General features: G+C 47.8%; 1 long non-coding RNA gene across 1 annotated transcript; it reads left to right on the plus strand.

The window, feature by feature from the left end:
• Positions 1-28,152: 28,152 nt before the first annotated feature.
• Positions 28,153-58,906, plus strand: LOC118678134. Its single transcript, XR_004974759.1, has 3 exons — positions 28,153-28,260; positions 43,147-43,229; positions 58,770-58,906. It is a non-coding gene; the product is annotated as an uncharacterized LOC118678134 (long non-coding RNA).
• Positions 58,907-72,089: the final 13,183 nt, after the last annotated feature.

A 72,089-nucleotide genomic window follows, 5' to 3' on the forward strand; every position in this document is an offset into this window, starting at 1 on the left:
TTGTGAGACAGGCCCTGCTCCTAAGACGCGTAGGCTGGGAAGGAATGAGACGGAGAGGTGTCCATGGATTCCCTCTTCCAGGCACTGTTTACTGATGCTTTACTGTGTTTCAGGGTCAGGTGGGCAAGACCCACAGGCAAACCATATGTCAGGGGGTGACAGGGGCTGCTACTCAGAAAAAGAAGGCGAGGGAGAGGGCTGGCGGGCGGGGTGAGGGTGGGTGATGGTTTCTCGGGATGGGCCAGAGCAGGCCTCACTGAGGGGATGGGCGCGTGCCTGACCCTCAGCCAGATCCACGCTAGCCCATCTGGTGCCCTCCATGTCAAGGTGACGTCACCCCTTTACTGAATTAGGACACGTGGCCCACACTGGATGCTAGTGGACACCTCTGGACCAGTGATTGGAAGCTGGCCTTGCTCAGGATGTCGTGTGGATTGCCCTCTGTGGACCTGATCGTGCTCATCTGTCCCCCGGCACCTGCTCGGGCCTCCCACTCCACTAGGCCTTTTCCTGTGTTTGAAGGAGGAACACACCAGCAGCTGACGTGTCTCTCGGATTCTCAGCCCCCCTCTCTCAGCGCTGTGTTCTTCGTTTCATGCTGAAAAAGGTCACGAAAGGCCCAAGGCCACCCTCTTGGGGCCCCAGAGCCTTGCCCCTCCCCCCCTCTGCACATGGCCCAAAAACATTCTTGTTGGGGAGTAATTCCGCCTCTTCTGTGTCTCCCCAGCTCGGCTGAACCCAGAAGGCTCTGTTTGTCATTGCTGAGCCCAGATGTGACTCTGAGCTCCTACCCACCTCTTTTCTTCAAAAACAGGAAGTCACCCCAGGCCATTGGAGATCAGCCCGACACCCAGGGCTCTAGATTCCGTTGGGGTTCAGAAAGTAGGTTTAAAACTGGGGAGCAAGGTCTCTCGAGGGCCCCCACATGCCTTCTGTCCCCCTCCAGGCCTGCAGGTGTCCCTGATGCCCTCACCCTCACCCTGGGAGCCAGACTCCACTTCGGGGGGACAATCCAGTGGGGGGTCGGGAGAGCCCCCTGGGTGTGAGGGCCTTGTCTGTCGTTCAGCGGATGAGCCATCGTCCACAGAAGCTGGAGTCGAGGATCGGCCTGGGATCCTGACCTATTGTGGGTTCATGTCACTGGTTTGATCCGACTGCCTCTGAACCAAAGCGACACATGCACCTGTTTCATCAGCAGCAGTAAAATGCCGGTGCAAACACCAGCTTGGCTTCTTAGGAGGAATGCTCTTAGCGGCCCCCTACGCTGCGGAGGTGATTTGGGGCCCATCAAGGCCCAGACTCAGGCTCACGCGGCTGCTGGTGGGGGCGGAGAAGAGGAGTGTGACCGGGAGCCATCCCTGCAGCACGAGGACTGTGCTCCCTCGCGACAGGGACGCTGTTCCAGAGGCAGGAGAGCGAGGCTGAGTCAGCCCGGCTGAGTGGGTCAGGTGACCCGGATCCAGGCCTCTGCCTCATCGCTCTCCTGTCAGCTGGCCCTCTCCCCACCTTCCCTACGCCTTCCTCTCTTCTCCCGCCCCTCTCTGTTCAGAGCTCTCTCCCTCTCTGCACCTGATTCCTTTCTGTGGAAATAAGAGACCTGTTGTGCTGAGGACGGGATCAACGATGAGTCCATGTGTCCCCTTACTCTGCCACTGATGATGGGACACCCCTCCCCCAGCTGCTTGTCAGCTGCAGAAACACGTTGCAGTGGTTCTCAACCTCCTGGCCCTTTAAATACAGTTCCTCATGTTGTGACCCAGCCATAAAATTATTTTCGTTGCTACTTCATAACTGTCATGCTGCTGCTGTTATGAATCGTCATGTAAATATCTGATATGCGGGATGGTCTTAGGCGACCCCTGTGAAAGGGTCGTTCGACCGCCAAAGGGGTCGAGACCCACAGGTTGAGAACAGGCTGCTACAGCATGAAAAGCATTCGAAGAAGAAGCTGGCTGTTGGGGAGGGAAGGGTGGAGTTTAGACCAAGACCCGGCAAACCAGGAGGGGGATGCTGAGGGAGGGGGCGTCTCGCTGGGCAGTCCCTGAGGGCTGTGTCTTGGAGTCTGTGTCCTGTCCAGGGGGGCCTCCCCTTAGAGCAGGGGTGGGCAAACTTTTTGACTCGAGGGCCACAATGGGTTCTTAAACTGGACCGGAGGGCCGGAACAAAAGCATGGATGGAGTGTTTGTGTGAACTAATATAAATTCAAAGTAAGCATCATTACATAAAAGGGTACGGTCTTTTTTTTCAATAGTTTTATTCATTTCAAACGGGCCGGATCGGGCCCGTGGGCCGTAGTTTGCCCACGGCTGCCTTAGAGGCACCCTGGGGAGTGGACTTGCTTCCACCAGCCCCTGCTGCCACCCCGTCAGCTCCATCACCATCTCTGCGACCCCCAGTGTGTGTCTTCTCAGAAACTCGCTTGTGGCCGAAACGCTCCGTGTTCCGGAGGAGGGTGGCCAGCTGTGTCCCGAAGCTCCCTCGGGGAGAGGTCAAGGACATGGACAGCTTCGTCCCGGGCCATTTGCGCAGTCACGTGGTAAGAGGCAGATCGCATCCCGTGCAAGATGAGCCCACCGCCCGGCCCGGCAGGGTCTCAGGCCCCGGGACCCTGGGGGAGATCGCCCGGAGGCCCCCAGCCTGGGAAACTGGCCCGGCCGCCTGGTCTGGCAGCGTGACTAACATCCTACGGGGACCGGCTGGGTCCCAGGACGCGCACCGGGTCAGCCGACCAGCGCCTCTGAGCAACGCCCCTGGGACGGGTCGAGTCCATCTGGAAGAAACTAGTTTCCGGGTCTGATTCAGGCCTTGCTTCCTCCCCACCTCTCGCCCCAGCCATGCGATTTACACATCGCTTAATGATTTACACGGCATTTCAGAGTTTCTGTCAGGAAATCCCAAAGCCTCTAAAAGGCAAGCGGTGATACTGCAGTTACAGGCAACGTACGTATGTGTGTGGGGCTTGGCCACTCGGCTGTGTTACCTCCTCTGAGATTCAGTTACCTCCTCTGAGTATTGCTGAGAAAAGGAGAGAGAATGAGAGAGAGAGAGAGAGAGAGAGAGAGAGAGAGAGAGAGAGAGAGAGAATGTCCAAGGGAAATGGCCAGGAGGAAGCTGAGTCTCCAAGATTTAACACTGAAAATTGTAATTGACAGTTCTGCCACATTTAACATCGCAGGACAACATTCAGTTTAACTCTTTATCATTTGGATCATAGAATTGAGTCAAGCCCTAGCCTGTTTGGCTCAATGGATAGAGCATCGGCCTTCGGACTGAAGGGTCCCGGGTTTGATTCTGGTCAAGGGCACATGTCTGGCTTGTGGGTTCGATCCCCAGTAGGGGGTGTGCAGGAGGCAGCCAATCAATGATTCTCTCTCATCATTGATGTTTCTATCTCCCTTTCTATCTCCCTCTCCCTTCCTCTCTGAAATCAATAAAAATATCTATAAAAAAATTAAAAAATCATTAAAAAAAAGAATTGAGTCAAGCAGTGTCACACCAGCACAGTCTCTTCCTCTCCCATTTGGGGATGTTGGCCGCAGGGCCTGTGATGTGTTTAGATGTCTAGCTGGTTGTTCCTGGCCCGGGGCACGTTCCCCATCGCCCAGCCAAACACGGCCCCTGCTTGGTTTTGTGGTCCGTAGGGCAAAGGATCGCCAGTCTAATCACTGTGGGCTCCTGAGGCTAATTTCGCACAGCCAGCCTGAGCCCGGGCAGGTGGTTACATGGACAAGGCGTGGCCGCTGTCCCTCTGGGGGGAAGGACAGGCCGGGCTGGGCTCAGAGGGGGAGGAGGCCCAGGAGGCTCAGTGGCGAAGCAGACACACCCGGGATGGGAGGATGCTAACGTGATTTTAAATCCGGCTAGTTGGCCACCCAGCTCTGTTACCCGCTCTGAGATCCAGTTTCTCCCTGGGGCTGAAGGGTCTCCGAGGGTCGGATGCTGCTTTGCACACGGCAGCTGTTCACCAGAGAGAAGCCCTTCTCCTGACGTAGTCTAGTGTCCTGGTTTGTCGGCGGCCCTGGGGCCCAGCCTGGCGCTCCGCTCCGAGTGGCTTCTGCTGCGCGGCAACAACCTGCTACTGAGGGCCCTGCAGTCCCGGGCTCTGTGCTCAGATTCCAGGCTCTTTAGAACCGATTCCACCTTGCTATTTCTCTTTTAAAACAATTTTTTTTATTGATTTCAGAGAGGAAGGGAGAGGGAGAGAGAGAAATAGAAACATCAATGATGAGAGGGAATCATTGATCAGCTGCCGCCTGCATGGCCCACAATAGGGATCAAGCTTGCAACCCGGGCATGTGCCCTGACCGGGAATCGAACCGTGACCTCCTGGTGCATAAGTCGATGCTCAACCTCTGAGCCACGCCGGCCGAGTGTTATTTCTCTGAACCGGCTTCTTCTGTGCATCCGGCCTCACAGCCAGAGGCTCCGCACAGTGCCTTTCCTCTGAGATGGGCTCCGTGGATGAGGCCACGTGGACGCAGTGCGTTTGGCTCAGCTGCTTCCCTGGGACCAGGAGGCAGCTGCTTGTCTGACGGGGAGGTGAGTGGGGTCCCCTCCAGAAGAGGAACCGGCCGACTCAGCTCCCTCCCTGCAGGCCTGGCTGGAGCTTGATAAGCGATCCTCCGAGATGTCCAAGGAGCTGTCTGGCCCTGCTTCCGTGCAAAACCATGACTCAGGAATATTGTTCACATCCTCAGGATGGCAGAGGCTCTAAAAATACACCAGGACCAAAGAGACCCCGCACAAGGGATGGAGGTGATGAGGAGCTTGTGGGGGAGCCAGTGCAGGGCGGTGGAGGTGCCCGATGAGCCCGGGAAGGAGAATGGAAGAGGGAGAGATGGAGCCAGAGCTTTGAAACAGGAGAGAGGAGAGCAAGGAAGGACAGTCCTGGAGAGAAGACAGGTCTGCTGCACGCAACCACGAAGCCAATGTCTTAAATGGCAATGCGACAGGCTGGAGCCATGGTCAGCAAACCATGGCTCGCGAGCCACATGCGGCTCTTTGGCCCCTTGCTCTTCCACAAAATACCACATGCGGGTGCGCACGTACAGTGTGATGGAAACTTCTCGGCCCATGCGCAGAAGTCGGTATTTTGTGGAAGAGCCGGTATTTTGTGGAAGAGCCACACTCAAGGGGCCAAAGAGCCGCATGTGGCTCTGGAGCTGTGGTTTGCGGAGCCGCAGTTTGCGGACCACTGGCTGGAGGCTTGGCTGAAGGTCACTAGGTCACTGGTCCTCTCTGGTCTCTAAATGGAAGTGTCTCCCAGCTCAGCTGTGGGCTCTGGCTTCCTCAGAGGGTCGTGAATGTCCCAGGTGTCGGGTCTACGCTGGGGACCTCTGACCTTCACCTCTGACTCTACGTCTCACCGAGTTTGTTGGCATCTTCCACAGCTGAGACAGCCGGTTTTCATGTTATTGTAAGGAGCCCCCAGGATCCGAGGGGCGGGACGTAGGGTGCTGAGGGGCAGGTGTCTGACGCGTCTGGTTTTGAACTAGAGCATCTCCCTTTCACTCTAGTTTGTGTGTTAGGTTCCTCCTGAGATTTTGTTGGCTGTTTACAAAAAGTTTGGCAATCATGGACTTGAAGGGTGAAACTGTTTTCACTGGAATTTTAAAATATCCCCAGTTCAACTGTGCTGTTCCGTGTGTGCTGCCCAGTCTGTTACGTCCTCCCTCCCAGTCTTCCTGGTGTGAAAGACTCCAGGAGGAGGGATGGGCGTGCCCTGCTAAGGGCTCCTTCTCCGCTGGTTTTCAGGGACCAGGCTCGGGGCCCGCTAGGTTGGCAAGCCTAGGGCACTGCATGGGCTGGGTGTGCACCCTACTGTGGCCATGTGTTAGCTGCGCCACCTCCGGAAAATTACTTCATTTTTCTGAGCCTCGTTTTCTCATTGGTCAAATGGAGACAAAAGAGTAATTATTTCATTGTGTGTGAGGACTGAGTCTATGAACGTGTCTCAACTACCTGGCACCATGCCGGGGGCCTACTCCTCATCTCAATGATCAAGCACAGCACAGAGTAAACACCTCACATTGGGTTCTGCAGATGGGACAGAGTGCGGTGCCTTCCTGGGGTGCAGAGAAGCAGCTGGGATGGGGGAGATCAGATTATAGACATGATCTCCTCCTCTGCCTAGGGGGCCTGGGGCTGAGCTGGGCTGGAGGGCTTACAGAGAGGCCTGGGGCTGGGCTGGGCTGGGATGGGATGGGGGGGGGCTTGTAGACAGGCGTGGGGCTGGGCTGGACTGGAGGGCTTACAGAGAGGCCTGGGGCTGGGCTGGGATGGGATGGGGGGTCTTATAGACAGGCCTGGGGCTGGGCTGGGGGATGGGAGGGACTTGGAGACAGGCCTGGGGCTGGGCTGAGGGATGGGAGGGACTTGCAGACAGGCCTGGGGCTGGGCTGGGCTGGGGGCTTGCAGACAGGCCGCTCTCCCCGGGAGCTGGGCGCACATGAAAGCCTGTCAGGCCTCAGGAACCAGCGCTGCAGGAGCATCTGGATGCTCTTAGATCCCTGTCTGGGTCCCTCCGCCTGTCTCGTAGAATCACTTATCAGCAGCAGGCAGACCAGGGCTCTCGCCTTCCTCTCTGCAGCCCAGCCCGCTGCCTTCCTCTCCATAAACACGGTGGAGGTGGAGGTGGAGGTAGAGGTGGTGTGTGTGTGTGGGGGGGGCGGGGGGAGGGGACGGGGGTGGGAAGGGTGTCTCCAGGGCCTGCCCAGGAGGCTGTTCTGGGCTCTGAACGCGCCCCCGGACCACAGAGGCTGCTGTCTGGATGCTGACGCAGGGCCTGCCTTTGTGTCCGGCTGCCCTTAGTTCCCACCTCTGGGTGGAGAGGTGGTTAGGTATTGGAGGGAAATTTTGAAAAATTTCAGAAAGATTAAGTGTTGAGGGTGGTCCTAGTCTCCGCTCCTCGCACCATTCCTATCAGACTCTGCCTGCTACTGACCTGACCCCTTTCCGGGGGCTCGGCTCTGCTCTCTGAGGTCACACCAATGCTTCCATCCCTGGCATTAGTGTGTGAGTCTGTAAAGGGTTGGAGGACTCGGAACAGACGGCTCCATCCTGGTGTGGCCTTGCTCCGGAATCTGAGGCCACCGTGGGCACAGCCGAGAGGACCCCACAGCCCTCCTGTTCCTTTCCACCCACAGCAGGTGCCATGCTCACATCTGCATCCCACGAGGAAGACACTGCCCTTTTCTGCGGGAAGGCAGAGAGCGAGGCGGAAGCAAAGCGGGGCCTTTCAAAGCAGATGGACTGCACTCCGGAGTCAAGTGGAAAGTGCCCTGATGTGCGGCCAAGGAAAGACGGGAGGGTGAGCGCCTCTCCCGTGCCCACAGCTGGCCCAGATGTGCCGGCTCTTCCAGCTGCTTAGCAGACAGCTGCCCCAGAGCACGGCAGAAGCTTCTCCAGACGGGCCAGGCTGGCGGCTGGGAACCACGATGACTCCACGTGCTCCTCACGGGGACAGCAGTCCCGGCCACGCCATGTGTGCTGCTGGATGGGCCTCCCGGGGCCGGGCTGTGGGCTGGGAGGGCGACCGGCACCGGGGCAGGAATCTGTTAGTCATGGCCCAACCTTGCTGGGGACACCTGGCCTGATACACAAAGGCTGAGGGCTTATCTTTTGTCCACCTGGGCAGGCCGGAGAGAGTCACATGGCAACTTCCATGGAAGCATTTAATACTTGTGAGGCTTTGCTCCCCAGTCACAACATTGGACACAACTGAAGACCCATTTGCTGTGCAGCCTCTGTCTCTTCCTAGTTCAGTGTGCGTTTCCTTCACTAGCAGTAGATGTGCCTTGCTCGTCAGCTACACCACAGGAAGGCAAGTCCAGGCGTGAGCTTCTGTGCACAGCGACCGGGACAGTGTGAGGGGCACACCCTTCAGTGGGGACAGAGGCAGGAGCTGTGGGCACAGCCTGAGTTATTCATTATTGCTCCTCAACTTGACTGGCATAGAAACGTGCATGCACACTCACCCCCCCCCCCACACACACACACTTACACTCACACATACATTCACCTACACACATACACACACTCACAAACACACTCACAAACACACTCACAAACATACACACACACTCACACACACTCACAAACACTCACACTCACACACATACTCACAAATGCACACACACACACACACAACTCACACACACTCTTAATTTGCAGCAGGCAATCCCAAGAGCGGCCCATTCAGTGCTGTTGCTATTCTATCAAATAAATGTCGATTTATAAATAGACCTCACATTTTGCTTCAAAAACTGACACGTGTGCAGAAATAATTTCACCCACAAGCTGAAATGGTGGCTGGTTTAGGGCTGTCAGCTTGGATGTGGCAGGCAGGTCCTGGATTGTGGGTGTTCAGGCAGATTACCTGAGGTTACAGCTGTGTGGGGGTTGCCTCTTCACCTTAACTGGCGTTTGGCTTCATTATTTGGGGTAAAAATATTAATTGATATATTGCTTATTCAACTCTTCTCAGAGAGCTACAGAAGTTACAGGGCCCAGAAGTTCTTCCGCCAATGCTTGTTCACATGGAGGCAGCCTGCAGCTCAGAGGTGAGAAGACAGAGACGTAACAGGTCTTATCAAGAACCCTTGCCTGGCCGGCGTGGCTCAGTGGTTGAGCATCGACCTATGAACCAGGAGGTCTCGGTTCGATTCCCGGTCAGGGCACATGCCCGGTTGTGGGCTGGATCCCCAGTAGGGGGTGTGCAGGAGGCAGCCGATCCGTGATTCTCTCCCCTCATGGATGTTTCTCTCTCTCTCTCCCTCTCCCTTCCTCTCTGAAATCAATAAAAACATATATTAAAAAACAACCAACACCCTTGATGAGTTGCAAGCTTAGTTTGGACAGAACCTACTGGCTTGTTTGACCTCCTGTATCTGATTTTCCCCCTCGACCAGCAACCCCCCACGTCCTGTGCCCTGTAAACAAGTGGGAGCCCTGTGCATACTCAGACACAGCACAGAGCAAGGCGGCCAGGTCCCAGCTGCCCACACTCTCTCTGCAGGCTCACACCGCAGCCGCTTGCACCAGGCAGGCCTGGCCTGCAGGTGGTGATTTGCATGGGGCCGGGCACCTCCCCGCTGAGGTTTTGCCTATCTAAGTTTCTTTTCTGCTCTGGGGAGGTGAGCGGCCTCTTTAAAAAGAAAGAAAAACAAGTCCACGGGAACTCTCTGCTCAGACGCGGGGCCTCAAAGGTGTTTCAAAGCCTCGCTGGCTATTTCTGGCCCCATTGTCGTCGGGGGTCCGAGAGGAAGGCCTGGTGGCAATTCTTCGCTTTAAAGGCAGAAACAGAACATTGTTTCACCGGCTTTGATTTAATGGCCAAAAACAGTCATGGGAAACTGTTGAGCAGATGTTTCGTGAAACTCAGAAAAGATTGGGTCTTTTAGAAGGGCTATTTTTAGACAAATGCTTCCTACCATTGGGGGTTTCATGCTCACAAAAGGGACAGAAAACGGGTGAGAGAGAGAGAGACTGGGAGGGGGCTTGGAACACTGTGGTGGTCACGTTTATGTTTCCTCCCACGTTCAGCAGGAAGGAATGCACCTGGGAAGCGCTGGAGGATGGGATGCGAGGGGGTTCCAGGGAGCAGGGGTTCACTCGGGAGCCCCCAAATGAAGGTGTATCTATTTTTTATGATTCTCCAACTCCCACTGAATGTTGCAGCAATACAAGAAATATCTTTCTCTCACACTTCACTTTCTGCCCTCCCTTTGCCCGAGTTAACCTTTCTTTCTTGTTCCCATCCCTGCCTTCCTTCCCTTCCGCCTCCTTCACCTGTTGCCCCCTGAGCCATCACCCACATGTAGGCGGGCACTGCCTCCTCCAGGGAGCCCTCCCGGAGCTCAGGGTAAACTGCTTCGGCTCCTTTGGGACCCACTGGCCCTACATCACACACTGCGTTTCCTGCCGGCGTCACAGTCCCTGTGTGTGGCTCCTTCCTTAGGCTGTGAGCCCCATGAGGTTGGGGACCCTGTCCTCATTCTCTTCCCGTGGCCATCGCCTGGCACTGTTTAGTGTAATGACAGGCACAGAGTCAATATCTACTGAGAGAAGGGATTGATGGAAGAATTCATGGAGCGAGCAGGGTAGGGAATTTTATCTCCTGGAAAAGGCTTTACTGCATCAACAGGAGCGGAAATTAATCTCTTGTTGTTGTTGATGTCTCTGTTGTTCAAGTCACTCTCTTTTTCCAGATGAAGAGACTGGGTTGGTAAAGGAGCCTTGGTAAATTGCTCTGAGTTGCCCAATAGGTGCACAGAATTCCGGAACTCAGGCTCGGGATTGGCTGACACCAGAGGCCAAGGTCGATTTCAATTTCCCAGCGGCTCGTGACTGAGGTTCTGTGAAGCTCTGAGTGGCAGCTCTCCCTCCCAATCTTTGCACACTCGTCCGGACACTCTCCACTTCCGACTCTCCCCCAGGTTCTCTGCCTCTTTCCAGGACAATGCAGGGCGTTTCTTATTTTGACTACTAACTTCTGCCGGCTAAGATAGATAGTGGCCTAAAAGCAAAAGCAATGCCGGCAGGTAGGCAATGCCAATGGCTTCGAGTGGTGTTTTTGGGTTTTTTTAGAAACAGAACCAGGGCCATCATAGAGAGAGCTAGCACGGTATTTCCCAGGCCATGGCCTACCTATTGCATTTACCTCCTCCTTCTCTGCTGTGAGTCAGCCATGGGGACGGAGTGCAGCAGATGTTCGTTGCACGCTCTGACCCACTCAGCCTGGGCTCGGTCATGCTGCGGCGACAAGTGCCAAACCTCAGTGGCTTGCAGCAGTATCTCTTATTCATGTTACAAGAACATCACCGGTTGGCAGGGGGTTGGTTCCCCGGTATCTGAGTCACTCTGGGCCCCAGGCTGGTGAGCAGCTGTCACCTGACCGTGCCAAAGAGAAAAACAGAATGACTGCCACTGTTCACGGGTTCCCCAAGCTTCCGCCAGGCTTGCTCTAATTTCACCCGTGAAAGCAAGTCCTAAGGCCACTCCCTAAGTTCAAGGGCACAGGGAAGTGAGACTCAGATGGAGGGAGAACTGCCGTGTTTGGTCAACAAACCTAATGTGTTTAATATTAGGTTAAGTGTTGCTGAAAAAGCAAAATCAAACACGAGTCCGCAAGGAGCTTGGTATGGAGTTGGGGAACTAGGATTTTCCACGCATCCAATGATTGGAGAATGTTATGGGTTGATAGGGATTAATCTTTCCTGTCAAACCACAGGGAAGGAATGGTAGGATTTCAGATAGTATTTCAAGACCTGAGGAGGCAAAGTAGAGAATCTGACCTGCAAAAATAAAAATAAAAAAATAAATGCCCTACCTAGGGTGGCGTTCAGCTAGAAAGAGCAATCACACACATTCTGGAGATGGACGGGTCCTCAGAGCTGGTCGGATTCAGTTTCCTTAACTCTCCCCTCATCTACCTCTTCACTGAAGGGGTCTCCACTAAAGATTTCCACCATCTTGTTCCTTGTTCCCCTGATAAACGACGAGATCTAAAAACAGACCTCACCTTATCTTTCCTCTTCAGTTCTTATCAAACAGCTGGGACCCAGAGGGCGTATTCCACGCTGTTTGGGTGAGTGAATCCTGCGGAGCCCATTCTGTTACAGGTTTCTCGGGAGAAAGGGCGCTTGAAGGCCACCCATGGAGAGTGACCACCATCACCAACTGGGCGCCAAGGTTCTTTCCCCAGAGACGGGGACGCACTCAGCACTGTCCTCCGCCAGCAGACAACCTGCTCTCCCCCAGCCCTGCCCATACCCCCTGTTCCTTGGACATCTTCTGCCTCCACCTTTGCCTGGCCATCCTAGGAATAAAACACTATGGTTTTCTCCTTGTTAAAAATGTATTTTTATTGATTTCAGAGATGAAGGGAGAGGGAGAAAGAGGTAGAAACATCAGTGAGAGAGAATCATTGATCGGCTGCCTCCTGCACGCCCCCCACTGGGGATGAGCCTGCAACCGGGGCATGTGCCCTGACCGGGAATCAAACCGTGGCCTCCTGGTTCATAGGTCGACGCTCAGCCACGGAGCCAGGCCAGCAGGGCCACCATGGTTTGCTACAATAGTAACTGTTTAGAACAAATATACTTGCCCTTCTCAGATCAGAATCAGCATAACCAAAAATGCTAAAAAATAATAATAATAAATAAATAATTATGAGGGGCTCCATAAGGACCTTGTAGTTCACCAGTTTCCTTTGCAGAAACGAGTCTTGAGGAGTGTAAGAGACTCTCCCTCGACTTTCTAGAATTCACCGGGAGGTCTGGGCTAGGCCTCACATCTCACTGCTTTTTACACTCTGTATTTATAGATGCATATTTCTGTGTAGACTTGTTGATAAACTTTGCATTGATACCTAAGACCTTATAGTTCCCCTTTCTATCAAATCAGTGTTTAAAGCAACATAGAAAGGGCTAAAAAAAAAATAAAAATGTGGTTCACACACAAGGAGAAGAACGATCCTACAGGCCACTAACCATGAGATCCCACGGAGCACCTCTGCTCACCCAGCGAACTTCACTACGCGACTGATGTCAGTGCACAAGGGGTGGAGTTTGACATCGCAAAGGAAGTGGACCATCTCTTTAGGATGGCATGAACGGGCATGCCCTGATTCTCATTAGAGGTTGTCGTAGTTGTGTGGAAAACAGATGCGATTTGAAACCAGGTTTGACTCAAATCTCAACTGTGTCTGATTTCTGAGCCTCAGCTTTGCTATCTGTAAAATGGGTTCATAGTCGTGCCTGGCCCGGTTTATCTGGTTACTTGCACATCAAATAAGACAAGAGAGTAAAGGTGCTGGATGAACTAACTGTACACACACGTTAGTGGTTGCCACACCCTGATTCGTGGAAGTCAGCACCCACAAGATTATTCCTTCTCCTGAGCTTGAGGCAAGGATGGAGAGAGAGTGGCGTTATCCAAGGTCATTGAGCGTGACCTTGCTTCCTAGTTCCCCCATCACTGAGGGTGTTACAGAAAACTGGCTAAACAGAGGGAGTGGGAGAGGGAGCAGTGGGAGACACGGTGAGGGGCAGTTGAGGTTCAAGGAGGGTGGGAGAAGAGAACAAATACGTCTCAGAAAGGGGGTAGAGTTAACACTATCTGACAAATCACAGCAATGACATTGCCTCTCATCTCTCTTCTCTGAAAGCACTTGTTCCCCCAAATAAGCCAAGAGCAGAAAGGCAGGGCCACATTGTGGTCCATAATATGGGCTACGAGTCAAACGAACTTGAAGGGGACACTGACACTAATGTTATTTTTTTTTAAATATATTTTTATTGATTTCAGAGAGGGAGGGAGAGGGAGAGAGAAATAGAAACATCCATGATGAGAGAGAATCATTGATCAGATGCCTCCTGCATGCCCACTACTGGGGATTGAGCCTGCAATCCAGACATATGCCCATGACTGGAATCAAACCTGGGACCCTTCAGTCCACAGGCGGATGCTCTATCCACTGAACCAAATCAGCTGACACTAATGTTTTTAAGGGTATTAAATGAGATAATGCGTGTCAACTGAATGGACTTAGGTCTAGCTCTTTTTTTTTTTTGCAAGAAGATTCTTTTTAAAAAAATTTCTTTATTGATTTCAGAGAGGAAGGAAGGTGGAGAGAGAGATAGAAACATCAATGATGAGAGAGAATCATTGATTGGCTGCCTCCTGCATGCTCCCCACTGGGGATCGAGCCCACAACCCAGGTATGTGCCCTTGGCTGGAATCGAACCTGGGACCCTTCAGTCCGCAGGCCAATGCTCTATCCACTGAGCTAAACTGACTAGGGCAGGTCTAGCTCTTAAATAGTTTAACAATGTAGTTATTAGCAGGGGAGTTTGTTCTTGAACGTGAGCTGAAACATTATTCACCTAGGCTTCCCCCGTACAAATGAACCCAGAATCCTTGTGTACTTTCTCTTTCCTCTCATCCCTCATAAACTTGTGCTTCTTTATTTTTTTATTGTTTGATAGTATTATAGATATGTCCCATTTTCCCTCTTTATTGGGTTCCTTTTGTAGCAGTCTTGACTAATTCAATTGTATTGAGCGTTTCTTAAGCCTTGGCCACAACTGAAGGCGAATGAGACAATTCATTTACTCATAAGGAGCTCAGTGATTTAGGAACAACTGAGACACTTCACAAGCTGATTTAACTTTCTTTTTAAAAAAATTTTTATTTATTTTTTTATTTTTATTTTCTAACTTTATGTCTGATGGCCCCATGGAAGCTGCATGTAGACATACACAGTACTCCCAGGTCCTACCAGGCTTGTCACGCAGCTGCACAGCTCGGCCCCGGAGGGACCAAGTGCCACCACTGCCTTGTATGGAAGCGCGAGTCTTGCTTCCGGAGAACCCCCCGCCATTGTTATAACTGGTGTCATAATTAACCAAGATGAGGCTCTCTTTCCTGTTGTTTGAAGCCATGTTTGCTGTATCCTAGGACAAATAAACGCTGAGGCGGTTGTTAGACCAGGAAGCACTTTTAGGGCCCATATCCTGTCCTGGCCAGGAGACAGGGTCAGATGAGGTAATGGTCTTTCCATGGTTGATGCTGTGACAGCTGCCATGTGGATAATGGCAGGGTCAGGGCAGCAGGCTCCCCAGCGAGAGACAGGCTGGCCTTTCCTTCCCATGAGCACAGGAAAGGGGGTATCATGGCAGCCATGTTTAAGCCGTTCAGGTAAGAATTAAAATGGGAATTCGAGATGTTGGGAGATGTTGGAACCCATAGCAGACTTACGACCAGAGGGGATAAGTAGCAAAACAACAAAAAAATAGCCCTGGCCAGTTTGGTTTAGTGGGTAGAACGTCGGCCCATGGACTAAGGGTCCCCGAGTTCAATTCCAGTCAAGGGCATGTACCTTGGTTGCAGGCTCGATCTCTGGGCCTGGTCAGGGCGAGTGCGGGAGGCAACCAATCGATGTGTGTCTCTCACATCAATGTTTCTCTCTCTCTGTCTCTCCCTTCCACTCTCTGTAAAAAATCAATAGAAAAATATCCTCAGGTGAGGATTAACCAAAAAAAAAAAAAAGTAATAATAATATAAAAATGAACTCCTTGGAATTGCATTTTAGATTTGGAGGGAAAACCTGTGTCCAACATCTTCATTGTCTTTGGCTCAGGGCTTCCATGAGATAGAACATCTGAATGTTGGCGAGGTATGGTTGAGTGTCCATAGGAGAGGAAGTGGCCTGAATTTCGGGAGGTAATATGAGATCCAGCCTTGCATGCAGCTTGTGCAGGGAAGACAGGCCTCAAGTGTCCCCCACTCTCATGGAGTCCCCCCTGAACCCTAACTTTCAGCCAGTTGCTAGTCTACCTGTCTATTGTCAAGTATTTGTCTGCTGGTCAGGTAACGATATCTACTGGCAATGTGGTCTGCGGAGACACCAAGGAGGAGAATGGAGTCCTACTGCCTAGTGGTCCTATTGCGTGGAGTCCACAGCAAATTGGCTGTGATCTGAATCAAACATGAGCCCCGATTTCTTCATTGATCACATGGAGGAAATACAATCGGCCTCAGACAATGAGTTAAAAGTGCAAGCACCTTGAACTTAGAGAGGAATCTGCCCATGGATGAAAGGATTCACTTCTCTCTCTTTCAACCCCATGGTCTTGTCTCCAGTCAAACTCTTTTGCTTGCCGGGACTGTAGGAGTTCCTGGCTTCCTTCTCAAGCTACATTTTGGCTGCAGGATGACTGGGAAGGGCAGGTTTTGGCATCCAGAGAGTATCTAGCCCGTGGATGTGGGTGGCATATAACAGAGCCAGGAGAATTATTACTCCCGCTGGCTCCCTTCCTCCCTCCCTGGGACCATTTTCTCACCTCCTTTCCAGTGTTTTGGGAGTGCAGAGGCGCTGCGTAGACTTTGCCCCTTTCATAAGCCTGACCACAGGGGATCCAGCTGTGTGGCCACCCTTTCCCACTCCTTCTGGCCTGGTGGGCGGAGCATGGGTGGTTGGGCACATTTTAAAGCTATTTCTATAAAATCGATGCTGCAAGTCAACGAGAAGCCCGGACTCAGCTTTCCAGGCAGGACTTGGCACAGAACAAAGATCTGATTCATGCTAACTCATTGACTGCCTTATTTGTCATTTCCCCCTTGATATTATACATGCAGGCAACCAGGAATGCCGGCTTCCCAGATGAGGAGTCGCACAAGTCATTTTTGTTTTCTATTTTCTGTATATTTCCTGCCCACCCCCAACCTTCACTCGAGGCTCCCATGGAAACACCACCACTCCAGGGGAGAGAAACTGGGGAGCCCTTTGTTTGGAAGAGAGGAGTGCCTTGCGTGCAAGGGGGCTACCTTCCACTGTCCAATCAGAGCCCATTGCAATCGTCCACTGTCCAATCAGAGCCCAAGGCAATCTCCCACTGTCCAATTAGAGTCCAAAGCAATCAAAGGCGTGTTGCCCAGAGTCTACCCCAGGTCATTGAGGTAGGAGTGGGGGACTGGTTGTAGGTCTCTGTGAGGAAAGCTCCCCTCCACCCCCTTATAAGTGTCTTCAAGGTGTGCTGTGAGCCCGGTGGGTGGCTGGCTGCGGAGTGCTCAGTACGCCAGTAGCTTCCTCAGAAGATCTTGGTGCAGAAATCTGATTCTGCCACAGGGAGCATTGGAGCTGTTGACTCAGAAATCACACCCAGCAATGTAAAGGGCATCTGGCACATTCGTTCGCATGCCAGAGATGCATAAAAACTGTTCTGCTCTTCTCCATAGTTCCCGGTTCCTGTGGGCTGAGCACAGCCACTGGCACGGTTTCCCATAACTTAGGATTTGAACTTCTCATCTCCTCGGGGCTCAGAATAGAGGAGAAAACATTATGGGCAAGGACCCCATTGAAGGGTAGAAAGATCGAAGCATGGGGACTCTTATAGGTAACTTTCCGGCTTTTCTAAAAGCTTTCCTATCTTCTCTTATCCTCGGATGAAACTTCAATGTTAAGATTGGTGGCTTTCAATTCATACTATTTTCTTCCCTGTATTTTCTCTCTTCTCTTTTTGGGAAACTCATGAGGTGAATGTTGGGCATTCTGGGTTGATCTTCTATGTCCCTTATATTATTAAGTGTTTTGTATCTCTTTACAATTTTGCTCTTTGTTCCAAGAGACTCAAGAGACTTCTTTGACATTTTTCAGGAATGTTATTGAATTTTTATTGAATAATCATTCATATATATATATATATATATATATATACACACACACACACACACACACACACACACACACACACACACATATATAATTTACTTTCCAACAATTCAGTAATTCATCATTCACTGGTTATTGAGCCTTTTTTTTATATGGTAGGCATGCTGCTAGGGGACACAGCAACGAACAAAGCCTACAAAGTATCTTTCCTCTTGGTGAGAGACGAGGCAAACAATGCAATGAGCAAATAGATCCATAGAATGACAGGTGGTGATGCCGCTTTGGGGAAAATTAAGCAGAGTAAGGTGGATGTGGAACGTGAGGGCCGGGGTGGATGGTGTTATTTTACACAGGATTATTGCTCATGAGTTTACACCTTCCTGTGACATGCATGCAGTGAGGAAGGGGCTATGTAGAACTGCATCAGGAAGAGCAAGTGCAAAGGTCCTGAGGTAGGAGCTTCTTGACCCACTGGCCCTTTCCCATAGTAACTGGAAAAGGCATTTGGGAGGGTTCTTAGCTACATATGAAAGTTTAAGATGCTCATGTTTTGTTGCATTGAAGGCTGTCACAGTACCCATTTGCACCGAACCTTCTAGGAAGGTTATGATGCATGGAAACCTATGCATATTTTCAATTAAATGAACCTCAATTAAAAGAAGCTCCTGCCCTAGCCAGTTTGGCTTAGTGGATGGAGGATCGGCCTGTGGACTGAAGGGTCCCGTGTTCAATTCCGGCCAAGGGCACATGCCTGGGTTGCAGGCTCAATCCCCAGTAGGGGGCGTGCAGGAGGCAGGCTATCAATGATTCTCATCTTTGATGTTTCTATCTCTCTCTCCCTCTCCCTTCCTCTCTGAAATCAATTAAAAAAAAATAGAAGAAGCTCCTAAGAGCCAGGTACCAAGTAAGATGCTGAGTATACAAAAATAAAAAATAAAAGAGTCACAGTCTTTACCCTGAATGTAAACAAATAACTACTACGTGAGGCAGCAAATGCTTACTGGATTTCTCTACAGGGCATGGGGATTTCTGTACAGGGCCATGGGGAATGTGAAAGGGTGATGTGAATATCTGATCCCATACTGCTGCTGCTGGCAGTTCTGGAAGAAGGTGAAGTCGGGCAGGAAGGCTCAGAGAGGAGAGGAACTGCAGATTGAAGAAGATTTTGCTACAGGGGCAAGGTGGAAGATGACATCCAGATGGGAGGAGCCACATGCAACGGAAAGTTCCAGTCAAGAGTTTTCATTCAATTCAATTTCGTTCCTGCAGGTTTGAGAGTAGCCCAAGCATATTAATATAATTTTTTCCCAGAGAGAGAAAGGCAGTAGGACTAGAAGAGGATTCTCAGCAAATGGTCAGTAACACATGGCTTTCCTTTCATTTAAAAAATATTAAAAATTGATTTCAGACAGGAAGGAAGAGGGAGAGAGAGAGAGAGAGAGAGAGAGAGAGAGAGAGAGAGAGATGACTAGAGAGAATCATCGATAAGCTACCTCCTGCATGCCCCCCACTGGGGATTGAGCCAAAGACTCAGGCATGTGCTCCGACTGGAAATCAAACCATGACCTCCTGGTTCACATGTCGATGCCCAACCACTGAGCAACACCAGCCGGGCTCCTCTCATTTTTAAAATATGGATTTGCCAAGTATGCACAGACTTGGATTGGAGGAGACACATGAGATAGGGAACCTAGAACTAGATTAAGAATCTAAAATAAGGGAGTTTGAGATCTAACACTGGTGAGTTAGTATTGGTTACATTATTCCTCCATAGTTATATCTGCTTGCATTTGAGACAATTAATTATATGCCATTTCTAAATGTTTACACATGGCTCCTGTGTGGTGCCAAAGCCTACCTTCTGATCATATCTATCGAGAAGGTGTAGTTGGACTCTTTTGAAATAAAACACTTCCTTTTCCACATCACTGCCCTTTAAATATTTAAAAATAACAGTCGAGGTCGTCATGACAGTGGATTCACAGATTCGCATTGTTGGGTGGTACCTGAGCTGTTGTCTGGTCCAAAGCACGGAATTTCCAGGCAGCAACCCTGCTGGCTGGTCCTGCAGCCCCCGTGCAGCACATCGGAGCTTCTCCGGGCATACGTTTCTCTCTTCAGTGACTCTAAAAGGTTCAAAAACACTTCATCATTTCGACTGAAATATGCTTCCCTCTAATGTTTATCTACTGATCCGAGTTCTGTGACACTTGTCTATTATGTGGCCAATTCCGTTTCAACAATGAAGTATTCTAGTCGACGGCTGCCCTGAGACAAGGCAGGATTCAAGGGGGATCTATCATGAACAGCATCTCCAGCTCCTTTCATATGCAAAGCATTTTACTTTCAAAGCATTTTCTGTATCATCTCCTTTTATTTTTCAACATCTCAGGGAGAAAAGATCTGCTAGGAGTGTAGGCCACAGCAGGGAGTGGTGCCCAGGTCAATGACTATTATTTCTGTGACAAGGATGGGAGAGGAGTCATCGAGAGGGAAATGTCCCAGAAGAGGCTCAGTGATGTGATGCCATCATTCTTGGGAATCCTACTTGCGGATCTGTGGGAATCTCAGCACCTCCTGAGATAACGAAATGTGCCAGGCTAGTCCTCACTCCCCTTGCATTTCACACCAGAATTACAAGTCTCTGGGGTCAATGGAATTCAGGATAAAAGGAAAACATCAGATGCTTCTCCATATCTTCTCTGTGGCTAAGCTACGGAAGACCCTGGTGAGATGTTGGCTCTTCTTGAGATACCCAAGTTGACAGACCCCAGAAATATGCAGAGATAAAATTCAAATCTATCCTTAATCTCCCAGTCTTTGTCATTCTTGGGCCAGTTACATGAGCAACTTGATTAGACCTGAGGTGGGAGTTGGGGGGGTTAGGGCTGAGAGGGGGTGGGCAGCCTTCCCTCCAGGCAATGAGCATGAAAAACACCTTAAGAACTTAGTTGTGCAGGAGCATGTGGAAGTTTCAGGAGACCTGGCAAATCTTCCTATAAAACTACTGCATCAGATCTCGGGAGTTCCTTTAGATGCCAAATTATGGGCACATTGATGCTCCCATTCATTTCTGTAGGCCAAGTGTGGTAAAACATTGCCTCTTCCTAGCTTCTCTTTGATGTGGAACACAGACTCCTTACTGGCCCCTCTAGAAGCGGAAGAGATGAATGTTTCTGTTTGTGATCCAAAGAAAACGAATCTGCCTTCTACATTTGTTTTCAGTCTTTCTCTGGCTGGAGACTTCAAGAAGGCAGAGACGGACTTGAAGTTCCAGGAGTCAGTTTTCTGGGCCAGGGGCACAGAGCCCAGGTGAGCCTGGTGGCGAGAACACCTGTAGGCATACCTGCCTTGCGCCTGGGGCTCCAAGCTGACCTCCCCAGCAGGAGAATTTGCACAAGTGCGGCAGAAGAAGCCAGCTACCCATCCTCTGATGAGCAGATCAAAGGCATCACGTTTCATTGTTGCAGGAGAAAGGAAATGGAAAAAATAAAAGGGGAGCAAATCAAAGGATGAAGGAAAGGGGCAATCCTTCTCATCTGGAGGGTACATAGTGGGCGCAGTGGAACCGTGAAGAGACTGTACATTATGTGGTTTATGCGCCAGAAGTCTTCCTCTTGCACTTTCTAGAAATCAACGATGTAGTCTTTACTTTATAGATGAGAAGACCGATCAATGCCCAGAGACCTTGCCCCCAAAGATACAACTAGTTAGTAGAAGTAGAAATTGAATCCAGGTCTCATAATTCTTTTTATTACTAAGAGTCAGTATAAAATGATTTGGTGCTAGCTAAATTTCTAGACTTTTGGGGAGTACATGTGAGCATAGCTGACAGCTTTAAAAAATGCTGTAGAACCATTTAATGGCATTAAAAGGAAGTCAAGATGTATAACTTAAAAAAAAAAGGTCAAAATACCATGTGTAATGTGCTCTATTTTATTTACTATAAAATAAAAAATACCTATCTACTTAGAAAGACTGGAAAGAGAAACTTGAAATGTTATCATTGGCTATCTCTAGATGGAAGATTATAGATCAATTGAATCTTCTGTTTTGACTTTTTCCACATTTCTCACATTTAGATTATGTTATATATTTTTAAATTGATGATTTTTTGGTAAAAGAGAAAAAAGCAGAGTTGCTCTTGGGTTCAAGATGAAAGTCCTTGAATTTCAATTGTGGGAAGTGATTTTAGAGGAATTATTGATTTTATAATCTCAGTATAGATTCTTCACTCCAAGCCTCCTTGAATGTTGGTCACCTTTAGAGCTGACCTCTCGAATCTGGACAAGTACCAGCCCTCCTGACCCACCAGGAGACTTTGCCTCACTCCAAGCAAAGAGCAACACTGTTTTCCACTCTGTCTCTTGTGTTTCTTTTGGCCCTTTTTAAAAATATCTATTATCCAAACACTCAGAATTTCTAAAAGCTCATTTTTGAAATGCCACCAAAGTAAGATAACAAGTCCCTGACTGTATCTTGTTGTGCTTTGGCCAGGGACGCGCTATGATGCCAGTTGCAGGAGGCCGCCTAATTAGGAATACAAATTCATTAGATAGTGAGCCAATTCTCTCGGCCACAGGCCGAGCAAGGTCAGCATCTTTTGGTCATTCCAGATGCTTTCTGGTTGGTGTAAAGGTTGAGTTCAAGTTTATGTGATTTCTTTAGCTGTTGTTGTTGTTTTTTAATGGCGCTGCAAGTAACTGATTTATATGCCTATTGGGGAGTTAAAATACTGGTTTGTACAACCAAAGTGTTTCTTTCCACACTCTATGTTCACCCCAAATCACTATTGGGATCTCTTTTCTACATACCTGTACGTTGTGAAGGGTTTCCTGTGGCCAATAGCCATTGACAAGAGCAAGTGACATATTGTAGGGGTTTTCTCCAGGAAAAGCCACTAGGAGGAAAATAAAACCCAGAAGTCTAGTATTAGTCCAGAAATAACAGGTCAATTGCTTCTGTTCTATATATTGAGGCAACTACTCAAATAGTAAAAGAAAAACACATCAGATGTAGACTAAATTACCCATATAACAGACCCCCCCAAAAAATCTGGTGTGAAGAGGTGACTCATGCTGTCTGTTTACACAGCCTGAATTTTCTGTTTAATTGTCAGTGCTTCACTTTACTTTTTGCTCCATAAAAAATAAATTATTTTCCTGAAAAGTTTATTTTTGTCAATTGGGAAAAAGTTCACGCTAAAACAGGTATGTAATGTGCACTCTAGGTCAGAGTTGGGCACCAGGATTTTGTGTCATGCTGTGTGACAACAGGACCATCAATGGGAGAAGGATCAAGGACCAAAGAACCAAAGTTAAGAAATTGTAGGTAAATTAGGTAGTATATAGCCAACATGCAAATATCCATCTATATATCTTTTCAGTTACTAAACCAACTGTCTGTCCATTGTTCGTCCATCCATCTATCCATTGATCCATCCATCCGCTCATTTATCTACCCATCAGATATTTTTTTTAGCCTTTACTTTAGGTTTCAGGCACAATGATAAGAGTTGCTGGAACCATGGTAAATAAGGTTGATCCATATCCAACCCTCTGTAATTTTATAATAAACAAAGGAGATGGACATACACTAAAAAAACCCAACTACAGTATAAGTCTTGTTAGAAAAGATAAAACAGTACACTACTAAAACATATAATGAGAGATGTAATCTAGTGAGAGAAAGGAGATGGGGTGGTCAGAGAAAGCCTTCTTGCAGAGGTAGAATTCAGGTTGAAAGCAGATGTGTATAATATCTGAGACATCTGGATCTCAGTTTGTCTTCCTGTCCCTGAGATCAGGGATAGTGTTGGCCATGCTGAGGAAGAAAGGGACATATCCAGGACAGCAGTAAACCTGAGAATTGGTTGAAGTGGTGTTCCATAAAGGCTCAAAACAAACCAATCTACTCTAAATCATTCTCTAGCACCAGGCCAAAATATAGAGCACATTAACAATGGATAAATGTGACTTTCTATACATCTCTCAATTCATTCACAGCTGCAGCTGACTGTGGTTTCTGGACCTCTGGTCCTAAGCATGTTTTGAAACAGCAAAACTCATGATGATCTTTTGTGGGTCATTGGATTGCTGTTTCCTCTCCTTGGTCTACTGGGGACTGAGCTAGCCACTGAGTCCCTAGACAATTTGTTGTGAAAATGGAAGAATTACTCCATCAACAGTTCAATTAATTTGCATTTTATTTCTCAGGTACTGGTTACCCTAGCTCCAAGCATAGACCTTTGGACTGACTCAAGATGCTCAATATGGAGCTAATGATGATTTCTATAGCTAGGTAACCATTTAGCTTTGAAGCAATGTGGCAAATTTATTTCTCAGCGTTCCCTTAAACAAGAAATTAATCTCTCTGATTGTATATGAAAGGTGATGAGATCTCAGAACCCCTAAAGATTCTGCCCAGCTCTCAAACTCATGGCTTCTAGAACTGTAAGTCATGATGGCCCTGCCCTGAGAAGTACATCTTGTCTGAGCATATGCTCCTGAGTTAGACTGGGCCTTGGGCACAGGTGGAGGGATATCGGAGGCGCAGAGCGAGTGAACAGTTGGAGCTGAGGTGGTGACTTCCTGAGCTCCTTGGAGAAAGCAGAGCCCAGTCTGTGTCTGAGAACCCCTGACGGCCTCCCATGAATGATGGGTGGAAACTAGGATCACTTTATCCAATATAGGTCAGGAAATAGAGTAATGGTCTCAGTGTCCCTTCAATGAGAGTGAGCTGTTCTCTAAATTGTGATGACAGAGCAGGTGTAGGGAAAGTCAAAGGGTTGATCCTGTTGGTTCTGTGGTATTCTTGGGAGGGAGGGGTTGACTCCAAGACCAGATGCAATCTGAAATCAGTGGACTGTTTCGAAAGGAAAAATTAACGCAGTCAGTGTTACTTGGTGTGAGCCCCTCAGACACAGCGGCAGCTCCTCCAGACTCAGCAGGACCCTTTCTCCCAGCAAGCCTGTCCCAGCTCCGTGGCCAGGTGCCGTGGCCCAGCTCCGTGGCTGGATGCCGTGTCCCAGCTCCGTGGCTGGATGCCGTGTCCCAGCTCCATGACTGGGTGCTGCCGCAGTCTCTTCTCTCCTGGTCAGCAAACCAGCACTCCAGCTGGGGGAGGATTGGCCTCTGTGTTCTCCTCTTCTGAACACTCATGCAGTGTAGTGAGATGACACGGGGTTGGGAAATAGAAGCCTTGGGTCCAGCCCCACCATTCACGACAGTGATTAATATTATCGAGTCCAAACTCAATGAATTGCGCAACACTCACTACCTCTTCGATCCTCACAGTAATCCTTGAGGCGCATAGTATCATTCACACGAGGAAACTAAAGATCAGGAATCTTCAGTAAAATGCCCCTGGTAACATAGAAGAAAGCAGGGCCAGGATTCAAATGGGGCTGTTTAACCTCAGAGTCTATGCAAGAGCACTGAGCTCCGCTGTCATCTGAACCAGCCATTAAAATCACATATTGCCGAAACCGGTTTGGCTCGGTGGATAGAATGTCGGCCTGCGGACTGAGGGGTCCCAGGCTCGATTCCAGTCGGGGGCATGTGCCTGGGTTGCGGGCATATCCCCGGTGGGGGATGTGCAGGAGGCAGCTGATCGATGTTTCTCTCTCATCGATGTTTCTAACTCTCTATCTCTCTCCCTTCCTCTCTGTAAAAAATCAATAAAATATATTTTAAAAAAAAATCACATATTGAAAAATATTTTTTTTCTAATTACAGATAGAATACAACATTCTATGAAAATCAGAAAATACAAATATAACAAGAATAGAACAAAAAAATCTCCCCTACCATCAGAAATGATCACTCAATATGTGGGTAATTTATGCTTTTAGTTTTCAATAAAAATGGCATCCTACTGTACATACTATATGTTGACCTGTCAAACCATAACTTCTTGCACTCAGTCAGACCATATGAATATGTGCTATGTTCAAGGGTGTAGGCTGGGGAGCACTTTCTGTGACTACTGCTGACATAACAAGCACAGAGGGGAGATAAGGCCAGAAAGACATGGGAAGGAAATAATGCAAACTCTGATAGCACATTGTGACAACATATGAACACAAAGCTGGCTGCGTGGAAAAGTGCAGGAAAAGGAGGCTGGGGTGTTCCGAAAAACAGAGGGGAAAGAGGACTCGAGCTGGAGCTTGTGACTTAGTTGCTGAAATTGATGAGGCTACTCTGATGGAGGCTGACATGGAAAGAAGGCATCAACCAGCGTACTGCCGAATGCGTGATAACAAGATGCAGAACAACACACATGACATACGCCAGTGAAAAGGGCGTGGGAACAAGTCCAAGGGCTGCATGTCAAACTGGAAGCAGTCATTAACTTTCTGGTGTGAGATTGCGTGAAAGGGGACAGAGGTGGTGACTTCAGTTTTTCATTCAAACACTTCAGTATTGTTTGAATATGCTACAACCACATACTAATTTTGTAATTAAAAATGGAAATTTAGCCTGGTTGGTGTGGCTCAGTGGTTGAGTGTCAACCCAGGAACCAAGAGATCATGGTTCAATTCCAGGTTAAGGCACATGCCCAGGTTGTGGGCTCTGTCCCCAGTAGGGGGCGTACAGGAAGCAGCTGATTGATGATTCTCTCTCATTGATGTTTCTATTTCTCCCTCTCTGGGGGAAAAAAATATATATATAAACACACACAAAAATTAAAATTTAAAGAGAACTTTGTAGGAATTAGATTGACAGAGGCGGGGGAAAGGTATTTTGAGGGAGGAGGAAATGGGGGTCGTAGGAACCAAAATACAGAGGGGGAAAAAATAGAGTCAAAGAAGGTGGGAGTTAGAGATGGGTTGCCAATGCGCTATATTCCCACAGTCATCTGCTGTGTGGATTTGAATTTATGGGACCTAAAGAATGTTCGGCAGGTTCCAGAGAACCGGGATGGCGAAGTATCTCTTCCATGTTTATCTAAACTACTTTTCAGGGTGTGTATCTGGGCCCCTCTCCCCAGCCTATTTTACACTGTGGAGAGGAAGGAGGCAACAGGAAGTTGGTCCAAACAATAATGGAACAACTCACCGTGGGGTCCTGGGAGGACTACGCCAAGAACCCCAGCATCTCCGTGAGCTCTCTGGCACACAGAAGGACCAGCACCTGGGTACCAGATGTGCACGCACACGTACGTGTGCCACTTCTGATCCATCTGGGGCTCAAGACAAAGGCTTGGCTTTTGATCATGGGAAGGAGATAGATTCATTACAGAGCACAGGATAAGAAGTTCCAGAGCTGGAGCGCGAATAGACAACGGTTCTTCGCTCCTTGCTTCCCTTTCATCTTATCTTCCGGGGCCCCTTTGACATTTGGTGACGACTGCACTTGTGAGAGTCTCTGGATTTTGCCCCTACTCAGTTTTGATAATTTGTTTAGATACTGCTCTCTTGCAAATATGGAGTCTTCTGAAGCAGCCGAAAGAAGAGAGACTATGCAAAATATAATAAGTGGCTGATATTTTGCCTTGTGTCTCATTACACTTAATGTCATTGCTCAGTTCAAATGTAACTCTTATTGTGTGCTGACGGTGGTTTGCAGAATCACTGTAGGTCACCGTGAAGGTGATGCTACACTTTGGGTCTTGGGTGGAAGTGAGAGGAGGCTGATGGTGGAAGGGTTCAGCACTCATGGGCTAAGATTTTGGAATTTCATCTTCTCCATTTTCCCTCTTAGGAGATACTAACTTGATATACATAATATATTTTTATTGATTGATTGAGAGAGAGAGAGAGAGAGAGAGAGAGAGAGAGACATCAATGTGAAAGAGAAACATTGATTGGTTGTCTCCTGTATGCACCCTGACCAGGGATCAAACCTGAAACCTGGGTATGGGTATGTACCCTGACCAGGAATCAAACCAGAGACCTTTTGGTGTACAGGATGATGCTCAACCAACTGAGCCACACCAGCCAGGGCGCAATGTATCTCATTATGTCGAGAAAAGGAACACGATTTCTTCACAATAAGAACAGCAAGTGGTTTGGTGGTAATTATTTCCCCTCCCTTCTACCGTCTCCAAAAATCAATGGACAAATATCCCCAGGTGAGGATACACACACACACACACACACACACACACACACACACACACACACAATTTCTGTAATGAAATAACCCTACATACAGAAATGATACCACACTGTAACATTCTCACCACAGTTCCTAATATATGAATAGAAGATGCTCTCTGTTTTCACCCAGAGCGGATGCATCATTTTCACATTGTTCACATGTTCTCCCCATGAGGGCTATAGGACTATGTTTGCACGTTTACTCCTGCACTGTGGGCCATGCCTCTGGGCCTTAAACTAATCTATTTTAGAAATGACCGAAAACCGGGCTTCTATGAAGAGCGTCTTTTTGTTTTGCTTTTTAGAAATCACAGCTTGCTATTTGGTCAGCTTCCTTCCACAGCATTATTTTCTCTTCCTCAAGAAATATCACATCTCACATCAGGTTCATAGAGAGACAGCAGAAGCCGGAGCAGGTGACTGGGCAGTGGGCGTCCTCTTTTTGACAACCTGGTCCTCTCCCTCGCCTGACCCCTTGCCTGGGTAAATCAAGGCTCCACGGAGAGTCAAGAAATATGAAGCCTAAACACTCACAAGTCCAATAAGAGTAAAATCAAAATGCATGAGCAAAAGCTGAGCCAGCGTGGTACCCACTGAGCTAGTTCCCCTTCACCCATCTCCCTCCCCATCACCCCCAATGACCGAGTTACATTTAACTGGAGGGTAATTTGAAGGATAGGGGAAAAGGTGTGATTTTATGTTGCCCCAGCCAGTAGCATTACTTGCTTGTCCACCTAAACTACAAAGCCTTCCTAGTTGCTGCCGCTGTGATGTCAGGGGCTAGCAGAATCCTGCCTTTTCCTCCGCATTCCGTGCTTGACCACACCCCCCAATTTAAGGAGGCAGCTCTATTAGGAGCATTATGGTCTTTGCATCCTCCAGCCACGGAGCCTGGGATTCCCGCAGGTAGTTGGAAAGAGACCTCGACATTGAGGGACGCTCACTCAGGACTGATTCCTCCTCGCCCTGTCTCTCCGGCAAAGTAGTAAGTGAGGTGTGAGTTTCTGCCTAAAACTTCGCAGGCCATTTTCCCTTTCCTTTTTTTTTTTTTTTAAAATCCTGTCTAATTAAATGGTAAATTGATGGGGACGTTGAGGATACAAGTGGGTTTTCTCTTTTCCCATTTTCCTGTGTTTTCCGTGCACTTGTTTAATAACAATCTTTAAGAATACTTCCTAATCTCATTCAAATAGTCTAAAACCAACACTGTTTCACTCTCTTTCCTGGTTTAGAAAACAACGTCATGCACGTTTAGATATGCAGAGATTACAGGTCGAAACTCTGAATTTTCTTGGCATTTTGGAGCACTTCCAAAGAACTGGCGCTGTCGTTAAACGTAGACATTTGTTTTTTTTATTTTTCCCTCTTTCACTCCTCGTAGCCTATTGCTTTACATCTTTTTTTTTCCCTAGCAGCTTAATGAGTTGCTTTATAGGGAGGAAATTGCTGCGGGTTTGAATATAGCAAGCCACACCAGCCTTTTGGGTGTTTTCCCCTGACGTGGGGCTCAGTTTTCCAAGGTTTGCCTTGTCTTTTGGATGATAGTTAAGACGGGGGAGGGGGTCTCTGAGTCAGTGGGCATTTCTCCCTCCCCCGCAGAGCTGGGCTGGAGGGGCACTGCTAAGGAAAAGCAGGAGGTGTGGACAGCCATCCCCCGCTACTCAGCGATTTTCTCCGGCAATTCCATTTTGTGGTTTCTCGTCTACTGTTGAAAGTCTCTGCTGCCCCCTTTTAAAGTAGCATTTTTATGTGGACGGGCCATTGAACAAGACGCTGGGTTCCTGAGATCAAGGCATTGGATTGTAGGTGATCCTTATTATCTTAGGAGTCATTATTTTGTTAACCTCAAGGCCATTTTTCTTTCTACTTCATGCAACTGACAAGAGAGATGTTTGCTAAGCAACAGTCAATACAGATCCGAATGATAACCAGGCAGCTCCATTTGATTTGTAAATGGCTGGCACCTTGACCTTTCATCAGCTGTGGTTCTGGATTGCCTGGCCTCCTTTTTATCTCCCCAGAAACCCCTTCTGCTGCTGCCGGCACAGGCTACTCAGCTGGGGTTGTCTGGTGGCCATGGGTGCTACTGAGATTCCTACCTACCTGTCCTTCCAAGGGAGGGAAGGGCCAGCTAACGAGTTAATGTCTTCAAAGTGCTTTGAAGATGAAAAGACCTTTTCATGTGCTCAGCATTGTCGTTATTAATATTAATATTTGAAGAACCATGCTGCTTCTAGTTGTAAATCCACAATGTCCATCCTCGCCAGCTCAGCAGTAAAAAAACAAACAGTGGAGGCAGCCAGGCAGCCTCTTCCGTCCTGGTTCCGCTGCCGAGGATGTGGGAAGCGAGGGTCTGATTACAGAGAGGGCATCGTTGTCCCACAGGCTCCTTGCACGGAGGTGCTGGCTGGTAGAGGTGCCAGGAAGTCCAAGAGGAGAGCCTGGGGGAGGGAGGGTGGGTATCGGGGTGCCATCCTTCCATAGCTGACCTCTGTGACCTTGGAGAAATGGTTGAGGGCATGGGCCTGGGCCAGGTACCTGCCTCTGAGTACAGCCGAGTTCAAAGGCGAGTAGGGTCCGAACTGGCATCAGCCCTGACTTGGGAGTCAGGAAGGTGGAAGTGTACTTGGGTTCCCTTAGGGTTGCCTTTGTCACTGTGAACTAGTGATCTCACTTGATTGCGCCTTATTTCTTTCATCTCTGAAGAACGTGGGCAGTGATCTGCACCCCCACCTGCCTCACACGGATGACAGAAGAGAAGTAAATAGCCTGGGAGCTCTGAAGGGTGAAAGTGCCAACAAGGTGGAGAGAGTGTGAAGTAATGCAGTAACAAGCGGGGTGTGTGGGTGCGGGTCCCTAGGGGGGATCCAGGCCGAAGGCAAATATCAAATGCTCAGAATCAAATACGCCGTTCTGACCTGTCTTCCTGGTTACACTGGGAGCTCCGTGCACACATGGCTGGGTTTCCTACTGACCACCTCCTGGTTTTATTTACTGGTGAACAGATCTGTTTGCCATGGCAACTCCCTTTTCCTAATTACTATTCAGAATTCCCAGTTCTGGCCCTAGCCGGTTTGGCTCAGCGGATGGAGTGGCGGATTGCCGACTGAAGGGTCCTGGGTTCGATTCCGGACAAGGGCACATGCCCGGGTTTCGGGCTTGGTCCCTGGTAGGGGGTGTGCAGGAGGCAGCCGATCAATGATTCTCTCTCATTATTGATGTTTCTATCTCCTCTCCTTCTCCCTTCCTCTCTGAAATCAATAAAAATATATAAAAAATGAAAAATAAAAAAAATTCCCATTTCTGCATCAAACAAAAGGAAGGGGTACGTCCCTGAAGCTGGGCATCATCCTCCATCTCTCCCTTTCTCCTCTTCTTCCTCCTTCTCTCTCTCTCCTTTCTCTCTCTCTCTCTCTCTCTCTCTCTCTCTCTCTCTCTCTCTCTCATATGCGAATTAAATTTACAAGTATTTAGTACATTTGGGCAAAATGAAGGTGGTGTGCAGCAATTTAGTGCCCCTTGGCCTCTTGTGAGTTTCTTGAATCCTGGGGAAATTTAGGTCTGGAGACAACTCACTTTTTGCCTCTTCCTTTCCTTTCTTCCTGCTCTTCTGCAAATGCAGCTTTAGAGAGCTGACTCTTACATCGATGCCTGGTGCCCCCCACTTTCCCGGAGGAAGGATAATCCTTCCTGTTTACTGAGCACTTGGTACGTTATTCAGGGTTGATCCAGGGCCCGTGCCAGGTGCTCTGCATGGAGGCCCTCACTTAGCCACGGTGCAGTCGTTAACAAAGGAGGATTCTGAGGCTTGCAAGGTTCTATGACCAGCTCAGTGGGAGATGGGGGCGCGGATGGGGTCGGGGGTGGGGGGGAGGTTGATTAGAGCCAGAGGAATGTGAGCCCAGAGCTCCTGGCTGGGGTGGTATCTCAAAGGACCCCCAGGAGCTTTGAGATACTCCACTTAGACTTTAGGCTGGGCTTTTCTGTTTAGACCTACGATTTGCTTTTTTCTGGGAGAATACGGTGGATTGGGCCTATTTTTCAAAGGGGAATCTGCGGATTCAGTATTCACTGCTCGGAAGACACAGTCTGTAAAGAAACGCTACCATGTCTGGTCAACCTGGGTCAGAAAATCTCACCCCATCCCCCTTGTGACAAATATCAGGTGAATTTCTACTCTGTGCCCAGCCTTGTGTTTTGTGCGGAGATGAACACATAAGGGACACTCTGTAAATTGCAGTTTTAAAACGTAACAATTTATTCTGGGAGGCAAACATCTTATCTGAAAAGAGCTTAAAAATAAGAGGTAATTGTGAAGTGGTATGATACAGAGTGCTCCCAGAGTGCATGTGGAAAAAATGGTGCTGACAGCAGTGAGGGAAAGATGTTTGTGATCAATTTTGATACTCAGAGAGGGTGGCTTTGACATTTCAGTTGACTAAATGCCAGTGCTGTCTCAGCAGCTTAGAAGAGACAGTTTAGATAGTATTTATTCTTTATTATAGTCAAGCAGCAAACTTGTAGTGCTGCTACCAAGAAAATATTCGGAATGGGAGCAATAAGATGGATAAATTTTCAAGCAGTATATTAAAAAGGTAGAAAACTCCAGGATTTTAGTCTTTTGCACATTTAAAACATTTAAAATGTTTATTTTGCAATCATTTCAGATACACAGAAAGTTCCAAAACATAGTCCAAAGAGTTTTCAAAAGAGTTAAGGCCCTTAACGTTGTGAAAACTAGAATGCAGGCCACTCCCAATGAACTTTGGTGCCTCAATGATCCTTGATCCAAACAGAACCCTGTCAAGGGGGGGCAGAGCAGGATGCCAGTTTGTTGAGGCGCCACAACGAAAACCACAGCTTCTCAGAAAAGGCAGGAAGCCTCCCCAGATGTGGCCATCACCTGGCTCGTGGCTCCAGAGGCATGGACAGGTCTTGAGCTGTCCCTTCTGCCTGGCTGGGCTTGGCTGCAGCTAAACTATAAATCACACGTCTGCTCAGCAGGTGACACAGAAGCCTTCTTGCCTGCTCCTCACTGGGCTCTGCCTCCAAAACACTAGTGATAATTACTCATGAACTTCACCAAGTTAGTCCAGACACAGCCTTGCTCCTCCAAGCGAGTTCCTCTGACCAGCAGCATCCAGCGAGCAGATTGGGGGGTCTTGTTAGAAGTGCAAACGGTCAGGAGGGACCTCAGACCTTCTGTACGGTAACGCGCTTCCCAGGTGAGCCTCCCACCTGTCAGCTGGGGAAGCGGCTGCTCTAACAAACCCAAAAACCCTAACACACAAGAACTCTTGCAATATTTCCCCCAGCAGCTTGCGACTTCCCTATAGTTGTATCTAGTTGCTAAAGGGTTACTCCACGAAAGATGGGCACTTATATAAAAAGGTGTGGGTTTAAGAGTATTTCCCCATCGGTGCTGTGCAATCTCTCAGTGAGTTCGCGCCCCGCTGTAAGAAAAGAGCTCACTTCTTGTTTTCATGCACAACAATGATCCAAACACACTCCCACTGAACAGACCTTGTGAATTTCACATTTTTCTCCTGTGAACTTCTTGACGAATGCTCCTCAACCGATGATTAGTGAAGGGAATCCTGGTTTTGATTATTTAAATGCATGTCCTTTAGAAAAACAAAGATAATGGATTTAGGCCACCTGGGTTCTGGCGCAGTTACCTAGATAAATGATCTCTGCTACCTTGGCAGTAGTAATTCGAATTAATAAAAACCATGATTACTATTGATTAGTGAATGCTTACTAATGCCAGGCCCTGTGATAAAACCCTATATAATAAAAGGCTAATATGCAAATCAATCGAATGGTGGAACAACCAGTCGCTATGATGCACACTGACCACCAGGGGGCAGATGCTCAACACAGAAGCTCCCCCCTGGTGGTCAGCGCGCTCCCACAGGGGGAACGCCGCTCAGCCAGAAGTCCAGCTCATGACTGGCAAGTACAGCGGCGGTGGTGGGAGCCTCTCCCACCTCTGCAGCAGCACTAAGGATGTCTGACTGATGGCTTAGGCCCACTCCCTCTGTGGGCCTAAGCCATCAGTCGGACATCCCCTGAGGGCTCCCGGTCTGTGAGAAGGTGCAGGCCGGGCTGAGGGACCCCCCTTCCTTGCCCCCTCCCCCTGCCCTGAGTGGGCGAATTTTATGCATCGGGCCTCTAGTAGCAATAATAATAATAACCGTTATTTCCTGACCATTTTACCATCTGTAAAGCACTCTGTGAAACACTTTTATTTTGCATAACCCTTCTCAATAATCCTGAAAGGGTTGGTGTTACTATCTCCCTCTTATAGTTGAGGAAACTAAGACTTTGTGATGTTAAGAAATGTGCCCATGACCTAAACCAGCCGTGGGCAAACTAAGGCCCGTGGGCCGGATCCGGCCCGTTTGAAATGAATAAAACTATTGAAAAAAAAGACCGTACCCTTTTATGTAATGATGTTTACTTTGAATTTATATCAGTTCACACAAACACTCCATCCATGCTTTTGTTCCGGCCCTCCAGTCCAGTTTAAGAACCCATTGTGGCCCTCGAGTCAAAAAGTTTGCCCACCCTTGACCTAAACACTCAGTAAGGAGCTCCAGGTTAACCCATGATCTGCACCATACAGCGCTTCATCACCCCCTTAGCACTTACCCTCTCTGGGCTCAGTTTCTTCGAATAAAAAAGGGGTGAATCTGATGAACTTTTTTCAACTTCCAAGTTCATTGAATTTGCAAAATCCCTGCCTATATAAGAATGCCAGCACATTGTTTAGCATTATAGTGGGAAATTTGAACCTTATAATTTAGGCAATAAAGCAAATGAAACTCCACCATGAAAATCACAATCAGACATAGTCCAAGAAGTTATCTGCTGGATGCGAGAGCTCTAAGGCAGCTGGGGCCTTTAGTTCCATTTTAAAAGGGCATTATTCAAACTTTCCTGCCCCCACTCATTGTTCTCTCCACGTCTCTATGGTGTCTCTCAGTTTTGTTCAGTTGCTTAACAGCCTGAGCCATATCTAAATTCTAGATTATATCTGACATGCCCCACACTCTATGAGTTGAAAGGTAATTATTTAACATTTTAGACTCCTTAGGGATGTCTTTGGCAGCAGTCATTGGCTTACAGTTGACATCTTTAGCTTGTAGCCCTTTCTTGAGTTCAATTTGGCTAAGAATCTCATATATCATGCCCTCTGCCATGCCAACCATTGTGAAGCAAAGGATACTTAACATTCTTCCTCTGTTTCTAGTTTCTTAGTAAGAAACAAAAAATAAACAAACAAAAAAATCAAACGAACAAACAAAAAAACAACAACAGCAACACAAAAAAACCCCATCTTACTTTATTTATTCAGATATCCATGAAGTACCTACTATGTGCATGGCACTAGAGTACATCTGAAGGCCAACTGTGACCATTTGCTGAATTTCCCGGTTAAATATAGGACTTGAGGAATAACATTTGAAGACAGGGCCCCTTTGACTGTAAACCAGGCTATTGAATGTTACCTTTAGTCTTTTAAAAGACGTTCCCACACTAGAAAAGTAGAGCCTTAGTTTCTGAAAAGTTTCAGAGGCCAGGATGGACATAGTGCTGGGCACACGATAGGACTGGTTGTAAGGCATGGCCTTGACGTGTATGAGAAGCTGCCCATTGAGCCCATTGTTGACAATGTGGTTCCAGCAGTGTGATCGTTAGGGCTTTGTTTCCATGAGGAGGAAACATAAACCAGTCTATGGGGCACCCCTCGTTTCCTAATTGCGATGGGCTAGCAGGCTAGAACCATTGCATGTCCCTCTCTTTTTCAGGAGATATCAGTGAGTTACTCTTTGAGGAAGGACAAAACAATATCCTTTTGTATTATAATCACACGCGTCCATTTTTAGTATTCCAAGAAAGATCCGTTGAGCGATGTCAATTCATACAGAACTTGAAAGTGTTATGCTTAATTAGAAGATGGGGGTTGCTTAGAGAAACAGGAGATGGATATGAGTCATGTTCTGGCCTCTATTCAAGTAAGGGTGGGGGATTAATTACCAGTAAGTTGGGGAGAAGCAAGACTGAGATGTTCACTGTACTGCTTTGTGAACTTAGCTAATTCAGTGTAAGATTCAGAAGCCAAATAGCCCGTAAATCAGAACATGGCCTTTATCAGTCAGAACTGCTACTTAAAATAAGAAGGGATGTTTACTACCATGATATTAGAGCACTCAGTCAAGAAAATGAGGTTCTTATAGGTTTAGGAGTGAGAAGGAATTCATTGTCAATTCCTCTAACCATTTTTTCCCCCTCTTTTCTACTTATTGTAATCACAAAGTTTCCTTGGGGGAGTGAGGAATGTTCTGCTATCTCAATTTGATGCTAATCTGACTGAGTGCTTAAATTCAAATTTTTTGAGACTTGGACTTGGTAGGTTTTGTTACATTGCCAGATCAAGGGACAGATCTACTAAAATGATTTGAAAAATAGAAGTGGACTACTTATGAGAATCAGGAAGAAAAGAATGAGAAAAGAGTAGACACATTCATTCATCTGGTACCTCCGTTTGTTTAGAGAAAAACATGATTCTGCCTGTAGTTTAAGAAGTCTAACCATGGGTTGCATATGGACACAGGTCATCACAAGGAATGACTCTTTTTTTGGTCCCAGATGCATTTTCTCTCTCTTGGATATACTCAGGTACCGAGACATGAGTCTTGCACACACCAACTCTATTTCAAGTCCGAGTTCTTCCACTTAGTCAGCAATGTGTAGTGTTGATGTCTACTGTGTGCCCCCTGAAAGGACACAGTCCTTACTTCCAAGAAACTCCTAATTCAGGAGCAGAAACAGACCTCTACACAGGAAGTATGATGAACTCTGGTAGGCACATAGTGGGAGTACATACTGAGGGGAAAGGTCAAGGACACTCATCTAACTGCCTGGGAGGTTCAGTCCAGGAAAGCTTCCTGGAGGAGGTGGCACTCAGTCTTATAGCTCAACAGGAAGAGGGATCCTCTGCCTGAAGCACAGCAGAGCCAAACCATGAACACAACTGTACTGGAGGAATTAGGGTTGCTTTATTGCAGGCACCGCGCAAGGAGAATGGAAGAAAACCCAGAGACCTCCATGGCTTACAATGGGGGTGAGGGTCGGTTAAAGGGGTTAGGGGAGCAAGTATGTGGAGGTGCTGCTGGGGCAAGTTTTAACGGGAGAGCTTTGGAACCTGGCCATTTATGGTAAGGGACTCCTGCACCAGACCTTCCTGGACCACAGACACTGGGCTTCTGGAAGGTTCCATTTGCCAGCTCTGGTTATGTCCCCATGCTTTGGTTCCCATGGTGGTGGTGGTGGGGGGGGGGGGGCAGGAGAATATTTGGTTCCAGTGCAGCTGGAGGTCAAGGTTCTCTCCTGTACACATGCATCTGATGTGTTGGGTGTGTTGTCTCTGAAAGGTAACTCAGGATCTGGTGAAAAAACACAGGAGGGCCATTTTGAACGGGTTCTGCAGATGCAGTCTGAGTTTCTAAAAACAGATGTATGTGGCATTTCTTTGGAAGAAAAAATCAAAACTCCATCCACTGCACATGGAAGATGTGGCCTTGATAACGTGGGTGGCGGTATTGTCTTTCATTTGGCAAAGGTGCTGGCTTTGGGAGCAAGTTTCCTTTAAACAATGAGCCCTTCTGGAAGCCAAATTCTTTTCCAACTGCATTCCAGACCCCCAAAAGGATATCCTTTTTTGTATAAATTGATGAGGATCTTAACCTGTTAATATTAGGAGAAAGGCTAATTGCAAGTCTACTTAACTTTCACATCGCTTTCAAAGAGGAAAACACAGACCCACATTTCCTGTCACAGCAGTGTGGCACTTCTGTAGCCCCTGTGTGGGACCTTCATACCCAAGGTACATTGGGTACATCATTTTTGACCTATGAAACTAATATGAAGACAAGAGGGTAAAGTCAAATTGCAAACACAACGCCTGTGTTGGTGGCAGTGTATTTTGGCTTCTGTCATGGAAGGCAGTGTGCCAATATGTATTCAAATATAGAATGTACAGATTCTTTGTCCCAGCGACACCGATGTTAGTCATTTAATGAGAATAGACAATGTTTTAGGAACTTTTCTAATGACAAAGAATTGAGTACAAATTAATTTTACAATAAGAGGCTCATTAGGAAATGAATAATATATACACATAATACTTGGCAACCATACTTGGGATGTAGAACTATATTTATCATGTTGTGGGCATATAAAAATGTCCACAGCATTATATCAAACATTATATCAAACATTGATTTAAAAAAATGTCAGATTGCAAAACAACATGCAGAGAATAAAACTGTGAAGGTAAAGTTATGGTCAGATGTTATATGTTATATCTATGATATATGTTATATCTATATTTGTATAGGTGAATTAAATAATACCCAGTAGAATGCTGAACAAAGTATTAGTACAATTATCTCTAGAGGGTGGGATTTCAGGTGGTTTTGGCATTCATTTTAGAATTTCCTGTAATTTTTCAATACGTGTATATTATTTGGGCAAAAACAATTATTTTCAAAAGAAAAAAAAATTAAGTATAGTTTACTGGGTTATTTACCAGAAGGCATAGTCTTAACTTGCAGAGCATATAAGCCAACGGGAAAACCGCTGAACTGATGTCCTAGCTATCATCTGGACACACAGCCACCAGGGTGGAGTTCATGCTACAATAGGCTGCCTCCATGAAGGCCTGCTCTCTGGAATTTCCTTCTCTTCTCCTGCCTTGGCCTGAGCCTCTCCCCCCACCCCAATTCCCCAGTTTCTCTTCATTCTGGGCATCACTCAACCTGCCCCTGGAGAGACCTGGGTGAGGGCAGTGGCCCAGGAGGGTGGAGAGCTCTAGAAGCTGTAGGTCTCTTGTATTATGAAGAATGGAGTTCTCTCCAGAGTCCCACAGAAAATGAACTCAAAGTGCTTTGTTGAGCCCTGGCTGGGTAGCTCCAATGGTTAGAGCATCGTCCTGATGCACCAAGATTGCAGGTTCGATTGCAGGTCATGGCATAAAAAAGAAGCAACCAATGAATGAATAAGTAAGAGGAACATCAAATTGATGTTTCTCTCTTTCTCTCTCTTAAATCAATCAATAAATAAGATTTTTAAAAAATTGCTTTGTTGAATGTTAGACAACCACATAAACCAAGTTGTTAACTTTTTTTTTTTAATCATCTGCACAATCTTGCCCATTTTTATCCCTAAAATCCAGGATGGGGAGGACAGAGAAGGTGGCCGAAGACCCAGAGTCAGGCCTCAGCTTGGCCAGTTAATAGCCTTACGAGTCTTTCTCCTCATCTGTAAAAAGGGGGCTTAAGTGAGTTAAAGGTGTGTGTAAGTTTTTTAAACTTACAGTCCTATGTTCAACAAGTATCTGGGATCTAAGGATAGAGGGTGAAGAAGTAGACGAATTCCTTGCCCTGGAGGGGCTTAAATTCCAATAGGTGGGAGTGGGGGAGACAATAACCATGGGCTGAGTGTCAGAGTGGGGAACAGGGCGCTGCTGTGTATATGGAGGTGTGGCAAAAGCTTCCCTGATGAGTGACATTAAACAGGTAGTGAGCAAAGGGAAGTAGTTTTCACTTAGAAACGGATCACAGAAACCTCTTCTTCCAAGTACAACTTTACCCACATCTGCAAGCTACTGAGATTCTCTGATCTGAAAATCAAATGTCATTTACATCAGATCCACCTCTTATGTTTTTCGTTCTTATGAGACTCGTTCATTCCTCCAGTCACTAATTTAAAAAAATATTTTTTTATTGATTTCTGAGAGGAAAGGAGGAGAGAGAGAGACATAGAAACATCAATGATGAGAGAGAACCATTGATTGGCTGCCTCCTACACACCTCCCACTGGGGATCGAGCCCGCAACTTAGGCATGTACCCTGACCAGGAATCGAACTGTGACCTCCTGGTTCATAGGTCAATACTCAATCACTGAGCCACGCTGGCCTGGCAGTGATTAATTTAAAAAAAAAAAAGCATTTTTTTTTATGCTCCATTGTCTGAAATTCCGGAGATAGAAACATGAACAGGGCATGGTGTCTATTTTCAAATAGCTCGGAGTTTAGTGGGAGACGCCAATAGAAGCAGAGGTTTAAAAACAGTATGCTAGGCACAATGACTGAAGCACACGCAGGGAACACGGAAGAGGGGCAGCCAGCCTGGCAGGGTGAGGGATGCTTCAGGAAGAATTCCTGGCTGAGAAAACTCTGAGATCAGCTTAAAAACTTGAAGAGAAGGGGCTAGTGAGCCCCGAGGAGCAGCAGGGACCCACGAGAAGGGCAGGCACATGACAAATAGCATGGGATGCTTAAAGGAGCCACTGAGAGTTCCCACTGGGGGCTGCAGGCATGGGGTGTGCACTAGTGCAGTGAGGGATGGGCCAAGGTGGTGAGGAGCGGGCCAAGGCAGGAGACAGGCCCCGGAGGCCACAGCAGGCCAGTCCAGAGCTTTCTGGAGACAAAGCCACTTCAGATACATCTGTTCCACTGCTCCCGCCTTGCTGGTCCCAGGCAAGAAAACTCAACTCAGCTCTTCACGCCTGTTCCCCAGTGTTCCAGTCATTTCTACTCTGAGACAGGCCCGGGGACGCTCCTGGGCCGGGGGGAGTCCGTCTGAAATCGCGCAGTTGTTTTGTGTTTAGGTAATGGACGTTTCTAATGCCAAGACGAAAATGTTGGTCCAGCTCATGTTCAAATAGCTGTCAGGTGGGAGGGAATTCTCTTTGGCTAACGAGTCCAAAAAAAAAAAAAAAAAAAAAAAATCGCCCCAAACACTCCTTTTGCTTTTTGGAGAAAGAAAAGGGTTGACGTCTCCGGCAGCTGTTCTGTGTCACAATCTACAAGTGGGAAGAGGGCGGGTTCTTCTCTTCTCCCTCCAAAGAAATAATGAAGCCGTAATCCATTTCTGTCCCAGAGTTATTTCCTGACATGAGAGCCCTGGCAACTCCCACTTTTCAGCTTCCTCCCTGGGCACAGGGCTTTTCCCCCCCAGGGAAGTGTCCTTCACAGAGCAGGGCCTGAAGAATACAGCCAGCCCCGAGTGCACCAGATGTGGGCTGCAGCCTTCCTGCCTCTCTGTCAGCTGGAAAGAGAAAACAGATAGCCAGGGAGCCTTTGTCCAGGCTGCACGGAGTGCGGCTGTGAGGAGGAGGGAGGCTGCTGGCTGGCAGGCTGAGGAGCTGGGTGCCTTGGAGCTGGGCTTCAGGACCAGGCTGCCACTTCCCAAAGTCCTTCCTCTTCCCGCTCCGTAAGTAAAGCAGGAATTCAGCAGGGCGAAGGGCCTTTACTGCTTGTGGAAGTCCAGGGGGTGATTCATAGGGCGGTCTGCTCACACCTCGCCCTGTGCCATGCTCCACGGTTGATTTCCTCTTCCCCACACCAGCGGAAGGAACCGGCCGCTCTTTCTCCCCGTATTGTTAGTAAACCACGCATCACATTATATTGTAGTGATATGCAGGTCTGTCTGCTCTAGTGCCTGAGGATGGAGACTGCCCTTCTCGCTTTTATCCTGAGACTGATGGAATGTAGGCTCTGTGAGGCAGGGATCTTTGTCTACCTGTGTCTCCAGGGCCCAGAACAGTGCCTGGCACATTGCAGGCACATAGTAGGTATTTACTGAACGAATTCACAAGCTCCGCACCAGGGGAACCAGCAGCATGCTTGCTGAATGTATGATGGACACCTGTGATGACTAGGGGGATCTGTGGGTTCTGGGGGTGGAAATCGGTAGGGAGGGAGGGGCCGGAATGGCTTTCAGGAATCAGAATGCCTTGATCCTTGCACGTTTCCCAAAGGTATAGGTTGCCCTGCAGAGCCCTGGAGGGGTGATCAACTTGCCCCTAGGGAATCTGGTCTTGGATAAGTCATTTCATTATGACACGATCCATGTTAACTTTTAAGTCTCATCCATGAGCAGATCAAAAACATTAAGGTGGGGGTGTATGAGTCATTAGGACTTTATAACCTGATTTTAAGATTAGAAATAAGGAATGCTTTGGTAGAAGGAAGCATGGAGCTCACTGAAACTAGCCTTCGAAGGCACGGTGGGGACGCGGCCATGATGACCTATGTCATACAGCCCTCATTCCCACTTCACGCTCAGTGCCCAGCACAGAGCCTGATACATGGTGGCTGCTCACTAGTTTCGGAAGCAAACTGTGAATAGGTGACCACAGATACAGATGTTAACAATGCCCTTGGACTAAAGGACTTCCATTTTTTTCTTCTCCTCAGTGTTACTGGGGAGTTCTCCCGGGATGAGGTGGGCACTGTGCTGCAGTGGTGATCAACTCCCTGAAAAACTAGACACAAAGTCTTTTTTTAAAAAAAATAGGTTTTTAGAGAGAGAGGAAGAAAGAGGGGGAGAGAGAGAGAAACATCAATGTGAGAGAGAAATACTGATTGGCTGCCTCCTGCCTTTCCCCCACTGGGATTGAGCCCCCAACCCAGACATGTGCCCTGACCTGGAATCAAACCAGCAACCTTTTGGTGCACAGGATGATGCTCAACAAACTGAGCCACACTGGCCAGGTGGAGACACGAAATCTTGATTAACACGGACTAGTTACCCTTAATATCCTCTTCCTCCTCCTCCTCCTCTTCCTTCTTCTTTTTAGTTTGTGTTACTTTGACTTCTTTGGGGAGAAAACTCTACTTCTGAGCTAAGTTATATCTCCAGAGGTTGTTAGCTTACTTCTCTCAACCATATGACATTAGCATCTCTGTGGTAGCCCTTCGGATCATTTCCTGTTCTTCAGACTGTTTAACTTTATCACTTGAATACATTTTGTAGGAAAGAAGGTATGTTCATGGGCTGTCATGCTCTTCTGAGATGGTGAGCCAAAACTGCAACTTGAGTATGACACATAGCACTCTTTATTTTTCTTGGAAGTTGTGAGGGCTTTACATGTTAGCAAGGATACAGGATAAGAACAGACAAATCCAAACTGGGAAGCAGTTAAGTTGAAACTAAAATGTCACTTCCTAACAATAGGAATTTGGCCTCAGAATGGTATGCCTAGGAATTTAATCTCCTAAACGATTCAAGAAGGACATTTCAAAAGTACATGACATTGAGTTTATGAAAGTGTGTGAACCAATGCATTTTAGATAGCATTTGGGTCAACAGAAGCTGTTTGATACAGAAATGGTTTTCCTGATAACCCCCAGCTAGCTGGAAAGTCCCTCCATCCAGGACATTCCTCAGGCTTTCTTGCCATCTAGACTCTCAGTGTAGATAAGAGCTCTCAAGAGTTCTTTAATAAGCCTTCTCCTTTCTTCAAAATGAATACTGTTTAACCCCCTTCCCAGAGCTTCCTTCTGTTTCTGTGTCTTGGGTGCTGGCTCACATGTCTGTCTGGGAGAGCTTTTCCATTCTTCTTCTCTCCCATCTTTTCTCTATTCCTTTATCAACTTAGTTTATGCCACCACTGAGCACCGAGTGCCCACTGTGTGCCAGGCCTGGTCGGGTGGAGGAAGGGTGAAGTATGGATGGGGATGTTCCTAAGAAAGACACACAAGACCGATTTCTTGCCAAGAAACCCTACAAAGGGTCTGATTTCCACTCTTTCACTGCTTGCTTTCTGCATCACTCAGAGGCTATCCATTCTCTGTGCTATTTTGCCATCAGGGGAGTGGTTCTCTTGGGATCGGTCCTGCTCTCTGGTTGCCGGGGTCGGTCACTTCATCTTCCTGAGTTTTTCTTCCTCTCACACAAAGAGGTGAACTTGACGGTCCTTAAGGAGACTCCAGCTCTAAGATGGGAATCGTTCTGGTGGTTTCCAGCGCCCACATGGGTGCGTCCAGCGGCTCAGTGAACCCTTTCTCCCATGCAGGTGCTGAAAGCAAGATGAGCTACTTTATGGATTCTGCAGTGAGTGGCCCTGCCCCTTACCCAACAGTGCGTCCTGTGGTGGCGGTAAGTGGGGTCTCTTCCAGGCCCTCCCCTGCCCCCCCCCCCAGCCTCTCTCCCTCCTCCCCTTGCCTTCTGCATCCTGACCTCTCTGAGACCCAGGAGCCAGGGCCCCAACTCCAAAGGTAGATTCAGCTTGGAATGTTTTGGGAAGAGCTGGATTGGGAAATGATGTCTTTTGATCAGCATATAAAGTAAAAACCCAAGACTGACAGATTGGCTGAGAAAGATGTTTTAGTGTTTCTGTGTCAGAGAATATGATTCAAACATGATGAAGGGATAAAGCCAGGTGATGTTTTACTGCTCAGTTCACCTGGTGAAGATTTTTCATGTACTGATTGATGGACATTTGACCTATTGTTGGCATAATGAAAGTTACATTTGACCTCATACAGAAAGGCTAAATAACAACACAAGCTTTCTAGTTATGGAGATTGAAACTAGAAATGAAATGTGATAATAAATTTATAGGGAAATTTCAAAAATTGTAGACTAAGAGGGGTCAAGAAGCTTTAATCCAGGACACGGTGGCATTTCTTGCCCTCAGGGGAGGCGCCTCACTGGAACTGTGTGCAGATCCGCAGATATGTTTAGAAACATTTCTTATAAATTTAGAGAGATCCCCGAATTTTCATTCATCGATTCTAATGTTAAATGAAACTTTAATATTAGCAGATGTACCATTCACTAGTCATTCTAAATTCTGTATGTTTGGTGCAAAGACAGCCATCATAAATGTTGAATGGTTTGTACCTGCTATGGCAATGGACGGACAGGTTTGTTGTTTACCCTTCCCAGGACGTTTCTGGGTCTGAATAGACACCAGTCCACCAGCGCTTTTTCCTGACCCCAGTCTGACTGTCTTGCCTGAGATCCTGTGCAGTGTTTAGCACTGGTATCCTTAAGTTAACCGTGAGCTCCCACTGGAATCGTATAATGCAAGATTGGCTATGTTTGAAGACTGTTTTCTGTAGAAATGAAACATTAATTACTCAAAAGCTACCCTATGTTTAAGGGAAGAGCACATCTCTTCTGGCTGTTCTGTTACACGTTTGTTCTTATAAAAAGGCTTCTGTGTTCATATAAATATTCACTGTTCTAAAAACATTAGAAGAAGGAAAAGGTTTTGACTACAGTTTACATCAGAAATATGTTTTAAAGCGCGCGCGCACGCACACGCGCGCGCGCACACACACACGTCAGTCGGTTTTGCTTAGTAGAAGTTGCCAAAGGCCTTGTACATTCAGGTCACACAAGTGGCTGCAGAAGTTGGCAGGGAACAACTCCTCCCATTTCCCCCACAGACGCTATTGTCTAAGGTCAACACAAAGTACACTACATTCTTCTTAAAGACGATATTGTAGAGATGTGTTAAAATAAACAGGAATCTTGTGATGTTGGGGCGAAATGTGTCGTTGACTTGGAAAAGTACGTTAAAAAGCCAGCTTATGTGAATTCTCTTTACCAGTATTGTAATCAAATGAAACAAGATTAATGACTTGTCGAAAAAAAATCTATGCCACAAGAATTTCTATTTATTTTATTTTAGCTACTTAAATAGAAACCGTATTGTAAGTATACAAATTGCAGATATAATATTAAATGATCCTAGACAAGGTATCTGAAAATTACAGAAGATTAAAACAAAACAGTCTACTCAAAGTGCATATTTTGAACTAAAGATTGCTCCCTGCCAACTGGATACATTGGATGTTTTTAATGTATTTGGAATGATTTCTACTCATTTCAAAACAAAGAACCCATTTACCTCCATCCTCGATTCCCATGTATGAAAGGCGTTACCAACATGCAGGATACTTTTTCACTGCAAATTTCAATGCTGTTGGGCAAACGCCGAGGGTTGGGTAAGAGAACCGCCCAGTGACTGGCCCAGCGCTTTCCCGCGGGCGGAACTTCTCTCTGGGCCTCAGTTTCTCCATCACTGGCACTGGTGAGGCAACATTTTAGAACATAGAGGAAGCAGCAGAGTCCTTTCACTTCCTTAGATACCTTCTCTCTAATGAAAAGAAATCAGTAAATGACATTTATGAGTACAAATTCAAGTTCAAGAAACCAGCTCCCATGGATTACCTTCCATGTTAGGCTGGACTATAATACACAGCCAGGGAAATCTGTAAATTATCTACAGGATGTAAACTTGTAACATTGGCGCTAGAGAAACTAGCAAGTTTCACACTTTCAATCCCAACCTAAGATTTCGTGGACGAGCAGAGCTTCACTCACTTCCCCAGGCAAGGAAGTCGGAGCCCGAGGCACCCTCTTCTTAGTTCTGGAGGAGGCAACCCCTGATGCTTAGTCCAAAAAATCAAGTCCTTCTGCCCAGTGCCCTGGCCTCTGATTTAGTTAGATTGGGCCACCAAGGAAAGAAACTGTGTGCCAGATCTAGGAAGTTTGAGGGTGAAAGGAAAACCATGAGGGCAGTGGATTTTCAGATGTGTCATTCCCCACCAGCCAGTATTTGGTGATACTTTTGGTTGTCAAATTTGGGGAATGGAGCTACTACTGGCGTCTAGAAGGTAGAGGCCAGGGAAGTAGCTAGATGTCCCACAATACACAGTACAGTCCCCACAACAAAGACTTATTCATCCCCAAACATCAGTAGTGGGCAGGTTGAGAAGACCTGGCCTGGAGCAGCCACAGACCAACTCCGAAGGCAGGATGATGCCGTGTGTACAGATTGGTCAAAGCAGGTCTTTGTTAACTTGTAAATTCTTTTCTTTCTTTCTTTCTTTCTTTCTTTCTTTCTTTCTTTCTTTCTTTCTTTCTTTCTTTCTTTCTTTCTTTCTTTCTTTCTCTTTTCTTATCCTCACTTGAGTATATTTTTCCACTGAGTTTTAGAGAGAGTGGAAGAGAGAGAAAGACAGAGAGAAACATTGATGTGGGAGAAACACATCGATTGGTTGCCTCTTGCACGAGCCTCGACCAGGGCTCAGGCCAGGGAGGAGCCTGCAACTGAGGTAGGTGCCCTTGACCTTCGGAATTAAACCCAGGACCCTTTGGTCCACAGGCTGACTCTCTGTCCACTGAGCCAAACTGGCTAGGGCTAAATTATTGCTTTAGAAAGAGAAATCTTAAAAACAAACAAACAAAATCTTGAGAATATATTCATGTCATGAGGGGTTTTGCTTAGCACACTACATTAGTTGTTCAAGAAACAATCTTCTAAATCAGGATAAGAATATTTTCTGGTCCTTGAGGTAGCATTAGCATGGATTGTTCACATCGGCAGCAGATGTGAAACTAATGTCGCCGTTTCGCACAGAATTCACATCATCCACCGCAGGGTCAGCTTGTCAAAACCAGGACACGTTTTCCCCCTTGTAAGGTCAGCCCTTTAAGAGACTACAATGAATGACGTGATGTCACAGCTGGGGAGGCAGGGAAACAATACTTTTGGAAGTGGTCTGGCCAGTGTGTGGGAGGGGGTGACATGGCCAGGGACATATATGGGTTGTGTGCCAGGGACCCTTTCATCCAGGGGAGGAAGCACTCCTTCCTGTTATGCTACCCCAGCAAGCCTGCGGGGAGCCCTGGAAGTCCCTTGCAGCGCTGGTCCCTGGTCCTCTCATGCGTCATCCTCCCCTCCACGCCACTGAGCCAGCAGAACTGGGGGAGGACAGGAACGGGAGGGATGGGCCACTCCTGGTTTTGAGCAAACATGTTGCAGTCCTTGGCTACTTCACAAGCAAAGAGGACATGTGGGGGAGGTCCTTGGGGATCAATGACCCCGGGGGCCAAGGGGACTTTAGGAAGCACCTTGAATGTTCAGAGGGAAGGAACGACACTGCCCACTCACCTTCCCAGAGCGTGGTCCCTCAGGGATGCAGCAATATGTTGGGGCAGGAATGGCTGCCTAAGGGGTAAAATGGATTTTCCAAAATGCTACAATTTCCTAGGATGAGACGCGGGGTCAAGCCTGTCAAACTCAAAGGCTCACATGGGCCAAATAAACAAGGTTTAAGTGTATGTGGGCCGCAAAAACACAAAAGCTTCAATTTTCATAGAAATGTAGGTTTATTTCGATAGAGACAAGCTGAATACAAAGGGCTGAAATAAATGAGTCATCATTAACATAAAATAATAGGACATTTTAATAAAAATTAATATTTTTTTCTTGAACATTAACTTACCAGACACCGAATAACTGCACAAATTAAAAAGCGTAACACAAATACACCTATTTTTCTTGTTCTCCGAAAGCGAAGTATTTCCTGTTGCTCACACCAAACAAGTCAGTCCAATACTAATGATGTGGCTGTCGGCTGCTAAAATATTTGCTGCTGGTACTAGTGGAGAGAAATGGTGCACCTGCACGTAAGCCGCGTAATGGAAATGAATGCAACACGATTATAGTCATCACTCATTAGTGAACGTTGTAGTTTGTTATGAATAATTATGTATAACAGGATATTGTAAAAATTAAGTTACAAAATTTTTATTAAAATGTTTCTTACATACTGTTATGTTGGCTGGGCTTCAAAAATATTTTCTGCGGCCCACGGGCAGTGAGTTTGACATGCTTGCCCTGGGTGGAGGGAGCGTCCCTGTACTTTGAGGTGGGGTAATTGCATTGAACACTAGCCATTCTTTCTGGATCAAATGCTCTTCATATGGTGACTATGTTTTTTCTTTCTTTCCTTCTTTCTTTCTTTGTTTTAATGAAAGCAAGGGTTTCAGAAACTGTCCAACAAAGAACTTTTTTGACGTGTGAATTTATTATATGAAAGATTTCCATGTTGTATAAATGGGATCACACATATCAGAAGCTTAATTGATAGTTTGGAGTAACATGACGTGAAATCAGGGCTATTTCAGACATGTGATCACAGGATAAATAGGGGATGGAAATATGCCCAAGTCCATGCTCGATGCCAGCTTGGAGGGGGCAAAAGGGAGACTGACAGCCATTGGTAGGTTTTAGGCATTGGCTTTCGTCCTCCCTGTGCTGCTCCACTGGGACTTGAAGTACTGACGGGCCATCTGAATCCATAGTGTAGTGACGGCCGAGGGGAGTAGCCTGGCCCCGGGGCTGAGCTCAGCGCACTGCAGAAGTGAGCTCCAAACACCTGCCCTCAGGCACCGATCCCTGCCACAGAGGCCTCTAAGATTGACTGTGGATCTTGCCAATCATTCCATGGCTTGAGCAAACCCTCTTTTGTACCTTTTCTTTCTTCCTTCCATCATGCATGGATGGATGGATGGATGGATGGATGGATGGATGGATGGATGGATGGGTGGATGGATGGATGGATGGATGAATGGATGGACAAATAACTCTATTTCCACCTTCTGACTCTGGTGAGGCAGAAGGGGCCTGGCCTTACTCCTGCCCCATTTGCTCCACGCATTAGACACAGATGCCTTCAGTCCTGGGCCTCCTGGGCAGGGCAGCTATGGAATGTAGCCGGACCAATTATCATGGAAAGCACGTGGGCTTTGGAGTCAGAAAGACCTGGCCTGTTGCTCCTAGCCATGTGACCTTGGACAAACGCCTTAACATCTTTGAGCCTCAGTGTCCTCATCTGCGAAATAGACGGATGTGAGGTCCTGGTGCTGGCTGGGTGAGAGAATGCTTGTCCAGTGCCGGCCCCTAAGGGGACTGCAGTTACTTCCCTTTCCTGAGGCTCACGGTCTCTTCTCCGTTTCTCTCTGGACTTTGTGATTGTGTTGGGTGGATGCATGGAGGGCGGAGGAGAGATGATCCCACTTGTTGTCCATACAAGGGTGTTGCCAGGACGAGAGGGGGCTCCTGGGGGAGCGATGGAGACATCCTTGTGGAGCAATCTCCTTGCTTCATCACTGCCCTGCACGAGAAACAGCTCTCTTGCCACCAGATCAAAGTTCTCTTGTAATCAGCTGGTGGTTTAAACCCCATGGTGTCAACAGCCCTCGTTCTCTTATCTTGAGTAATTGCAGTTTAATTGGGCCTCCCTGGGAGGCAATGCCTTTATTTATTTATTTATCTTGTTTTTTTGTCTGTGTGTGTGCCAGGTCTTTATTTTTTTAAATTTCATTTTATTGTTTAAAGTATTACAAATAGCAGTACATATGTCTCCTTCCCCCCCTCCCCCATTGACCTTCCCCAGGCCTCCCCTACCACTCCCGCACATGCCCTAACCCCCCTCCCCCTCACCACCTCCCCCATTGCCTTGCCTCCATTGGTTATGCTTATATGCATGCATACAAGTCCTTCGGTTGATCTCTTATTGAATTTCTTGGGGTGACATTGGTTAACAAAATTATATAGATTCCAGGTGTACAATTCTATAACACACCATCTGTATATTGTATTGTGTGTTCACCACCCCAAGTCAAATCTCCTTCCATCACCATGTATGTCCCCTCTACCCTCTTCTACCTCCCCACCCCCATTTCCCTCGGGTAATCAGCACACTGTTGTCTGTGTCTATGATATTTTTTTTTCTTAACACTTCACCTTTTTCACCCCGCCCCGAAACCCCTTCCCCTCTGACAGCTGTCAGCTGTCAGCCTGTCCTCTGTATCTGAGTCTGTCTCTATTTCGTTAGTTAGATTCGGCATATAAGTGAAACCATACGGTACTTGCCTTTCTCTGACTGGCTTATTTTACTTAGCATACTACTCTCCAGGTCCATCGATGCCGTGGCAAAGGGTAAGATTTCCTTCTTTTTTTTACGGCTGAGTAGTATTCCATTGTATGAATGTGCCACAGCTTTTAAAAATATATTTTTATTGATTTTGAGAGAGAGAGAGAGAGAGAGAGAGAGAGAGAGAGAGAGAGAGAGAAAAACATCAGTGTGAGTGTGGAACGTCCATCAGCTGCCTCCTGTGTGCTCCCTACCGGGGGTGCGCCCTGACTGGGAATCAAACCACCAACCTTTCCGTGAACGTGATGATGCTCAACCAATTGAGTCACACCAGCCAGGGTGTGTCGTACAGCTTTTTTTATCTGCTCATCCACTGATAGGCATTTGGGCTGCTTCCAAATCTTGGTTATTGTCAATAATGCTGCAATAAACACAGGGGTGAATATATTCTTTTGAAGCAGTGTTTTGGGTGTCTTTAGATATAGCCCCAGAAGTGGAATCGCTGGGTCACAAGATAGTTCCATTTTTAATTTTTGAGCTAACTCCATACTGCTTTCCACAGTGGCTGCTTTTACACAACAAGGGAAACCAGCAACAAAATTAAAAGACAACCCACTGAATGGGAGAACATATTCATCCATGAGACATCTCAAGGGGTTAATTAACATGCACAATTTATAAAGAACTTAGGTAACTCAGCACCAACCCTCCCCCGTCCCCCCCCCCCCCCCCCCCCCCCGCCAAACAATACAATTAAAAAATGGGCAAAGGACCTGAATAGACACTTCTCCACAGAGGACAGAGAGATGGCCAATAGTCATATGAAAAGATGCTCCAAGTCACTAATCACCAGAGAAATGCAAATTAAAACCACAGTGAGATATCACCTCACACCTGTCAGAATGGCTACCATCAGTCAATCAACAAACAAGTGTTGGTGGGGATGTGGAGAAAAGGGAACCCCCCCTTGCACTGTGGGTGGGGAAGCAATGCCCTTCTCACCCAGGGCTGCTCGCACACTCTTCACCTGTACCCCACACGCCTCAGGATTGGAGCCTTTGGATTCCATGTGCTCAGAGGAGTCTGGGCTGTCCCTGCTCTGTTGGGACCTGCCATTGCATGTCTCGGTGAACCTGAACACAGACGCCCTTCCCTTCTCCCCGGGAATCCCAAGGAGCAAAGGGATTCTGGGTTAGAGAAGCAGGAATGGGATGTGAATGGAAACCGAAAAAGAAATTCTTTTCTTATTGCTTGGGATGGTGATGACTTTACTCCTGGAGAGATTGCTGGGACACATGTTTCAGGAAGTGATCTATGGCCACAACTCTTTGTGGTAGAAAATTTGAAGGAAACAAGAGTGACAATGTATGTTTCCCCGGCATCTTAGACAGCGGGGCTTTGCTAGGGGATTGGGTGCAGTCAGCACAATCTAGAGCAGTGGTTCTCAACCTTCCTAATGCCGTGACACTTTAATACAGTTCCTTATGTTGTGGTGACCCCCAATTTCATTGTTACAAATTGAACATAATTAAAGCATAGTGAATAGTCACAAAAACAAAATGTAATTATATATGTGTTTTCCAATGGTCTTAGGTGACCCCTGTGAAAAGGTCGTTCGACCCCCAAAGGGGTCGCGACCCACAGGTTGAGAACCATTGATCTAGAGAATTTCAGAGCCGGACTGCAACCTGGAGACCATCTCTCAACATCCGGAAATTAAGGTCTAATAGGTTAAATAAGTTGCCTGAGTTTACAAAGAGGGCAAGAGGTGAAGGATGGTCCCGACCTCCTGACTTCTGGGATAGGACATGACTTACTACCAACTTCATCTGAATTGAGTTGTAGATATCTGGTGATTATAAGAACTCAGAACAGACTTTCATGCCCACATCTATATGCTTTATTTATATTTTAGTGACTTAGTCTTCCCCAATTCAGGAAAAAAACACAGAGCTCCGTTTGGGAATTACTGCCCAGGCGTTTAGCCATGGCGAGTTCTCCCTCCAACATCCCAGGCGAGGCTCAAAGTCAGCCTCCCCTCCCATCTCCTGAGGTTTGCCTGGCTGTCAGCCTGGAGGCCTGGGAGTCTGAAGGCTCCATGATAAGTGAGTAGAAGCTGACAAATGACACTGTCTCATCCGAGATCTCTCAGCAAAGAAGCATCAAACCCCGACGCCCGGGATGGTCTGGGGTTCAGAGCCCTAGGCACTGCCCAGCTCCCACCATCAGCCGATTCCAGTACTACTGTGAGGAGCAGAGGAGCTATGGTCTCAGGCTGATGGGCTCATGCGGAAAGGACTGGGTGTGTCGCCCAGGGCCAGCTTCACTGTGGTCTCGCAGGAGCCATGCACAGCCTTCCACCGAAGGGCAGAATCCGATACTCCTGTCCCCGTCTCCGTGGCCCTCTCTCTGCGCTTCGCTTCGGATGTTTTCTCTCTCAGAAACCTGCCTATGTCAGGTCTGCCCTTTCACCAAGGCCCAGGCCCATCACTCTTATTGTTTTAAAAAGAATTTCCTGGCCTTGAGGCTAAAATTAAACTGCCCTTTGAGAGTTTCCTATTTTGTCTGTTCCTGCCTCCTGGTGGCTGCACCACCCTCCCCCTCCTCATCCCCCCCCCCCCCCGCCCCCTCCCTGCTGGGAGCACTAAACCAAGGAGCATTCCTGCTTGGTCTCCTTCCCTTCTGCCTCTCAGGGAGCACGACAAAAGTGCCCTCCGGAAGCAGACGTGCCCAGGGTCCTTCCGAGGACAGAGACACTCTGCCCGCAGATGGAGCTGATCTGGGAGCTGCTCTGTGACACCTTGGACAATCTGAAAGGAGGCGCTGGCTTATCCAGCATCTTCCGAGAATGAGCAAGCCCAGGCTTGAGTAGACGCCTGCACAGCTGTTCAGCCCATTGTGGAGGGGCAAGTGCATGCAAGGGGGTGAAAGGTCTTAAGTTGAGAAATTGTCCACTTGGTGCCTAAACTCTTATTGAGCAGCCACTATGCCAAAACTCCTGCCGCCGTTCAGTAGCCAGGAACTTCCTAAGCTTCACTGTTGTCTACTGAAAAGTAGGGAAAGGGGTCACAACAGTGTTTGAGACCTGGCCGGTGTGCGTCAGTGGTTGAGCATCAAGCTAAGAACGAGGTGGTCACAGTTTGATTCCTAGTTAGGGCACATGCCTGGGTTGCGGGCTTGATCCCCAGTGGGGGACAGGCAGGAGGCAGCCGATCAGTTATTATCTCTCATCATTGACGTTTCTATCTCTCTCTCCTTCTCCCTTCCTCTCTGATATCAATAAAAGTATATTTAAAAACAAACAGTGTTTGAGGATGGCTTTAGGGAAGAAGGAAGACAAACACAATGAAGGCTTTCAGGCATTCTGAGGGGACACTGTAGGCCACGAATCCAAGTGATGATGATGACAACTTTTGGCTGAAGGCTTCTCCAGCCCAGGGTGGTTCTTTATGGAGTGGAGGTTGCTAGTCACAAGGTCAGGAGAAAGAATGTGGATGGATCAGCAAAAAGGAGGCTTGAAGTCTGGAAAGGAATTTGGAGATGGTTGGGGCCAGCCTCCTCAGGAAGCAAAAACTTAAAGAGGTTAAGAGCATGGCTGGAGGTTACCCAGCGCCTCAGGGGCAGAGCAGGACTTGAATCCAGGCTTCCCAGGTCCAGGCTTGTTTGTCTTCCTGCTGGAGCACATGAATACCTGTGACATCCCTAGATGAATTGAGCTGTGCCTGAGATGGCAGAGCCCTCAGCCTATTCATCCAGGGTTAACTCTGCTTTGCCTCTGAGTGTACTTTTTAATTTTTTTTAAGCAGCAGCTTCTGTAAATATTTATTGTGTCTCAAATGTTTATGGCTCTGCAGGAGGGCTAAAACCTAAGATTCTGTGGTGGATTAAGAAAAGACAGATTTGGCCCAGCCAGCCGGCGTGGCTCAGTGGTTGAGCATTGACCTATGAATCAGGAGGTCACGGTTCAGTTCCCGGTCAGGGCACATGCCTGGGTTGCAGGCTCGATCCCCAGTGCGGGGCATGCAGGAGGCAGCAGATCAATGATTATCTCTCATCATTGATGTTTCTATCTCTATCTCTCTCCCTCTTCCCTCCTCTCTGAAGTCAATAAAAATATATATTTAAGAAAAAGAAAAGAAAAGATAGATTCAATCACACAGAGTTTGTGCACTGGCATGTGAAGGGTGGGGCAAACATGGGTTCACAGCTTTAAGTATGAAACACAGAATTATTCTTGTATTGTTATTTATTAATTACTACAGGCCTGGTGCATGAATTTGTGCTCTGGTGGGGTCCAGCCGGCTTGCCTGATCAGGGCCATTGGGGGTGGGGCTGGCTGGAGCAAGGGGCCACAGGTGGTTTTCTGGCCAGCTCCAGGCCTGATTGGGGTCCAGGGGCCAGCTTGGGTGCAGGGCCAGCCAGGGTGAGGGGCAGCAGGCGTTCTGGTGGTTCTGTTATTTGGTCAATTTGCATATTACCCTTTTATTATATAGGATTGTGTTATTTCCCATACAAACAACTGTAAACCTACTTTTGCTCTGCCCTGTGCAGAAGAACAGTAAGGATGGAGGTAAGAGACAAACACCTGGGCATTGAAGGCTGTTTGACTGAAGAGAAATAAACTGGAAGAGAAGATCACATCAGTGCCAAATTATTATAAAAAATAAATTAAAAAGTGAAGTTTGATCAGTGGTGCTGATATTTCTTTTTTGTCCCAGTCTCCAGTGTGGCTCTGTGGGGCAGCATGACACACGTGCCTGCGTCAACCTCCCCACCTACTGCTCCTGCCTAGTCCGTGAAATGAGGCTTTCTAGAACTTACTGATTCACCATGTCACTTCCTCTAACACAGCCTCCAATGCCTCACTCCTGAAGCCAAGCTCCTGTCTGGAGTTCATGGCCCTCAGCCCTGTGACCCTCCTGTAGCCCCCTCTGTAACCCTCCCTGATCCCCTGCATGCTGAGCATCCTCACGGCCCCAGATCGCACTTCCCTTGTGCTTGTCACCCCCAAACCCCACAGTCCTTACCTCTATCTCTCCTGCCTAAATCCTTCTTATTTGCCTTTCATAATTGTACTGTTAGGTACGCCATCTCCTTCTTTTACTCTCCAGGCCTTTCGCCAAGTGTTTTAGGCTAAATATTACTCCACCTTGCCTGGTCGGCGTGGCTCCAAGGTTAAGCGTTGACCTATGAACCAAGGGGTTACAGTTCGATTCCCAGTCAGGGCTCATGCCCAGGTTGCGAGCTCGATCTCTAATGTGGGGTGTGCAGGAGGCAGCCGATAAATGATTCTTTTTAATTGTTGATGTTTCTATCTCTCTGTCCCTTTCCCTTCCTCTCTGAAATCAATAAAAATTGTTTTAAAAAATTACACAACTTTTCAGTTAGTACTTTGGTCTGCTTCCTCCAGGAAGTCCCCCCTGCTGCTCCCCTCCCCCTTCACATCAGCTCTGAACCCTGTCACATCCCCTCCCTGTAATTTCCTGTGTATTTGTCTGTAGGCTCCTAAGAATAAAGTTCATTTCTTGCTCATATTGTATTCTTAGCATCTAACCCAATACTTGGCACGCTATGGATTTGTTCCATGAATACCCATTGCTGTAAGTCACCCACTAGCTCTCATGGGATGGATGCCGCTGGGCCTCAGCCATCTGCACAGAGCCCCACACACTTCATGTTGCACTTAGGAGGAGAAAAGAGTCTGAAATCGAATGGACGTGGGTCAGATGCCTAGCTCCGTGATTTCATTAGCCGTGTGGCCTTTGGAAATTTGCTTGCCCTCTTACAGCCCCAGTTTGTTCTTCTATGAAATGGAGATAAAAATGCGAATCTTGCACTATTGTGATGAGGATGAAACGTGACCATCTCTGGACATTGCTGAGCTAGTTGACATAGAGCGGGTGTGGGATGTGCATTACTTTCAGTAATTACCTGCGGGAAGGATGCGGGAGGACCTGTCAGATATTGTCCTTAAAACTGTGGCAGAGAGCCCGGATGGTGTTGCTCGGTGGTTGAGCGTTGACCTATGAACCAGGAGGTCATGGTTTGATTCCAGGTCAGGGCACATGCCCAGGTTGTGGGCTTGATCCTTGGTGTGGGGTGTGCAGGAGGCAGCTGAAAGATCAATGATTCTTTCTCATCATTAATGTTTCTATCTGTCTCTCCCTTCCACTCTGAAATCAATAATATATATATATGTCACCCACTAGCTCTCCATATATATATATTATCTATATCTATAGATAATATACATATATGTATATCTATATATATATAAGCCTAATATGCAAATTGTCCTCTCAAGCTGGAGTTTGACTCACCAGGAACTCAACTGCTTGCTATGAAGTGCACTGACCACCAGGGGGTGGTGTGGAACAAAGGAAGGCCCCAGCCGGCAGCTGGCAGCCACTAGGGACCCTAACCGTGCACAAATTTTGTGCTCTGGGCCTCTAGTATATATGTGTGTGTGTGTGTGTGTGTGTGTGTGTGTGTGTGTGTGTGTGTGTACACTGAGCCATGCCAGCTGGGCAAGGTTGAGTAATATTTAGCCTAAAATATTTAAAAACTGTGGCAGAGACTGGGGTGTAGCTTGCATCTCCTGGAGTCACGTTCAGTTGCAGCCAGGAGGGGCAGGTGCCCACAAAGACACTGGGACTTGTTTCAGGTGGAGCCTTTCTAAAGCAGTGAGGCGGGGCTGTGCTGCCCAGATTTCTGACCCGCTAACAACTTGCTTCTTTCCCCTCAACTGCGACAGTTTCATAATGAATTGGCACTGGCTCCGTGGCTCTCCTGAGTAAAAATGTCATTTTCAGACGCTTTGAAATAGGCATTAGGTCAGTGTGCGAAATGTCTACTGTACTGGCAGGTGTCTGGGTGACAAGGGTTATGGTGCTCCAGGGGCATCTGTAAGCAAAGATGCTTGCGATTCATGGCAGGCTCGGTGCATTGTCTCCTCAAAAACTTATTCTCAAAAAAACAGGGTTCTCTGGATCCACTGAGGACATTGAAAAACAAATTGCATCTTAAAAACAGAGCTCCACTGATAAAATAATAACAAATAATACATGAGTTATCCCTGACAATGTGGGAGCCTGGTGTGGGGGCAGGACAGACTCTACGAACAAAGCCAACCACATAAACTCGGGCTGGCGCTGCACGTGGCTGTTAGCAAAGCCTGCAGTTGACTCACCACGCAGCCACATGGTCGTTGCCCAGATCTGTACTTCACTGCTTTGTCCTAACCCACCACCTCCTCCTGCTTTCCATCTCTCCCCTGCACACTACACCTTGCCTGCAGAGGCCTTTCCTTAGCAGGGAAAGCCTGAAGTTTTAACCCTGAATTCAAGTTCCCCTCAGGTGCCCACTATCCTAGCTGGGCCTGTGACAAACTAACTACCTACCGTCTATCTACGTGGATCCTACTTGTATGGCCTACGGCCATCTCCCAAAGATCTGGTTAATGCTAACGATACACACACTGTGCCCAAAGGAGATAGGACAGGCAACTTAGAGTTTTCTTTTATGCCACAGAATAAAAATGTCCTCCTTCAAGACCCTTTTCCTCGAACCCTGATACTTGGCACTGAGTTTTGAGAAAGACTCCAGAGACATATAAGAAGACGGGAATAGGTAGATATCGAAAGCACACAGCTAGTCTAGAAAATGTGTTTCAAATTGATCTGTTGCAAAGTATTGTGGGATTCCAACTACTCATAGTTTCTTGGGGATTTTAAATAAAACCTGAATGTTGTTCCTTTAGGGACTTATAATATTAAAAGACCATGTCAGCAAAAATAGTTTTAAGACAGAATTAAGGAAATGTGTCCAATAGGGTGTCCTTATTGATGATTTCCCTAAATCTCTTGGCCTCAAACACAAGGAGCCAGCAGAATTGTCATTGCTTCATTTCTTGTGTGTTTGTTTTAATCCTCACCTGAGGATATTTTTCCATTGATCTTTTAGAGAGTGGAAGAGAGAGGGAAAGACAGAGAGAAACATCGATGTGAGAGAAACACATTGATTGGTTGTCTTCTGCAGTCACCCTGACCAGGGCCCTGGCCAGGGAGGAACCTGCAACCAAGGTATGTGCCCTCGACCAGAATCGAACCTGGGACCCTTTGGTCTGCAGCCCAATGCTCTATTCACTGAGCCAAACCGGCTAGGGCTCATTGCTTCATTTCTATTCTGTGGTTCCCTCTAGAAACAGAAGGCCAAGGACTTCAGCCTCTGATATACAATAACTCAAGGCAACTCCGTTCAGTCCCAAGGGTGTTAGTACATTCTCAGCACCCTTAGGTCAGTTGGCAGATGATGAGCCCTAAAGTACATTTCATCCAGCTCTAGTTTGAATGATTTTATGAATATTGTGAAAAATATGGTCGGAATTAATGTGCGCAAGACCTCCTTCTATATTTTGGGTTTGATTGTCATTTTTCTCTGTGCCAATATATTCTGTTCTGTTAGTTTCACTGAGCTTAAGTGAATGGACAATTGCAAAATGGAGAAGAGAGTGTAGATCGTGGATGACTGAATCTAACACAATAGGGCTGAGTTCTTGTGTGCAGCTAAAGGGAAGACAGACCATAAGAGGTTCTCCAGTTAGAGGGTCTAACTGAGGGTTAGCAAGCTACCCTTTGGGGGTGAGAATACCACCAAAGGGGTTGCATCCTCAGATGAGGATTAACAACAACAACAACAACAAAACACACACACAAAGAAAATAAGTACGTAGTCTAAGTCAGAAACACTGCTTATTTCCTGTGACTCTTTTTTTTTTTGGTTGTGGTGTGTGTGTGGGGAGGGGGGGGAGTATGATCAATAACTGGTTCTATTCTGTTATCATCTATGAATGATTCCTACTTACATGCGCCTGGATGCTATAAAATAATTTTTCATTGAGGCTAAACTATAGAGATTTTCCTCTTAATATATGTCCTTCCCCCCTCCCCCTTGGTTACAGAGGCAGGGAGTTATCAACTCTTATGAAGATTCTCAAATGGCCTGTGGCTTCCAGTCCAATCACCACCCACAAAGAACTTGCTATTCCTTCTGGGAGGAGATGGCCACTCAGGAAGTTCCGACTGGTCTCGAACACTGCGGCTCAGGTAGGAACCTAAACAACAGCTGAGAGTGAGCACAGCGTTGAAGGACAATGGACATTGGATGAGGGCTGCGCTCTCTAAAATAGCAGCTGTTGTATCTTACTTGGGTTCGGATGCTATTGTTCTCTGATGGAAAGCCCCAGGTGTTCTCAACAACCTGAGTTACTTTGTTCTCCAAAGACAGGAAAACTACACTCTAGGAATAGACCCGAGTAAGGGGAGGTGGGTGTAGGTCTTCATTTTGTGACTAGTTCTGTCTCTTGTGCATTTCCTGCAACCTTCTCCTTTGAGCCTGGCTGTTGAGAAAGGGCCTAGAAGTGTTGCAGACACAGAGTATGAACTGGAAACACAGCCTTTTACAGAGCATAGTGTCTTTCATTTACCTTCTCTTTCCACGACTCCCCACGTCTCTGCTCATGCCCACCAGCGTCTGGCTTCTTCCTCCTTCTTTCTCTTCCTTCTTCTTCCCTGTCCCATGTTCTCTTGACTCAGTGGGCATTGATCTTTGAGGCCTTGCTTGGCATCACCCTGGGTTGGAGGCATGTTGCTGTCACTCTCTGCTTGGTATCTCAGTCCTCCAGCATAAATACGAATCCCGCAGCTGCCTACCCATTTGGAGAGGAGACAGGAGGGCTTTCTCTCTCCCCATTTCTTCATAGATGCTCCTCTCCTCCTAGCACTCCAGGCTCTCTAGGCTGGCTGGTCATATTGCTGCCCCCTGGTGAACAGGAGGCGCACTCCTCCTGGGAACTTGGGTGGAGAAAAGCTCAAAGTCCTCACCCCAATTCTATTTTGCAGGACTATCTGTGTTTCTCACAAATCCCATCAGCCTCTGTTTACCTGCTACCTTTTGGGGGGTTCATTTTAAATACAAAATGTAAAACTTGAATTTGGGGGGATCTGAAATAATTGATTCAGAAATGAAGTTCAATTTTTCATGAAAGCAGGTTATGATCATATATATCCAGATACCCAAAAGCCAGTTAAACCCTGCGTTTTATTCCTGGGATATGTTCTTAGCCTAAGAAATGTCATTATTCTCTCACTTCTTGAAATTCTGAGGAATTTCATAGGGCAAAAGCCTCTGGAAATGAACTAAAATGCAATTTTTTGTTCTGTGTCTCTTTACCCCACAACACTGTATGGCAAACTACGTGTATAGCAGGGGAAATATAAAAGAACAGTTTGTTTTGTGCCCACACTTTAGCTTTCACCAGAACTACACACAGGCACAGAGCAAGATGCTGTAGGCCTCGGTGGGGGTTGGAAGGAAGGCATGGGAGTTTCTTTGCAGTTGCCTGGGTCTTCTCCAGGGTAGAATGGAACCAATGACCCTGTCCCATGTTCTCTTGACTCAGTAGGCATTGATCTTTGAGGCCTTGCTTGGCAGCACCCTGGGTTGGAGGCATGTTGCTGTCACTCTCTGCTTGGTATCTCAGTCCTCCAGCATAAATACGAATCTCGCAGCTGCCTACCCATTTGGAGAGGAGACAGGAGGGCTTTGCGCCTGTTCACAGGTGACACTTAAGAACTTCACATTTTTTTTTAAAGACCGATCATTATTTTTACTTTAAATCCATACTTGCTGGGGTCCAACCCCAGCAGGTCCAGGGGTCCCCAAAGGTGTGGACGGAGTCGGCGAAGAAGGAATGACACAGAGACAGCGTTCAGTTGATCAGCAGCCTAGCCAGGATCTCTAGCCAGGATCTCCAGCCAAGTTCTGTTCAGGATCTCCAGCGAAGTTCTGGTTAGGATCTCCAGCAAAGTTCTGGTTAGGATCTCCAGCCAGGTTCTGTGTCCATGTTCTCTTGCTAGGTTCTCCAGCCAGGTTCTGTAGGTTCTCCAGCCAGGTTCTGTAGCCATGTTCCCTCGCTAGGTTCTCCAGCCAGGTTCTGTCCAGGTTCTCCAGCCAGATTCAGTCACCAGGTTCTAGTCAGGTTCTCTTGCCATGTTCTACCCAGGTTCTGTAGCCAGGTTCTTTCTCTAGGTTCTTCAGCCAGGTTCTCTCTAGGTTCTGTCTCTAGGTTCTGTTGCCAGTTTCTGTCCAGGATCTTTTGCCATGTTCTCTCCAGCGAAGTTCTTCTGTCTCTAGGTTCTGTGTAGGTTCTGTCTTCTAATGTCTGTCAGAACTTCACATTTTGAGAGATGAAAAAAGTGATCCTTTGAAATTCTAAACAAAATAGTGTTTATTTGTATGAAATGAAGATCAATATGGCTGTTTCTATCTATAATAATAAAAGTGTAATATGCTAATTAGACCAGACGTCCTTCCAGACGACCTTCTGGACAAAGCCGGGGCTGCGAGGGAAGCCTGGGTCCTCGGTGCCAGATGGAAGCCCAGGTCCCGAGTGCCAGAGGGAAGCTGGTGCTGGCAGCCGGGGGAAGGAAGGCCTACTCTTGCACGAATTTCATGCATCAGGCCTCTAGTATTAGTATAAATCGTGAATCCTATGAAATACCAGTAGGTTTAAGTCTTCTGTCTACCGATTTGATAGAGATTAAAGTTATCTTGTTTTCAGACTCTCAGTTCAGGACAGTGCTCCTGCTTGCGACAGGCTACATCTTATGAATAGCTGAGATCCCCCCCCTCCCCCCACTCGCCCGTAGCCTCCAGATCAGAATGCTTCATCTTCATAGCAAAAGGACATGGTCTTTCTCTTTCTTAGCTGAGAAGTACATACGTTCCCAAGTGAAGATCACTTCTCATGTCTCCTTGTCAAGGTTCTCAGAGGTACAAGAGTTTTTATTTCAGGGACAAGGAGACAGGGTCTGTGGAGAACATCCTAGCATGGAGCTGCTTTAAAAAGTAAGGACTTAGAGCAGTATCACCTAGTCTCCTATATTATACACAAGGATTGGCTTCGTTCTGCCCTGGAGAAGCGCCAGGCAACTGGCAAGTACTTCCCATGCCTTCCTTCCAACCCCCACCAAGGCTTACAGCACCTTGCTCTGTGCCTGTGTGAGGATTCCTGGTGAAAGATAAAAGCGTGGACAACAAGACAAACATCTATGTTCCATTTCTACTATTTTTTAAAAATATTTTTATTGCTTTCCGATAGGAAGGGAGAGGGAGAGAGAGACAGAAACTTCAATGATGAGAGAGAATCATCGATTGGCTGCCTCCTGCATGCACCACACTTTGGGCTGAGCCTGCAACCTGGGCATGTGCCCTGACCGGGAATGGAACCGTGACCTCCTGGTTCTGCTTCATACGTCAATGCTCAACCACTGAGCCATGCCAGGGCCTATATCTCTACTATTATACCAGTAGTTTACCATACAGTGTTGTGGAATAAAGAGATATTTAACTTCTTCCCTGTCTACTCTATGGTTGCAAGAAGAAGGAAGCTGGGGTCACTCTGACTAGTGGCTTATGTGTAGGATGGGGAGGTGGGGGGGCCATCTGACCCGTCCTCAAATGATGTACAGTCGCCATCAACGGTAGCTCAGAAAGACTGGGAGCCTCCGTGGGGGACGTGTGCCTCAGGGGCAAATGTAGTGTCTGTAGCTCCCTCTGTCTTAGGCTTCCTCTGAGGGAAATATCTGGCAAAAAAACCCACACACACAACACAAAAAACCCTGAGCTTTTCCAGCCCCTCCTTCGCCTCTGCGCTGTCCAGATGAAGGAGAGGCAGTGATTACGCCTGGGCTGTGGTCCAGCCCTCCTCGGTGATGGGTGTCCTTTGGAAGGAGACCGTGGGCTTATAGCGAAGGGAGAGGAAGACAGGGACTGAACAGTGATTTCTCCAGCTGCAGCACATTTCCTTGGAGTTGTGTTGAGTAAGAAGAAAGAGGGGGAAAAAAAATACATAGTTTCCCCCTTCTTTTATGCTATTTATAACTCCAGTTTTCTTCTCGTCCTCCGTCTCACGGCCACTCTCCACCCCCACCCCGTCTCATTTTTTGTGCTCGCGGAAGGGATGAATGAACTTTGTTCTCCCGAGTACTGCACATCTGTCAGTGGCTGGAATACCCAGCAGGAGGGGCCATGGCGGAAGGATTAGGCCCCTTCCTCTGACTGTCGCTCCTGTTCACAAAGGGACAGAGGCTGGAGAAGGGCGGGAGCAAGGGAGACGATAAAGCTGAGAGACAGCATGAATGGGGGAGGGCCATTCCAGGTGAGTGGGAGAGAATACTCAGTGACCGAGATGAGTCAAGAACCTGTTAGACAGAAGAGACAGCGAAAGGGGTGCTGAGGCAGAAAGAAAAGATGTGCGAAAATGGACAGAAAGCAAAGGTGGGTGTGAGTAGAGAGGTGGGGAATACTGAGAAGAGAACACGAAAGATGAATGGGAAGGGGGGGAAGAAGGGTGGCCCAGAAAAAGACAAGGCAAGAAGGGGAGGGGAAAATGACATGAAAGAGAAGAATGGATGAATCTGAGGACATTAGCTCTGAGCTAAAAAGGGAAGCCACACTTGCATGCAGTTGCCTGTGCAGCTGTACGTTGCTTCGTGACAATCTTGTAGTCATCATTTTCTTTCATTTCTACCTCCTCTTCCCGTCCGCCTCTCCCCTCTCTCTCCCCCATCAGCCTGGAGCCATTAGCGAGAGCCAATGGGGATGGAGTGCTGGTGTTCTGCATGAATGAATGGGCCCTTTCTGCCTTAGCTTCTCGTCATCCCTCTGTCGGGGAGCCTTGTGAATCAATGGAGCCCCTTACACAAGATGTGGTTAAAATGCCTGTTACTCTGTATAGTCTGACCGGAGTGGCGCCCACTGACCCTGTCTCCTCTCTGCTCCCTTCCTGTATTCTGGCCCCCCAACTCAACCCTTTCTCTCAGTCATCATAGCAAGATTCACTTTTTTAAAAGTCAGCCTCTTACTCCTTGCTTCTTAGAACTCACTAGCACTTCACAGCCATTAATTATTATGACTAGTCCCCATCCACAGCCCTGTTGAAAGGGCTGTGTAGATGGAAGCCATTTTTAGACACAGGCAGTGAGCTCAGAATGGTCCCCAGATCCAGCTGGAGTCATTCAATGCCTATTTTCCACTGGGAACTGGAGACTGACATCAGGGACCCCACTGAGCATCAGGCCAGGACCACAGTCCATCCTATGGATGGAGAACTGCCCATATTGATTTTCACCTGACAGTTATGAGGCTCGCCAAGGACAGTGTGGTGTAGCAGAAAATATGATGCTTATTAGTGATAGTCTACCGAAGCATTTTTTTTTGTTTCAGGGATGGATTGGTTTTGAATCAGCCAAAGTGGTGCATGTGATGTTGTGAGCAAAGTTCTCTTTTACAAAATAGCTGCTTTGAGTGGAAAGCAGTCTGCAGCTGCAGACCAGGGGGAACCCAAGTTGCCCTCAGGGAGTGAGTCCGTGGTTTCATCAGCACGATCCTTGATTTGGGAAAAAGGACAATATATATTTTTTCTTCTTGTATAGTGCAACTTGGTATGTTTTTGGTCAATGAATGAAGTAAAAACCTTATCTATCCACATTCACATCCCACCCTCCATTTCATTCTTCATGAGAAAGGAAGTGTATATTGTATAATGGTAAAGAATTCAGACTCTGGAAACAGATTTAAGTTGCTTTTTTCCCCCAAATTTATTTTAAATTACAGTTGACATGCACTATTATATTAGTTTCAGGTGTACAACATAGTGATGACACATTTGTATACCTTATGAAGCGGCCACCCCAATAAGTCTAGTATCCATTTGACACCACACATAGTTATTGTAATACTAGAGGCCCAGTGCACAAAATTTGTGCACTTGGGGAGGGGTCCCTCAGCCCAGCCTGCGCCCTCTTACAGTCCAGGAGCCCCACAATTGATTGCCCCAAAGAGGTAGGCCCCGCCCACCCGGCCGGGGCTTTGCGATGGATTCCCCTGGCAGAGAGAGGCCCCACCCACCCGCCACAGTTCACCGATCGGTGGCCTGGGCCTCCCTCTTTGGGGTGATCGTGGAGCCGCCCGCCTCTGATTGATTACCCCACTGGCCAGTGGCCTAGGCCTCCCTCTGCAGGGTGATCATGGGGCGCTGGCCGGGCCCCCGACCAATCGCATCACACCCGCCTTGGCTGACCTGGTGCCAGTGGGTGTCATAGCGTGGTCATCTGGACAGGTGTTCTGCTGTCCGGCCATTTGATTGATTTGCATACTACGCTTTTATTATTATAGGTTAATGACTATACTCCCTATGCTGCACTTTACCTCCTGTGACTTTTTATAACTGCCAATCTGTGCTTCTTGCTCATCAGCTCCCCCTAACTGCGTGACCTTAGGCCACTCAGCCTCTGTAGTTCAATTTCCTCCTCTAAACCAGGGATTCTCAGTGTGTCAGAATCACCCGGAAGGCTTGTTAAAGCACAGGTTGTGGGCTCCCATCCCGAGGGTTCCTGACTCAGGGCATCTAGGGTACAGCTCAGCAATCTGCATTTCCCACCCGTCCCAGGGGCAGATGCTGCTGATCAGAGACCAGGCTTTGAGATCCACTAAGTTAATAGATGTCAGACTTACAGCAGGGCCGTCACTTCGCAAGCAGATATGCATGTTTGCTAGTATAACATTGTCCCCAAGTGCCTGAGGGCACCAGAAGTGTCTGGGTATTGAGTCAGAAAGGGAACCAAGAGTGGCTGGTTGAACATTGTCCGTGACAGATACTGGAAACTGAGCAGATCTATGGAGACAAAAGAAGACGGTCCTTGTCTCTGAGCAACGTGTGTTGAAGTGTGCATGTGGAGGTCCATTTCCACGATAGGAGAAATGGTTCCTGTTTGAAATATTACACTTATTTGGGACAAAAGCTGGCAATCTGAGTTGGTGACTCTGGATCTCACTATTTAAACTTCCTAAAATACATTGGCTAGTAACATGGCAGAACTTAAGAATGTCTTTCCCAAATAACTCTTGGAGGTTCAAGTGGGGGATGTACTGAGAGGCCGAGTTCACGGTCTGCCCCGGAGCATTCGCAGACAGCAGACGGCAGGCGGCTGGGAGAGATCAAACCTGGGCCAATGTTTGGAAAGGCTATCGGAGCCCAGGTGGGAAGTTTCAGCAGGAAAAACAGATGCCTCCAATTTGGCTTTTAAGTATTGGGAACTTGGAGGGAATGCCAGAGAGGCTTGTTAAATGGGGATCCACCTTGCCGTGAAATGTTTATTCTCGTAGCAGGTTTATTCTTTCAAAACACAGTATTTTAAACTCTATCTGCTGCGCATATCTGCGCTTTCCTCATTCGGGGCGTGTTTTCCTTTCCTGGAGGACCCGTGGCAGGTTCTTTGTTCTTCAGGACAGTCAGATCCCATTGGTGTGCGCGTTGCTGGGATGTTGCCAGGGGGAGTATTTCTCTCCGGGAAAATCTTGATCTACTAGGAATCTGGCTTGATGGTTGTGGTGTTTGGGAAGCAGAAAGCTGTAACCCTGTCACCAGTTCACAGAAGGTGACGATTAAGGCTGAGCTGCCCTCCCATGCCACTTCCAGGGGATGGCACTGATGGAGGTTCCTGCAAGACCCTCTGTCCACCAGCATCCCATCCCTGACAGGACCAAGGGTTTAAGGAGGAAGGGCCGGAGGAGACGGAGCAGGTCGGCCAGCTTCAAGCAGTACATTAGGAAGAGAATCTATCTGCAAAAACCCATCCTACATACCTGCCCTATGACTTTGTTCTTCTGCTAAGGAGGTTTCTACGAAGGCCTGGCCTTGTTCTCCATAAGTGAAGGCTAGTTCTCTGGCTAGGGGCTGGGTTTGCCCCTTTTTGTCAATGTTACATTGCCCCATCCTTTCTCTTTCCACCCTGGCTCCCTGGTAGCTTGCCACCCTGTGCTGTTTGATTACAATATCTTTTTAAAATATATATATATATATTTTAAAATAACATAATAAAAAATAATATATATATATTAATTAATTTCAGAGAGGAAGGGAGAGAGAGATAGAAACCTCAATGATGAGAGAGAATCATTGATCTGCAACCTCCTGCACACCCCCCACTGGGGATCAAGCCCACAACCTGGGCATGTGCCCTTGACCGGAACTGAACCCTGGACCCTTCAGTCCGCAGGCAGATGTTCTATCCACTGAGCCAAACCAACCAGGGTAGATTTACAAGAACTTTTGATACATGTTTCTGAGTTTAAGCTGAAAGGTATTGAGTCCAAGCAAAGGGTTAAGTGTGGTGTGTGGAGAGAGCAAGAACTCATCTGGGATCTTGTTCCCTCACCGTTAACACAATACTTACACTTATTTCAAAGAGTTGCCATGCCCATTCAATAGGGTGTACACTTCAGTGGCCATGACTGACAGCAGGCGATTAATAAATGCTACCTCACTTCTTCCTTTCCGCATGATGCGAGGGTGACTTTCAGTAAGACAAAGAAACTAGAAGTCCCACCCTATCTCAGGAGTCTTGCCCACTCTCCTGCCCAGGGCTAATTTTCTCACACCTGCCAACCTAACTCCTCCTGGTGCCTCCTGTTACCAGGCAAAGGGGGAGGCGGCCTGTGAGGACCAGAAGGAGAAGCCCAGCCCTTAGGGACCAGCGACCTGGGTCAGCACAGAGTGCAGGCAGCCCAGGGCAGCAAGGACAGCAAGGCCTGCACCGCAGGTCCCCGGGAAGGAAGGCGACCTAGAGGAAGCCGCTGAGCTCTGGCTGGTTGAGGAGTTACAATGCCAATGCCAGCCTTCTCCTAGCTGTCCCCTGATTCCGCTGCGTCTCCAAAACCCTCGGAAGTAACAGCATTGCACTGGAAATCCCAGGGGGCTGGGAGAAAAACACACACACATTCTCTTAACTTTTTCAAACCACAAATATTTGGGCCGCGTTGGGAAAAGGTCCCTGGGGCACCGAGTTCCTATTTGACTCCAGCAGTTTGACCCCTCTTCTGCAAGCCCTGGAGCGGGGGCGGGGGGCCTGGCGTCAGCCCCCGCCTGGCTCGCGCTGTGAATGGAAATCTGGGGGTGGGGAGTGAGGCGGGCGCTGGCCGCGGGCCGGGAGGGGAGGGGAGGGCCGGCGGGCGGGGTGCGGGGTGGGGGTGGATGCGCGGAGACAGCCTGTTTTTCCCGTCTGGCCGCGCACAGCCTCGCGCGCTCTCTCTCTCCAGATGTTCGCTGTGTTTATAGCTGCTGAAGCCGGAGGAGACCCAACGGCCTCGTTACTCAGTTTGCTGGGTGCGCGGCGGCCAAGGGTCCGAGCCGAGCCGGGCGCAGCTGGAGGGGCTGGCGGGGGCGGGGCTGGGGAGGCGCGGGCCCCTCCCGCCTCCGCGTCCCTACCCCCCACCCCGCGCGCCCCCCTCCCCGCGCGCCTCCCCGAATCCGCGAGCGCACGAGAAGAAAAACACCAGCAGATTTTTTATTTCAGAGAGTAAACACTCGGGCCGCGGGGGTCTGGAGGTTATGGGAAAAGAGGAAACCATCAGGTTAATCGGGCCGGCGCACACTTCCCCTGCTGAAAGAAAGCAGAAATCGCCGCGCGGGGCGGGCGGTTAACCCCCGCGCTGCCGGCGCCCCGGGACCGGGATTAAAACCCAGAATCCAGGCAGCAGAGGCGAGGGGGAGAGGCGGCCGGAGGGCCTGGCCTGAAGGCCTCCCCTCAAGTCTGTGTTGGCACGTCTGTCTGTTCCCAGCGAGGAAGAGAAGGTTGGGACACAGATTCTGGACTCCGATTTTTTAAAAAAATATTGCTATTGATTTCAGAGAGGAAGGGAGAGGGAGGGAGAGATAGGAACTTCCATGATGAGAGAGAATCATTGATCGGCTGCCTCCTGCACGCCCCACACTGGGGATCGAGCCCACAACCCTGGCAAGTGCCCTTGACTGGAATCGAACTGTGACCTCCTGGCGCATAAGTTGATGCTCAACCACTGAGCTACACTGGTCATGCTCAGATTCGGTTTTTCCAGATGTGTGGGGGAGGGGGCCACACTCACCCAGAGCACAGGTGCGGGTTGCTGCTGTGGAGATGAGCAGAGGTCAGAGGGACTGACTCAGGTCCAAGGTTTTAGGCCTGCGCCTCCCACTCCTCCCACCATGGCCAAGCTCTGAGGCCTCTGAGCCCCAGTTTCCGTAACAGTGGCCACCTCACAGAATTGTGGGGCCGAAGGAAAGGTCCTCACTGCAGATGGAAATGTGCCAAAGCATGGCTCCCACTTCATGATTTCATATTTACTTTAAATTGACCAAGTCCTCCCTCCCTCCCTCCCCCCTCCCTCCTTCCCTCATCTCCCTCCCTCCCTTCCCTTCCCTTCCTTTTTCTTTCTGTATTAAGTGCTTCAGCTTCCATCTCCAGGCATTTGCTCCCTGGCTGCCTATCGGGAGAGCATAAATATTTCATGGGCTAGAGGTCATAGGTCAAACATGAGACCTAATTGCACTCGGAGAGAAATGACCTTTTCACTGATGTATAAGGGTCCAGACCCTGCCCCCACACCATGGTCTGGACAAGTGACCACCCCTCCCTCACCATCACTATTTTTAAAAACAGGATTATGCTTCCCCCACTCCACTCCTGAACATCCCAGTTAGATTCACTCAGGACCTTCAAAGAAACGTTTGACTCTTGGACTTTCTTGCTATTTAAGAACACGGACCTTTGGCCTGGCCCCGGTGGCTCAGTGGTTGAATGTCGACCTATGAACCAGAAGGTCATGGTTGGATTCCCGGTCAGGGCACATGCTCCATCCCCGATCTTGCAGGAGGCAGCCGATCAAGGATTCTCTCTCATCATTGATGTTTCTATCTCTCTCTTCCTCTCCCTTCTTCTCTGAAATCCATAAAGATTTTATATATATGTATATATATAAAAGAACACAGACCTTTGGACCCTCTGTTCACTCCTTTAGGTGGCATTACAAAATGAAACCACCAAAGCTACCAATTCCCGAAGTTATCTTAACAGTCTTTCCCACACCTCCGCAGGCTTGCAGGAGTAAAGTAACAGTGATTTACTATCCACGGAACCAGGGTTCTAGTTGCTTTGCGGTTGCCACTTGAACCCTTACCTGCCTCACACCTTTTGAAATGTCGATCCTGACAGCTTTTCTAAGTCTTAGGCCTGCAGATCCTCATAGCGCTGTGGTGCCTGACCCAGGCGAGGTCCAGGAGTGTGTGATGCCTCTGAAATTGTGTGCAAGGACTTCTCTAAAGGTCTGAAGCTCCCCCCTGATTCTAAAGGTGGTCTGAGACCCCCAAGAGGCTAAGAGCTACTGCCCCAAGGGAAGGGTACCTCTGTATGCCTGTGGCACTTGGCATTTTGCACTTGAGGAAGACACTAAGCATATCTGTTGAACCGGACTGGACTGAATTCACTCGTAGAAGCTTTCATCCTATCAATCCCTTCTCACCCCTTCGGTCCTCCCCGTGAGAGTGTGTTTAAATCTGGAAGCTGTTTCCATCCCATTGTCTTAGAGACACTGGGCCTGAAGCCTTGCCTGAGGTCTAGCCACATCTTTCCTTTCCCTTTGTCCGCATCTGCTTTTACTTTATCCTCTTTCGGGTGATCTCTCCAAACACCCACGAAGGTCATGGACTGTGACCTCTCCACTGTGAGGCGGGGGAGGGGAGGGGACAGGGCAGAGCACCCCGCTCCACTTCAGGGCACACTTGCCAGGGAGGGAAAGATGTGCCTCAGCATCTCCAACTCATGCCGGGGGTGGGGGTGAAGGGGTGGGGGCGTGGGGGATGAGTAGTAAAAACAGTGCCTCCCATGGGGGCAGAAATGCAGAGGTAATGCCCCCTCCAGCCATGGCTACGGAAATAGCACCCTACTTCACCCTCTGGTGCTGCACTCTCCCACCCAATGCCTCTGACTCTGGGTGAGCTTTGGAGTCTAGGCCCTCATTGCTGACCTTTGGTTTTTCTTGGAACCATTGTTTGTTCTATTTGCTGCCACAAATGAACGTAGACGAGAAGAGACCATTTCCAGAAGTCTCAGACCTAGCGAGAGCGGTCGCCCCACCCTGTGAACTGGCCCAGGACCTCTTAGCATCTCCTTGTTTGGTCAATGCCGATGGACATTCTTACCAGGGTTATGGGCTTGCATCATGTTGAATGCTCGTAGGTTAACTGTTGGGTTTTATAATGAGACAGGCGGAGAGGACTGTGGGCTATTCCTGGAGAGTTGAGTAAAGATTGGAGATTTTAAAAAGTTGTGTTTGTTTCAACCATGTGTGAAATACCCCTGCATTTCATCTGTGCTTTGTGCTTTGAAAAATTCGAGTTTAAAGTCCCCCGATCAACAAAATAAACCTATTAGGATGCAAAGTTCATTGCCTTTTGTGCTGTGAGGTGTGTGTGTGTGTGTGTGTGTGTGTGTGTGTGTGTGTGTCTGGTGTGTCTGTGTTTAACATGGTTTCCATTCCTCTGAATTTCCAGTTAGATAGCTTAGCTGGACTTATCTCTCTCTCTAGCTTGCCTCTCTACTGACCAAGAAAGAAAAAGACTATAAGTAAAAATAGTTCCCATTCTCCTTCAGTTTTAAATACTATTATTGTAGAAAACTCAGGCGAAGTCCTGTCCTGTCCTTGAGGTAGAGGAGTTGTCCTTCACTGAACACTTCCCATATGCTGAGGATCACACAGGTGGTCTCTTTCGCTCTCACAATATTCTTATGAGGGTGACATCATTCCCATTTTACAGATGAGATGAATGAGGCTCAGAGAGGTGAAGTTACTTCTCCAAAGAAGTCTAACTATAATTCTAGGAGGTGGGAGAGGTTTAATTAAACTCCAAGGCCCGTGTTCCTAACCATTAAACAAACATTACCTGCTGCTCCAAACCTTTTTTAAAGTCTTCATTGCTGCCTCATCCCTGGTGGGTAATATCTACCCTCTAGGGCAGGGGTTGGGAACCTTTTTCCTGCCAAGGGCCATTTGGGTATTTATAACATCATTCGCAGGCCATACAAAATGATCAACTTAAAAATTAGCCTTTTATATTTGGTCAAACAGTTCATTAACTCACCCCTAATGCCTTGACAGGGCCAGACCCAATGATTTCACAGGCTTTATATGGCCCACGGGCCGGACGTTCCCCACCCCTGCTCGAGGGTAAGAGAATATAAGCTTTTCTAGCCATCCCATAAAGGAGTCACTATGGCCTGATATCTCCTGGACCTGCTCTCTGGTTTCTTTCGGTCCAACGCTAGTGATGGAAGTGCACGAAGGGGCACTGATCTGCGAGGCTGCATCGGAGAACGGCGTGGTCTCTGCTGGGCATTCACTTCGG

The sequence above is a fragment of the Myotis myotis genome, unplaced genomic scaffold (genome assembly GCF_014108235.1).
Source record: "Myotis myotis isolate mMyoMyo1 unplaced genomic scaffold, mMyoMyo1.p scaffold_m19_p_20, whole genome shotgun sequence".
In the NCBI taxonomy this organism is placed as follows: Eukaryota; Metazoa; Chordata; class Mammalia; order Chiroptera; family Vespertilionidae; genus Myotis; species Myotis myotis.